The 72,089-nt window shown below is 38.3% G+C and overlaps 2 long non-coding RNA genes and 3 other non-coding genes across 5 annotated transcripts; 2 read left to right on the forward strand and 3 right to left on the reverse strand.

The window, feature by feature from the left end:
* Positions 1–14,531: 14,531 nt before the first annotated feature.
* On the reverse strand, positions 14,532–14,603 carry trnah-gug (transfer RNA histidin (anticodon GUG)). Its single transcript has one exon. It is a non-coding gene; the product is annotated as a tRNA-His (tRNA).
* A 6,328-nt stretch (positions 14,604–20,931) lies between these two features.
* Positions 20,932–21,003, forward strand: trnah-gug (transfer RNA histidin (anticodon GUG)). Its single transcript has one exon. It is a non-coding gene; the product is annotated as a tRNA-His (tRNA).
* A 236-nt stretch (positions 21,004–21,239) lies between these two features.
* trnae-uuc (transfer RNA glutamic acid (anticodon UUC)) lies at positions 21,240–21,311 on the forward strand. The gene has a single exon. It is a non-coding gene; the product is annotated as a tRNA-Glu (tRNA).
* Positions 21,312–30,139: 8,828 nt separating this feature from the next.
* On the reverse strand, positions 30,140–30,571 carry LOC131350673 (uncharacterized). The gene is made up of 3 exons (XR_009204285.1): positions 30,457–30,571; positions 30,292–30,341; positions 30,140–30,209 (listed from the first exon to the last, which is right to left on the reverse strand). It is a non-coding gene; the product is annotated as an uncharacterized LOC131350673 (long non-coding RNA).
* A 20,277-nt stretch (positions 30,572–50,848) lies between these two features.
* Positions 50,849–51,909, reverse strand: LOC131350671 (uncharacterized). The gene is made up of 4 exons (XR_009204283.1): positions 51,811–51,909; positions 51,608–51,687; positions 51,373–51,471; positions 50,849–51,271 (listed from the first exon to the last, which is right to left on the reverse strand). It is a non-coding gene; the product is annotated as an uncharacterized LOC131350671 (long non-coding RNA).
* Positions 51,910–72,089: the final 20,180 nt, after the last annotated feature.

Here is a 72,089-nt window from a genome sequence, read left to right on the forward strand (position 1 = left end):
GGGAATTTGGAAGCCAAGTCAACACCTCATTCTCATTGTTGTGGTCATCAAACCATTCCTGATCCATTTTTGCTTTGGGGCACGGTGCATTATCCTGCTGAAAGAGGCCACAGACATCAGGAAATACCGTTACCATCAAAGGGTGTAGATGGCCTGCAACAATGCTTAGGTAGGTGGTTCATGTCAAAGCAACATCCATATGGATGGCAGGACCAAAAGGTTTCCCAGCAAAACATTGCCCAAAGCATGACACTGCCTCCGCCAGCTTGCCCTCTTCCCATAGTGCATCCTGGTGCCATGTGCACACACACCCGTCCATCCACACCATGTTAAAGAAAACTTGATTTATCAGACCAGGTCACCTTCTTCCATTGCTTCGTGGTCCAGTTCTGATGCTCACGTGCCCATTGTTGGTGCTTTCAGTGGTGCACAGGGGTCAACATGGGCGCCCTGACTATGCAGTCCCATAAGTAACAAACCGTGATTTACTGTGTATTCGGACACCTTTCTATCAGAACCAGCATTAAATTCTTCAGCAATTTGGGCAACAGTAGCTCGTCTTGTGGATCGGACCACATGGGTCAGCCTTCACTCTCCACGTCCATCAGTGAGCCTTGGCCGCCCATGACCCTGTCACCGGTTCACCACCGTTCCTGCTTTGGACCACGTTTGATAGATACTGACCACTGCAGACCGGGAACATCCCACAAGAGCTGCAGTTTTGGAGATGCTCTGATCCAGTCGTGCAGCCATCACCATTTGTCAAACTCGCTCAAATCCTTACACTTTCCCATTTTTCCTGCTTTTAACACATCAACTATGAGGACAAAATGTTCACCTGCTGTCTAATATATCCCACACACTAACAGGTGCCATGATGAGGAGATCATCAGTCTTATTCACGTCACCTGTCGGTGGTCATAATGTTATGGCTGATCGGTGTACATCTGTAACCATGCCCTTTAGCGCGAGAGCTGATTAATCAGTAGTCTAAGTATGATTTAGTATAAAACCAGTAGTCAGGGTTGTTAAAAGTGACTTTTTAATGGGGATGAGTATTATATTGTGGAAATAAATGAAATTCTCGTTGGTCAAGCTCATCAACTCGTTCAGGATTTTAGTGTGTAATGTAAAACAACAGCCAAGTTCACTAGCAGCTTAACTAACATTAGGCTAAACATTATATTTATATTATATTTACCGATAAAATGTGTACAAATTACAACAAATAGACATGTAGATATAATTAGTCCAACTATTACAGTGTAAAAATCGGCTAAAGTCCGCTAGCGCGCTAGCTAGCGGATCACAAGGCTAATCATGATTTAGTGTAAAACCAGTAGTCAGGGTTGTTAAAAGTGACCTACTAACAGGGTCAATACTTCATTGTGGAAATAAAATAAAATCTTGACCGAGCTTAAGGATTTTATTGTGTCATTTAAACCAGTAGCCGAGTTCGCTAGCACGATAACTAGCATGATGCTAACTGTGTAAATGAAATGATTAGCGAAGTTCTCTAGGTAGATAACATACATCTGTAACTAAGTCCTTTAGACCTGACTAAATCACTAGTCTAGTCATGATTTCGTGTAAAACCAGTACTCAGGGGTGTGAAAAGTCACCTTTTAAATGGGTAAATATTATATTATGGAAATAAACTAAATTCTCGTTACCCGAGCTCATCAACTCGGTTCAGGATTTTAGTGTGTAATGTAAAACAACAGCATGTTCACTAACAGGTGAACTATTATTAGGAGAAATATCATATTCACATTAATATAACCAATAAAGTGTTAAATAATTACAACAAATATACAAGTTCTCTCGGTAGATATGATTAGTCCAAATATTACAGTCATTGAAATCGCTAAAAATCGGCTAAAGTCCGTTAGCGCGCTAGCTGCTGAATCACAAAGCTAAGCACGATTTATTTTATTAAAACCAGGAGAAGGGGTTGTTAAGAATGGACTTCTAATGGGGTAAATATTTCATTGTGGAAATAAAATAAATTCTCAAACCGAGCTTAATGATTTTATTATGTAGTTTAAACCAGTAGCCAGGTTCGCTAGCACGGTAACTAGCATTAGGCTAATTCACGGCAAGATGAGGTGTCTTGTGTGCTACATAACATTAGACTGTAACACTGTCACTTTAACATGATTTATTGTAGAAACAGTGTGGCATTAAAGGATAAAGATCATCCTACCTTGAGGACACTGAGTGTGTTCAGCAGGAGCAAATTATAAAATGTAAAATATATAATTTGTAAATGCATTTTTTACGGACTTCACTTCCTGGTTTCCGTACAGTTCGGTTTTTCTCGGAGGTTTTCGGTAGATGCCGTAAACAGGAGTGTTTTTTTTTTTTTTTAAGGTCGTATCGTCTTTAAACTGGTCCTACAGCTTGAATTCTAACTGTACAGCTACATGCTGCCTTAAACTTCAGCTATGCTTCACTCCCTGGGCTTCCCGGACATTTCAGCTTATTATTATGATCATTATTATTATTTATTCATTATTGACTCTTGTTACTAGTTAGTGCTGGTTTATACTAGTTAGTGCTGGTTTATACTGGTTTATACTAGTTAGTGTTGGTTTATACTAGTTAGTGCTGGTTTATATTGGTTTATACTAGTTAGTGCTGTTTTATACTAGTTAGTGTTGGTTTATACTGGTTCTGAAGGTCGCAAGATTTGGATTATCTTTTGGCATTTTTGCTACACCCCTGTTTCGGATTTCTCTGTACTCCACTACTGGATTTGACTCCTACACCGACTCTACAGCGCAGCGATGATGAACTTCGGGGGAGGAGCCGAGCCTCAGCACCCGGATGTGGATCCCGAGCCCGGATGGAGCGGACTGTACGACCCCTGGAACGGTGAGTTACTGAGTTTCCTCTTTTTCACTTAAGTATAAAGTCTTTTAAACACCGCGTTATTACAAAAAACCGCAATCAGGAATATCGTTTTATATGATTAGATGGTTTTGAGAAATTCAGTTCGGCTAATCTTTATTCGGCTAATCGCTTTACGTACACGATCAGTATGCTAAAGCTAGCGGACAAAATGACAGACTCCAGTGAAACGAGCAGGGAAGAAGAAAACAGTGTTGATGTTTTCAGATATGTTAACATCAGCTTTTCATAAAAGTCCCAATGTTTACTTAACGTTTGCTAAAGTTTACTAAGTCAAGCCGAGGAGTATTAGCAAAGATTTGCTAGACGGCTAGTTAGCATGTAGCTAAGTAATTGTTTTTCAGTGTTCATAGTTTTTTGATGGAGTGAATAGAATAAGTTAAAATACTTACAATAACATGAAGTAACTTATTATTTTAAGGATTTTTCATTGTCCGTGTTTGTCGAGTTGTTAAAGCGGAGAGAGAAAGGGGCTGTGAGGAAAGGCAGCTAGCTGAACAAAACCAATCGGTACAAATAAATGGAGCTAGTGTGGCAATGTAGAGTGCAGCTTAGGCAAAAATATCAAGCTGTTTGTTTCAATTCTGTTCAGCAAGGTTTTGTTTCTAGCTGTCGTGAATAAAATAGTTAGGAGTAGTGTAATTTACGATAAAGGGCGAATTTTTGAGAGGAGACACAATTGGACTCAAAGGGGATGTGAACCACTGGAGTAAGAAAGTGCTAAAGTAATAGACTGTAATAGAAATGTATTTTAATCTGCATTTTTTGGGGGAAGATATTTTTAAGCATTGAAATAAGTGCACAGTGTGACTAACAGTGAAGCCGTGTTACTGGAAGAGCCCTGTATAACACCTATAAATGCAGCTAAAATGTAAATACTGTAAATGTAAATAAAATAGTTTTTAGTGCACTGTTATAGGAAGATTACAGTAATATAACTTGTGTAAATACTTCTTGTTTTGATAGTGAGGTTTTCCTGCTTTACAAACCATACACAGTGCTATTAAAATAAGGTTTTCTGCTTCCTTTTATGAGATGTTATTAGATGTGTTTCATTGTCTGTTCATCTTCTTTGACACAGGGAGACGGAGGGAGACGTTTGTATTTCCACAAGATGAGCTCAACTACAACAGAGAGCTCAGCGCTAACGAGGACGACAACAGCCTGCTCAGCAAAATGAAGCTGGAGATGGTGGTGAACATGAGGTGTCAACGAGGAACCTGTCCCCTGATAGAAGCCCATCCCCACCTGTGAGAGGCCTCTCTCCTCTCAGGACCCCATCCCCTGTGAGCAGTCCATCCCCTTTCAGGACCCCACCCCCTGTGAGCAGTCCATCCCCTTTCAGGACCCCACCCCCTGTGAGCAGTCCATCCCCTTTCAGGACCCCACCCCCTGTGAGCAGTCCATCCCCTCTCCGGACCCCATCCCCTTTGAGGAGGCCACCACCTTCAGGAAGTCCACAGCCTTCAACAGTTCCTTTGCCCCAGCCTTATTTCAATATCGACATCCACAACATTGTGGCTGGTATGTACTATGCTCCTGCCACAATGATAACTCCTGTCCCACGCCAGGGCATAAGGAGGAGGCAGGACGAAGAGGATGGCAATCAAGAAGCCCCTCTGAGTAGACGGCAGCGTGTGGATCCTGATGGGGAGATGGAGTTCATCAAGATGCCTGGACTTGAGGATTTAGAGAGTTTAATCAGTCACATGTACAGTGAATTTACACAAGCTACTAATGCTACAATTAGTCTGTTTCTTCACAAATTAACTAGCTAACTAACTCACAGGTTTATTAACTTTTAAGCATTAGAAAGAAAGGAAAGAAAAATTTACAAAGTCTCTCTCTCTACTACCTTATAAATTTGGCCATTTTAATGTTTTACATTTAACAGAAAATATTAGTTGTAATTAAACTTACATGAAACTAATTTATTGCAGAAGCTGTGGATTTGCTGGGAGAATCGTCAGATACTCCCTCAGTCCTCCAGGTATGTGTCAGTAAAATATTTTAACTACATTTGAAACGTGTAGGCTGCTTTTGTCTAAGTGTGTGTGTGTGTGTGTGTGTGTGTCTGTGTGTGTGTGTGTGTGTGTGTCTTAAGGTTGTTGAGCCAATCCTGCTGCAGCTACCCACAGAAACTCACTCCACATCTTCAGCTGTTGTTCTGGTAACCAAACCTGTCATTTATTTACTAAATCTGATCTCTGGATTTTCCAAGTGACAGAATGTTTGAAAGTGTTAGTGTGAAACTGCTATGATAAAAAACACTGATGATCCTCATCTTCTACTTTTCACAGCCCCTCAGTGCTGGTGAGCTGAACAGCACCTGCTGTAATGTTGAGTACAACACTGCAGACTCCTCCAACTCCCAGTCTGGGGTATTGTACAGTGCTGCAGCTGAGATACAAACACACACACATCCTTCTTTACAAGTTCTAATGTTTAGTTTCTCTATTTCTAGGCAGTGGACGTTAAGGGATACTTCCTCGGGATGATAAGGGGTCCTGAGAGTGGTTTTTGCTGGTTTAAAACCACCAAGATGCGCTACTTTGACCAGCTGGTAATCACCATCTTTGTTACTCTGATGAAGAGAATTGATATTAATGATTATTAGATGAACACTTTTGAGAAGTAGATCTTGAGTTTCAGCTAATTGTCATTTGCAGGGATTCCCTTATCAGACCACCATCGAGGACCATTTCACTGCCATACAGGTGAGGGATTATCTGTTGTGGCGTCACAAAACTTTTGTTAGTTGCAGTGACTAATTGTGTTCACTTCAAATTGTTCTCTTAAGGCTGAATATGGGAAAGTTACAGAGCTCCTTTCCTGTAACCGGGTGGAAACCATCATGGAGCCACTTGAGGATTATGTGGTAAATTTATTGCAATGTCATGAAGTCTTTATTGTAGATAGTAACTCTTGGAATTTTGTACACATATGGGTCTGCAGTGTTTTTATATATTTTTTAATTTAACAGCAAACCTTTAAGAAGGTGTCCTGCACGTTCCTGCATGTGGCTAAAGATGGTCAGGTGAACACCTCCACCTGGGAGCAGGAGCAGGTTGACTCTCCCCACAGTGATTCAGAGGAACAGTACGACTCTGAGGTAATTCTGTGTTTCAGACCTGATGTGTATCTACAGATGCTGCTATTCCCCTGAATGGGAGGCTGTAACATTTACTGTGTGAGTTTTAATGATTTATTGCTAATGTGTCTTGCAGGAGAGTGAGGAGAGCCTTAGCCAAGAGGAGATGGAGGTGCCCTTTACTTGGTACGCTTCTCTTCACAGTTTAATGGTATAAAGGAGTAATGTATGTTTAATACACTAAGCATGTAAATCTTTTGTTTCTTAGGGACCATCTTACAGAGAGAGGGGTAACTGATATCGGCCTGAAGCTGCATGCTCTCCGTGAGGCGTTCGCTGTGAGTAAAACCTTTGTTTAGCTGCTGTTTTTGCTCAGGGGAAGTTCACTCTGCTTTAACTTGTATTATGTGCTGTCTTATATTCAGATTCATCTTACCTGCATCCACAATCAGAACTTCTTGTTCGTTATGGGGAAGAAGATTGTGATGCGTCTGGCAGCAGTTAACAACCAGGTGACTTCAGAATGATGATAGACTGTTTCCTTGTGCTAAATACTTTCAGTTACTGGGCTTGAAAATGATGTAGTTGTCAAACAAATGTGGTAATGAGTAATTAAGGAATAATAATTAAAATAACAAGCATCAAAAGCTAATTTTATAACAATCACAGCCTGCTAAAAAAAGGACATTCTTAGGATAAATATTAAAATAAAATGTACATAATGAAGAGGGCTCTGGGATATGCAGTAGTTGGACATTTGGCCCATGTCATACATCATCTGTGTATCTTTAGTAAAGTACTGGACATGCTGAGGCTTACATACTGCTTCATTTTAGGGTTTAAAATGAGTTTCCACGTTAAAAAAACTGAAGCCAAAGTGATTATTTTGTTTGTTTGCTTTAACAGGATGCAGGTCGTGTACAGCTGGACTACGAGGCTCTGATTCGTTTCCTGAGGACTCCTTCTTATCAGGACTGGATTGCAGCAGAGCTCTCCGGGTCCTATGTAAGCTTATAAATGCTTGTGTAACATGACAAATGTTTAAATCTAAAAGATTTTGATGTGATAGAAAACAGGACTCCATTATGTAAAGCTAATTTCTTCTTGTAACTTTTCTCTTCTGTGCAGGTCTACCACTACAACTTCGTGGACATCTTTTTCGAGCTGCTTCTATTCGGCTATTTTACAAACAGCTCAATACCTGAGACAGTAAGAGTCTTATCAGGAGATTTAAAAGCCATGCTTGAATGTAGTTTCAGAACATGGTTTATTTCATCTCATTTTATTTTTCCATGTTGTTAACCCTGATATGACATGATATTAATGGAGCTTGTCGTCTTTCTTTCCTAAAGCTTAAGGGAGGATTCTTGGAGCGCCTGTTTGCGCTCATCAGCATGTGGGAGGTAGACGTGTGGAAGCCTGCAGCAAGGACCTACTTTAAAGTGCTTATTGTAAGTGTCTAATATCTTCTGATGCTGTGATCCACAAATTCTCAGTATTGTATCCTAAACTCAGTGACACTATGTTGGATTGTGACAGTGATGATGTAATTTGTCTATAGGATCAGCTTACAGATCTCGCTGAAGTGCTGTTTACTCAGCCCCCGGAGTTCTACCAAGACCCAGCAGCCTTAGCCAGCAAACTGAGACCTTTCCTCAGACAGCGTGTCCAGAAGATGATGGACATTTTGTGGAAGCTCTGAGCAATGTCCTTCCTTCTACCAAATTCCTCTTTTCTTCCTTCTGTTCCATTTCTTTTCCCTCACTTCTTTTCTATACATTGCTCAAGCTCTCCACACGTAAGTAGAAATTAATTTTATTCTTGTTTTTGATGAACTTAATATTAAAGTATACTCTTTTCTTCCCTACAGGTCTGTAGAGTGAACCCAGCACCCAAGGAGTAGTTTTAATATCCCTCATCCCTCATAGAGCGTCCCTTATCAATCTATCCCTCTATCCTTGTCTATATAGATAACTGCTAATAGTAATTAGTATAAATAGTAGCTGCAAATAATATTGTTGTAAATAAACTTATAGTTGTATAGTGTTTATATAGTTTACTTTAATAAATGTTTTCATTTGCTCCTATTACCGTCTCATTCTGATTATTTTTAGTCATCAGTATGTCTATATAATTTTCCTTTAAAAAGCAACACAACACTAAATGAACTTTTCACTCATATACAAATCCTTTTTAAAGAACTTCAGAAACTTTGTAAGGTTTATTAAAATGTAAAAAATGAAAAATAACATCCAACAAAATTCAGATATTTATAGTCTTTTAAAGTTTGTTTCCAAAATGTAGAAAAATCTGTAACATTTGGGGAATTGCACATTTACATTTAAGCATCCAGAGCACAGTTGTGTATAAAAAGTCTGAAATCTTGAGATAAAAATCTGAAAATCTAAATTGTAGAGGACTAAAAATGTGGATTTACAGTTTACACCAAATCACACCACTGTAGCACATCATTTATAATGCAGTTACTCTGAACTCTCAAGGTTACTCTTTAAGAAGAAATAGTTTATAATGTCAGTAGTCTTTAAGGTGTTTTCCAAAATAAATAAAAAAATAAAAGTCCTGTTCATGAAAATGAAGGTTGGTTAGATGTTTAAAATGGAAAGGAATGCTTATTGTCTTTCAGTCATTCCAAAACACTGTTAGTGAAACACTAGAGTGATTTAATTTGTGTTTTTAGTACTTTCTAGTTTCTTAACAAAAGTACATTAAAGTACAGTAAATTAAATAAAAAACTAAAACTGAACTCTGTTTCTTTCTCCAGTTTGGGGTTCAAGCAGTTTTATTATTTAGAAGGGGATGCTCATGATTTACAGCCATGTCCACAATTTTCTCCATATCATGCATTTATTGCTAGTCCCCCTTTTTTTCTTAAGGTTTCAGATCAAGTGACTGACTTTTTCTCACAAGAATTTCCCAGTTTTTAGTTTTGAAGTTTTTAGTTTGGAGGCATTTTTCCTGAACTTTAGTTGATGTTTCTATACTCCTCACAATTCATTTTGCTTCTGCAATCAGCAGTTCCATCATCAGGCTCATGTTTTACAGATATGATGGCATGCTTAGATCTTGCGCAGTTTCTTTTCACCTCCACATTTTGATCCTGTTTTTGTGGGTAACTTGTTTTACATTTTGCAGTATTTTACATTTTGCATCTGAGGATGTGGACTTAAACTTTTTGTTTGTGTAGAAATGTAAAACTGTGGAATACAGAGGCAATTAAAGCACACATTATAGAGTTCACTGTGCCTTAACCCATAAGAACCCAGACCCCTTTCTCCTTCAAGGAAAATGATGGGGGACATAACACAGACTAAATAGATGCCAAATAACACATTTATAAGACAAACTAAGATGCACATCACATTTCTCACAGAGGGTGGTGGTTGCATTGATTTTGCAGAATTTGCAACGACCACACTTCACAGGCCCGTGTGCAACCTGGTCCACATGAACATCATCTGGAACTCCAACATGAACTTTCTTGGGAGGTGGTGGTGGAGTTGGTGTTGAGTGATAGACGGCCCCTTTGGGAATGCAGGAGAATAAGGCTAGTTGCAACCTCAGCCTGGAAGCTCCTTTGTTTCAGTGGCTTGTGGACACCAAGTAGTTTACAGTCACGGCGGGAGATCAGCCATGCATTGACATAGGCAAGCATTATGGTTTGTCAGAACAGGTAGAGGAACCACCTCCGTGACCTCATGTGGTACTTGTACCTTGCAATGCATGCATCTTAGAGGACAACAAATGTTGTTGTGGGAACACAAAATCACATGACCTATCACATGACCCACCAGGATGTTCAGTAGGTGTCACTTTAGGACTTCATGAGTTAAAATCAAGGATAAAGCTATAAAAGGAACTTCCCAGGATATTTAAAGGGCTTGTGACACCTTTGTCACCGTGGGTTGTAAAGGGTAACATTCTGGATTATGGCATGAGATATACCAGACTGACCACTTTAAAAAAACAGAAATGGCACAGGATGGTTTTGTTGGTGTAATTAGTGCCAGATATAAAGAGTTAAACAGCATTAAAACAAGATGCAATGGTACATGAACCTGAATGACCTTATAAATCAGCTTTCATCCTCTGGAAAAAAATCATATCAATCTCTACATATCTGTTCACTCTTAAACTCTTCCAGTAATCAGTTCTGCTGTTTGTAACACCTCAGATTATGGACAGACTGAGATGGACAGACAGATACCATAAGCACAGACACAGCTCACACAGCTTATTTTATATATCATCATTTGCTCTTAAAAGACTTGTCTCATTTGTTTTAAACTGGATTTGAGTGGGCTTGCTGTTTTTATTTTTTTGCCATAAATATGAAATGACATGATTAGAAATATTACCTTTGTGTGCTATTTAAATAAAACTGCAATTTAAACAATTTAATCCAAGCTGCTGCTGCTGGACCCTTGTGCAAAGCCCTTTACCCCTTAACTGCTCAGCTGTGGAAATGTGAGTTGCTCTGGATAAGAGAGTCTGATAAATCTTGTAAATGTAGATGGTACTGTTTGTTTGTACGCTGATAAAAATATCCAGCCTGATCTAATTTAAACAATGAAGGTAACTTTTTGCATCAGATTATTATGTAGATTAAGACTAGTCTTTGTATTTATTACTTAATTTTCTCTATGCAAGAAATACTTTTTGCTAGTAAAGTCTACTTCATTTAAACATTTCCTTAGTCATTGTTTTGTGTTTTCTCTACTAAACTTTGAGAGTTTCAAAAGTGGATTTTTTATTGAAATATTAAATTGAAAAACATCTTGAACCACGTCTAACGTCCATGTTTCTAGCAGATTCGAGAAAGGAAAGCAGGTCAGAAAGGTCAGTCGGGACTAATCATAACATCTGAACTTTTATAACATGAAAGTAAAGTTAATAATATAACTTAGAGAACAAAATTTTCAGTTTTACTCAAATTAGGGTGATGCAAAAATGAGCACACCCCACTGAAAGTCTGTGGAGCAAAGCTAAATTTTAGACTACAAATGTCTAATATTTTTTGTTATATTTTTGTATATTTTTTGTTATATTTTTGTACCCTTAAATTGGGGTATTTTAGTATTTTTTGTTATATTCCTTCTTATTTTATTTATTACCTGTGCTTGTAGATACTGCTGGTGCCAGATTCCACAGCATACTTCAGAGCTCTTGTAGACTCCAAGCTTTGAAAGGTCTGAGCTGTTTTTGTATCGATAGGGCCTTACACAGTATTAGGCAAGTGGTTTTAATGTTATGGCTGATCGGTGTACATCATATCATCTGAGACAGTTATTTGTCATCATGCCCAAACTTAGCAATACATTAAACACCACAAATTGGATGGCAAAATACACACATCCAATATGTGACCCTATGTCAATGCTTGTATGCGTTATTCTAAGATGCGGTCCCTTATGCAGAATAACGTGTGAGGTCCTTTGTGACTTCTCATTTGCTTTGGGTACGATCAGTCTTGAAGTGAGTTGGCACCATTCTCCAGTCCCTCATCTGGCCAAAAGTGTTACCTTTTGTTAAGGGAATGCAGCTGATGTCTTGCCCAAACTGGAGTATAAAAAAATAAATATAAAGTATATTAGAGCTTCCAGATACAGTGAAATGGCAATAAGTACAAAAGATTCTGCAAAAAATGTGAAAATTTACAATCTATATAATGTTTAAGTTATATCTTATATCTATTATATCTTGTGTTTAATACTCAAAATGTGAATAACCTGCAGGATGCTGCGCTACTCCCAAAAGATGACTGGAAATTGTGGATAGTAAAATAATAAAATTCATATGATATAACAGAACCGTCTATAAACATGGGACCAGATTAGACAACGCTGACTAGCAGTTTTTAAAAAACACACCTTTTCAGCATTACTTTCAGAAATGGCTGCCAGAATCTGTTGTCTGGGCCCGTCTGTTTTAATCCCCAGCTCCTGCAGATCTCCATCAGTCAGAGTCAAAAAGGCCTCCATGTCTACCTGTAAATAAAACAATACAGGTAATTTACAGAGAGGAAAAATGCAAGCATGCAATTGTAGTGTTTGGAAATAGGAATTTGGTTGAAGAGAAAATCAAACTATTAACTATTGTGTTAAATCCATTATTTAAATAACATGTAAGTACAAGAAAAAGTTCCAGACTTTAGAGATGGCCATGTCTATACCTCCTGTTCTTCAAAGATGGGCTGGTACTTCTCCAGGGAAAGTTTTCTTAGTATACCTGACAGCTCATCTGTGAAAAAGGAATAAAAGTAAAGATCATTGACACTGTAGGTTTGGAAACAATTTAATCCACTTCTCACTTATGATTTATGCACAATTTACTGAGTACAGCTCTAAGTCTCCTTTGACAAGACTCTACAGGCTACAGGTGTAACTGCCATCTTCATGTTGCTTCACTGAAGTCCTATGTGGTCTGGGATTTGGTTGGGCCATTTAAGGACATTTAGAAAGTTGTTCCAAAGCCACTCCAGGGTTGTCTTGGATATATTCATGTTGTCGTTCTGAAAGGTTAAACCTTGTCTTAAAATCTGAGGCTGTGTCCACTGTGGAGCAAGTTTTCTTTAAGAACCTCTCTGTATTTCGGCTGCTTTCATCCTTCCCTTAATTCTAACCCGTCTTTCCCTTCCTGCCACTGAGAAGTACTCCTGCCAACACCATGCTTCACAATAACAGTGGTATTGCCCAAATATTGAGCAGTGCTTATATTCAGCAGCAGTTTTCATTTAGCTATTCCAACATAAAGCTCTTACTGATGGAGAACTTCTGAGATGGCTGTACTTCCAGCAAGTACTCCCTTTTCTGCAGAGGACTTCTAAAGCTGTTAAAGTTGTCAGTGGGCTTTTGTTTTCTCTCTGATCAAAGCCATTCTAACCTGGTTACTGAGTTTGGCTGGATATCCTGTTGATTCCAAACATTTTTCCACAATGATAGAACCCACTGTGCTCCTTGGAACATTCAACACCTTAGATATGGTTTATACCTTTACCCTGCTCTATGTCTTGACACAATTTGCTCAGGGTGGTCTATGTATTTTGTAGATAGATGTGTTCATTTCTGAATACCCTGTCTATGTTCATGGTCCACAACCATGTTGTCTTTTGTATGTTAGAGACTGGTAAACTGCAATAGTGTGAATGAGAGTACATTCCTACACACCATAAAGTCTGATCATCTTTATTTGCACTGACCTTCATCAGTGATGCTGCCACTGCTGGAGCCACCACTACTTTTAGAACATGGTTGGGAAGAAGCAGAAGACAGGGTTTCACCAATTAGAGGCTTAGGAGTTGGGGATGGTGATGGAGTCAGGGTAGGGGATGTACTCTTAGATGTGGAGGAATTCCCAGACTGAGGTCTCTTTTTCAGATCAACCTTCTGTGGAGATTGTAGGCTAGTGTTAGGTTAGATTGATGGATGACACTGTAATTATGCGAATACATTTGACTTGAATGACACATCATTAGCGCGCAAGATCCATCGATTGCCGTGGGCGGGCCATTGTTGCGATTAGCGGAGAACAATAAAATTGTGAGAGATTCGATTGGCTCGCTATGGGCGCGGCCATCATTGTCTGTCCATCTTTTCAGCGCAGGGATTGGGGAAGAAAGATGTAACGGGCCGATGTAATTGGGCGAGAAAGATTTCCCGGGTGAGCTGTGATTGGCCGGCTGACCCAGACTATCGTTCTTCAGGTAGCACCACTGGCCCATGGGAGCCTTAGGGGGAGCCTACAAATAAATAAGTGATGACAAATCAGTTATGTAACGTTTTGTGCTGTGAATCGAAATGAACACAACACCAACATGCTGCTGGCTGCAATCAGTGATCGTTTTTGGTTTCCGTTGAGGAAGCGTTCCCTGCCGTTATTAACTCAGCGATTTGGTAAACTCCTTGCCAGCTCTGCGGGCAATCCAATAAAGTCAAGTTCCCATACTGGGAGTCAAACCCGGGCCACCTGGGTGAAAACCAGGAATCCTGGCCGCTAGACCATAGGGGAGGGCTCCCCGGGAGAGTTGAGATCGGCATTTTACTCGACCACCAAGCAGTTTGAGCTCCAGCGCGGTATCATCCAGAGCTTTGTATGGGAACCTTGCATTGCAGAGCACAAAATCGGCCAGCGCTGACCGAATATCCAGCTACTCGAGCTGGCAATCCAGCGGAAGATCAGCCGCTAGACAGAGCGTGAGCTGGTGTTCCTGGTGCAGAAAACCAGCGTACCTCCCAGTACAGGACTCTCCGCATTTCAGGGATTGTGGGAGGTGTTACTCTGCCAGCAATTGGGCAGCTGTAGTTTGTGGCACACCTCTGGGCTCTTAAAAGGCAGCCGAGCCAGCCAGGAGTCGAACCTAGAATCTTCTGATCCATAGTCACACGCGTTATCCATTGTGCCACTGGCCCATGTGAGTTTTAAGGGGAGCGGGGTCCTACCTTTTTATGCTTTTCAAGTGACAAACAGCCAGCGGTCAAAAGCCATGCCTAGCGTGATGTGGAAAAGCCAATGCCGTGACCCGGATTCGAACCGGGGTTGCTGCGGCCACAACGCAGAGTACTAACCACTATACAATCACGGCATCCCATGCACCTGGGCCGGCTGGTAAAAGGAGCTGCTACATGTTGTGATATGCGTTCTGGCGCCCCTCTGGCCTGTGTATACATAATTTATATTAATGTTTTGTTTGCTGATGTAAACGATTGTGATTATATTTAGTTAGTTAGTTAGTTAGTTAGTCTCTAAACTCAAATTCAGTTTCTTCTGTACATATTTGACATAGACTATTTTTTGGTTTGTAGAACTGTATATATATAATCAGAAAGAGGACATTCTTTAAAAAAGAGAGATTTGATTTGAAACCTGAACTGCTATCAGGTCCATGCTGAACACCTTCTGACCAATCCAAATCAAGTATAAATTTTAATCTCAATACTGCACATAATTATCAAATAAAAGTCTATCCAGCTGTTATCCAAAAGTCTGAAATAATGTTTCTCTTAAGTGTTTTAATTCAAGTCCATATTTTGGTGTGATTTATACACATGGGTTTGTCCATTCTGACTCTTGGACGCTTTATTATGTCCATTTTATGAAGAAACAGGAAAAGACTTTGAAAATCATCTGTCATTTTCTGATCATGATAAATATCAACACAACTAGACTGAAATATACAGGTAAGATATGCAACTAATTGTAACATGAACAGAGCAAGATATAAACTGATATCTACTGGTTTCCTGTCAGGGTTGTGGACTGTTTTCTGGCCACTAGAGACCCCCACTGCCTTTTTGTTGGTGTCCAGTCTCTGTCATTATGTCTAATAGGTGTCTCCTGTGCTTTGTTTAGGTTTGTGTATTTAAGTCACATGCTTGATTCACAAGTAACGGATGAATAATTATTTCAAATAATGGCTCTATAATTAATCGCTTGTTATAATAGTACTTCAAATCAGATCAAATAAATAAATAATACAATGCAGATATTATATTTCTCTGATCCACCAGTGTGTCTCCACATCCTTATTTGACAAGAAAAAAGGCCATGATATATTTACACCACACTGTCTGGGAGCCAAAGTCAAAATATTGCATGCAAACGACTGGCTTCCATGGAAATCTGGTGACCAGCTAGAAGGGAAGATGCTTCCCTTCTTCATAATCTTCATGAATGTGTCATTTGAGTGGTACAAACCACTCCATTCATATTCTATTCAATTCAATTCATTTTTATTTGTATAGCGCTTTTAACAATGAACATTGTGTAACAAAAACATAGTGTAAAAAGTCCTACTGTATGTTCTTATGTAAATCGTCGTCATAGTAACACGATTCAAGGTATCAAAAATTCCTTCACAGTTTCACATCAGCCATGTCTTGTCATTATTCTGACTGATTTTGAACCAAATCAGGTGAAAGTAAGGGAGAAAATATTAGAGATTTCAAAAAGTGACACACTTCCTGCTGCCAGTTGGTGGCGCTATGACCGAGACTCACAGTTGTCATATCTCTGTGATCAGCTTTCTATGCTTAACATAATCCTAAGGTTTCGTGTAGATCACTTAATGTACACAGAAGTTATTAGCCACTTCCTGTTTTGTTTTATTCACCATAAGTTTAAGGGCTTCTCACGGCTGAACAGTTTGAGATCAAAAATCACTCATCAACTTTGCATTATCAATGTCTTGAGATCATATTAGCCTGGGTTTGGTGGCGGTTGTATCAATGTCTTGAGATCATATTAGCCTGGGTTTGGTGGCGGTTGTATCAATGTCTTGAGATCATATTAGCCTGGGTTTGATGGCGGTTGTATCAATGTCTTGAGATCATATTAGCCTGGGTTTGGTGGCGGTTGTATCAATGTCTTGAGATCATATTAGCCTGGGTTTGGTGGCGGTTGTATCAATGTCTTGAGATCATATTAGCCTGGGTTTGGTGGCGGTTGTATCAATTCTCTAGGAGGAGTATATCAAATTCCATTGGGTGCGTTTTGCAAACAACTCAAAATAACTGACTTCCTGTGGATTAGACTTAATGACATGCAGTGTGAAAGTTGTTCAGGTCAATGAGATCTAAGTGTGAACCAAGTTGTACATGGATTTTTGCAGCCTCTGTTTCTAGCCATCAGCCAGTGGGACGTGGACATCAGGGAGCCTGAGGCAGAGCGGCTCTTTTTAAGGCTTTCTGTAAGGGAGGAACTTTTTTCTAATGCCATGAGACACGTTCTAAAGAACCTGCTTTAAATTCTCTGATCAATCTCTTCAGTATCATGCTGGAAATGTGTGTGTGTTTGTGTTTGTACAGAATATGCTGACAGTGCTGCTTGAGGACCTTTTCTATCAGCCTCTGGAGCTTTACAGAGATCCAGCAGCTTTAGCCTCTGCAGTGCTGAGCATCGTGAAGCAGCATGTACAGGAGATGATGAAGACCATAGAGAGAGTCTGAGCAACATTCACACCCCTTTAACACACACACGCACACTTCTCTATCCCATTTGTCTTAAAGAGTGATCAGGACACAAATCTATTATTTGCTATTAGATATTTTAACTTTTATTAGATATTTAAGCTTTTATTAGATATTTAAACTTATCTACATTTTTTTAGTGTTCATGTGTGTGGAGTTTTCCTCTTAGTATTCTGATTATCTCTCACAGTCCAGTGATGTGTGGTAGGTTGATTGGCATCTCCCTTGGATAGGATCAGGCTCCCATTGACCCTGTGTAGGATAAACAGTTCAGAAAATGGATGGAAGGAAGATTCATACAAAGTAAAGAGTTTTATATACACCAGTCAGCCATAACATTATGAGTACTGACAGGTGACGTGAATAAGACTGATTATCTCCTCATCATGGCACCTGTTAGTGAACATTTTGTCCTTGCTGACCCCTGTGCACTGCCAAAAGCGCCAACAATGAGCACGTGGGCATCAGAACTGGACCAGGGAGCAATGGAAGAAGTTGGCCTGATCTGATGAATCACGTTTTCTTTTACATCACGTGGATGGCTGGGTGTGTGTGTGTGTGTATGTGTGTGTGTTGCTTACCTGAGGAATACATGGAACCAAGGCAGTGTCATGCTTTGGGCAGTGTACTGCTGGGAAACCTTGGGTCCTGCCATCCATGTGGATGTTACTTTGAAACATACCCCCTACCTAAGCATTGTTGCAGACCATGTACACTCTTTCATGGTAACAGTATTTCCTGATGTCTGTGGCCTCCTTCAGCAGGATAATGCACCGTGACACAAAGCAATAATGGTTCAGGAATGGTTTGATGACCACAACAACCAGTTTGAGATGTTGACTTGGCCTCCAAATTCCCCAGATCTCAATCCACTCGAGCATCTGTGGGATGTGCTGGACAAACAAGTCTGATCCATGGAGCTTACAGGACTTAAAGGATCTGCTGCTAACATCTTGGTGCCAGATACCACAGCACACCTTCAGGGATTTAGTGGAGTTCATGCCTTGATGGGTCAGGGCTGTTTTGGCAGCAAAAGGGGGACCAACACAATATTAGGCAGGTGGTCATAATGTTATGGCTGATCGGTGTGTGTATACATAAATACATATATATATATATACAGTGAACTCCATTTCACCACACAAACCCTCCTGTTCTCACCTACTCCTGGTTTAAGCAGAGTCCAGCTGCAGAGACACTGCTGACAACAGGCCAGAATTACAGCATCAGCTACATCAGCTCCCAGCACAGTGGACTGTACTACTGCACTGCTCACAACCAGCTGGGAAACCACACCTCTACACCAACACACCTGGATGTGTTATAAACCTGCCTTAATGTACTTACACAAAACAATATTTATATATACAAACATGGAGGGGAAAGAAAGTACACCCTCCTTCAATAACAATAACCTCAATTTGCCGGACAGTGTCCTTCACGTCCACTCCACCCATTTCAAGTACGTGATAAAATTGTTACCTAAAACTTTTATTCTAGTTTCAGTCACTTTCCAGTGAAGTTAATGACCTTAAGTCTTCAATGAGAAATCGTTTTGGACTTACATGGTCAGCCTTTCTACAGGCCTGGTCTCTCAACAAATTTGCAAGGGACAGACATTTTATTTTTGTCATTTTCTTTATTTTACTGAATTACTTCCAACATTCAAAACCGATTTTTTTATGTTTGTTAGTGAGAAGGTCATTTTATATGAGTTTGTAGGCTTTCAAGTAAATAATATTTTATTTTAAACTGCCACTCTGTGATAGCAAAAGGGGGACCAACCCAATATTAGGCAGGTGGTCGTAATGTTATGGCTGATTGTGTATGTATGTGTGTATATATATATGTAACAGGCAAAATATTGTGTTGGTCCCCCTTTTGCTGCCAAAACAGCCCTGACCCGTTGAGGCATGGACTCCACTAGATCCCTGAAGGTGTGTTGTATCTGGCACCAAGATGTTAGCAGCAGATCCTTTAAGTCCTGTAACCTTGTAACCTATATTCACTGTTTATATCCAGCTGTATCCTCAAGAAAACAAACAATTGGATATATTCCAGTTATAATAATTATCTATCTATCTATCTATCTATCTATCTATCTATCTATCTATCTATCTATCTATCTATCTATCTATCTATCTATCTATCTATCTATCTATCTATCTATCTATCTATCTATCTATCTATCTATCTCTACACACTAGCATCTATCTGCAATATAGACATGTGATATTTCCAAACCCTCAGCACAATAAGGTGAACAAGGTTACATGTACACTGATGACAACACGTGATGTCACGTGTGTGCCAACCACAAAATTATGCAGAATCACAAAATTTCTGCAACATACACATGTGACATATCAATTCAGTGCAATGAAGGGAAGTGCATGGCGTGTATCCTGGTGTTGTGACGTGATGTGATGATATTTTATTATGATGATGGATTTTCTGCATTTGTCATTACTATTCCATGGAGATGAATCCACTACTCCATGTAAAATGGTGTTAGAATTTCAGTCTATAATCAGACTTTTCTACAGGCTCGGTATCTCAACAAATTTGCAAAGGACAGACATTTTATTTTTGTCATTTTCTTTATTTTACTGAATTACTTCCAACATTCAATTCAACATTCATTGTTAGTGAGAAGGTCATTTTATGTGTTTGTAGTCTTTCAAGTAAATAATAATATTTTATTTTAAACTGCCACTCTGTGATAGCAAAAGGGGGACTATATTAGGCAGGTGGTCATAATGTTATGGCTGATCGGTGTAGCAGAACTCCATGATGCGCATTTTGAAGACATCACTTGCACTTATCCATTTGCCTTCAAAAATATTGGCACCCTCTCTGTACACATGCCTCCAAAAGTATAGGCACCCTATCTATCCCCTCGTATACAACATTTTTGGTGCCCTATCTGACCACCCACCTCCAAAAGTATTGGGATGCTGTCTGTCTGCTTGGGGACGAGTTTTGCCAGGGCAAGCACCACTCACATTTTCTTCAGGAAATGTAATTTATTCTTTTTTTTCTTTTAGGGCATTTACTGATGTCTTGTGCTGCATTATATTCATTGCGGCTGTGACTGGCTATGCAGTCCTTGGTGGGGCAGGTAAGATACAGTAGGAAATTACTTTTGCATTCTACTAACACCCTAAACAGAACTGAGGTGCAAATGTTTTATGTGCATTAAAATGTTCATGGTTTTTAATCACTTATCTCAATTTTGTTCAACAGCTTGGCTTTTTGGAAACCCCCAGTACATCATTCATGAGCAGAACTCTGCTGGAGGGTTTTGTGGAATTGGATCCAATATGTAAGTCTCTCGGAGTAGCTTATAGCTTCTTACAGATACAAAAGTGAACAGCTAGTGTATTTACTATTATATAAGTTAAAAACAACAATTTAAATAAAACAAAAGAAAACCATTAAAACATGTTAATCAGGTTTATGTGTGGGTGCAAAGCCTCATCTGTGTTTCTGTATATAACAGAAAGTTATATATTTAAGTTGTATATTTAAAGTTATATATTTAAAGTTATATATTTCTCTATATAACCAAAGCTACAATACCAGTGAACTCTTCAACTTAAATCGTTCTTAAGCTTCTTGATGAACTGAGGAGAACTCTCTTTTGGCTTATTTTCTCTCTCGGTGTCTGTGAGTGTCAGTCCCAGTGTCAGTAGAACTAATCATGTAGTGTATCTGGGTTGCAGGATTTTTTCATTTATTTGTTTGTTTGTTTTTTTATTTAAAAAGCACAAAAGGTATCATTTGGGTATGAATCAGATCGTCTCTTGATATAGTGTGAAAAAAGACTACAACTATTCCAATCATGTCTAAATCAAAAGCCACTGCACCAGGCCAGAGGGGCGCCAGAACCCATATCACAACATGTAGCAGCTCCTTTTACCTGCCAGCCCAGGTGTGTGGGGTGCCGTGATCGTATAGTGGTTAGTACTCTGCGTTGTGGCTGCAGCAACCCCGGTTCGAATCCGGGTCACGGCATTGGCTTTTCCACATCACTGTTGAACGCTAGGCACGCCTGTTGACCTATGGCCGTTTTTCACTTGAAAAGCATAAGCAGGTAGGACCCCGCTCCCATTAAGGCCCACGTGGGCCAGTGGCGCAATGGATAAAGCATCTGACTACGGATCAGATGATTCTAGGTTCGACTCCTGGCTGGCTCGGCTGCCTTTTGAGAGCCCAGAGGTGTGCCCCAAACTCCAGCTGCCGAATTGCCCTCCCCTATGGTCTAGCGGCCAGGATTCCTGGTTTTCACCCAGGTGGCCCGGGTTCGACTCCCGGTATGGGAACGTGACTTTATTGGATTGCCCGCAGAGCTGGCAAGGAGTTCACCAAATCGTTCAGTTAATAACGGCCGGGAACGCTTCCTCAACGGAAACCAAAAACGATCCCCGATTGCAGCCAGCAGCATGTTGGTGTTGTGTACATTTCGATTCACTGCGCAAAACGTTACATAACTGATTTGTCATCACTTATTTATTTGTAGGCTCCCCCTAAGGCTCCCATGGGCCAGTGGTGCTACCTGAAGACCGATAGTCTGGGTCAGCCGGCCAATCACAGCTCACCTGGGAAATCTTTCTCGCCCAATCACATCGGCCCGTTACATCTTTCTTCTCCAATCCCTGCGCTGAAAAGATGGACAGACAATCGCCCATAGCGAGCCAATCGAATCTCTCACAATTTTATCGTTCTCCGCTAATCGCAACAATGGCCCGCCCACAACAATCGATGGATCGTGCGCGCTAATGACGTGTCATTCAAGTCAAATGTATTTGCATAATTACAGTGTGGCACAGAAGCGGATTACAAACAAATTACTGCGTCAGGTTTTTTGTTTTTTTATGTTTTTTTCAGTGTGGGATTTACCTTTGTATTTTAATAACTTTGTTTAACCTTTATTTTAGTAGGTTTGTATTTATCTTTAACGGTTGTTGTTTACACATCTAGATGTAAATATCTGGAAATGAAATCTGAGAATTCTGGTCTATAGCCTTATATACTTTTTTGGAACTTAAAGCCAAATTGTCTTCAAAGTATAAAAAAAACATTTGAGTATTTTCAGAGGGGACTGTACAAATAGTCTTAATAAGTGAGCGAGTGTGTATCTCTGATAGAAACTACTATATATTAACTGTACCAAGTCAGTGTGTTTTATGAGTATTGTTCATTTCCATCAATCTAACCTAACACTAGCCTACAATCTCCACAGAAGGTTGATCTGAAAAAGAGACCTCAGTCTGGGAATTCCTCCACATCTAAGAGTACATCCCCTACCCTGACTCCATCGCCATCCCCAACTCCTAAGCCTCTAATTGGTGAAACCCTGTCTTCTGCTTCTTCCCAACCATGTTCTAAAAGTAGTGGTGGCTCCAGCAGTGGCAGCATCACTGATGAAGGTCAGTGCAAATAAAGATGATCAGACTTTATGGTGTGTAGGAATGTACTCTCATTCACACTATTGCAGTTTACCAGTCTCTAACATACAAAAGCCAATATGGTTCTGGACCATGAACGTAGACACGGTATTCAGAAATGAACACATCTATCTACAAAATACATAGACCACCCTGAGCAAATTGTGTCAAGACATAGAGCAGGGTAAAGGTATAAACCATATCTAAGGTGTTGAATGTTCCAAGAAGCACAGTGGGTTCTATCATTGTGGAAAAATGTTTGGAATCAACAGGATATCCAGCCAAACTCAGTAACCAGGTTAGAATGGCTTTGATCAGAGAGAAAACAAAAGCCCACTGACAACTTTAACAGCTTTAGAAGTCCTCTGCAGAAAAGGGAGAACTTGCTGGAAGTACAGCCATCTCAGAAGTTCTCCATCAGTAAGAGCTTTATGTTGGAATAGCTAAATGAAAACTGCTGCTGAATATAAGCACTGCTCAATATTTGGGCAATACCACTGTTATTGTGAAGCATGGTGTTGGCAGGAGTACTTCTCAGTGGCAGGAGGGGAAAGACGGGTCAGAATTAAGGGAAGGATGAAAGCAGCCGAAATACAGAGAGGTTCTTAAAGAAAACTTGCTCCACAGTGGACACAGCCTCAGATTTTAAGACAAGGTTTAACCTTTCAGAACGACAACATGAATATATCCAAGACAACCCTGGAGTGGCTTTGGAACAACTTTCTAAATGTCCTTAAATGGCCCAACCAAATCCCAGACCACATAGGACTTCAGTGAAGCAACATGAAGATGGCAGTTACACCTGTAGCCTGTAGAGTCTTGTCAAAGTAGACTTAGAGCTGTACTCAGTAAATTGTGCATAAATCATATGTGATTTTTTCCTCTCTGTAAATTACCTGTATTGTTTTATTTACAGGTAGACATGGAGGCCTTTTTGACTCTGACTGATGGAGATCTGCAGGAGCTGGGGATTAAAACAGACGGGCCCAGACAACAGATTCTGGCAGCCATTTCTGAACTTAATGCTGGAAAGGTGTGTTTTTTAAAAACTGCTAGTCAGCGTTGTCTAATCTGGTCCCATGTTTATAGACGGTTTTGTTATAATATCATATGAATTTCAGGGAAGAGAAAGACAGATACTGCAGGAAACTATCCACAATTTCCAGTCATCTTTTGGGAGTAGCGCAGCATCCTGCAGGTTATTCACATTTTGAGTATTAAACACAAGATATAATAGATATAAGATATAAATTAAACATTATATAGATTGTAAATTTTCACATTTTTTGCAGAATCTTTGTGTACTTATTGCCATTTCACTGTATCTGGAAGCTCTAATATACTTTATATTTATTTTCTTATACTCCAGTTTGGGCAAGACATCAGCTGCATTCCCTTAACAAAAGGTAACACTTTTGGCCAGATGAGGGACTGGAGAATGGTGCCAACTCACTTCAAGACTGATCGTACCCAAAGCAAATGAGAAGTCACAAAGGACCTCACACGTTATTCTGCATAAGGGACCGCATCTTAGAATAACGCATACAAGCATTGACATAGGGTCGCATATTGGATGTGTCTATTTTGCCATCCAATTTGTGGTGTTTAATGTATTGCTAAGTTTGGGCATGATGACAAATAACTGTCTCAGATGATATGATGTACACCGATCAGCCATAACATTAAAACCACTTGCCTAATACTGTGTAAGGCCCTATCGATACAAAAACAGCTCAGACCTTTCAAAGCTTGGAGTCTACAAGAGCTTTGAAGTATGCTGTGGAATCTGGCACCAGCAGTATCTACAAGCACAGGTAATAAATAAAATAAGAAGGAATATAACAAAAAATACTAAAATACCCCAATTTAAGGGTACAAAAATATAACAAAAAATATACAAAAATATAACAAAAAATATTAGACATTTGTAGTCTAAAATTTAGCTTTGCTCCAGAGATTTTCAGTGGGGTGTACTCATTTTTGCATCACCCTAATTTGAGTAAAACTGAAAATTTTGTTCTCTAGGTTATTTTATTGACCTTACTTTCATCTTATAAAAGTTCAGATGTTATATAAAACTTAGTCTTGTCAACATTTTGGAGATTCAGTCGTACAGAAATTTGTCGACGGTCCCTAAAATACAGCTTCCGAATGTCTGTCTAATGTCCGAGTATCAAACTAACTTCACCGCGGTGGTAAATAAAATCTGTGGACATTAACCAAACAATACTCATTTTAACGTAAGTGATATAAAAGGAAACGATAAATCCAAACGTAGACCTCTGTTCTGTTAACTTCATCTTTTGTGATTTGAGTCTTCAGCTGATGACGTAGCATCAAAGGAGGCCTGCCCAGGCCTGCTTACCACACCCCAATACCTTGACTCCACCCCCACATCAAAACAGTGCCAGAAAGTCAAACACAAAGAAAAGTGAAGCGCAAACTTACATTTCACTGAAACGCAAAATAAAAGCAGCGTCGCAAATACATTTAAGTCATTTATATTTTGCAACTCTTTATTTTTTATTTTCCAAAACTTATCAATTTCTCGCAAATTTCATTTTTGCATTTGCAATACTTTATTTTCTTTTGCAACACATGAATTCTTTTGCGAATATATGTGGCATTGAATTGACTCCATAGGGGTTCCATTTCCAGTCTCACATGAGAACTCTGACATTTTGATTGAATCAGATTGAATGCTACACTAGATAGTTGTGCAGTGTGAAAGCAACAGTGATCCGATGACTGTGAAAATCGTGCAGTGTGAACCCGGCATAACACCAACAATAAATCACCTCTACTCACAAGGAATATCTGACAGTCTGCAGCCTGTATTAGCTTAGTTGTCTGTGCCTTAGACCTCCATTGTTGTCCAAAAATCAATATAAACATAACAGCCACACGGGTAATGTGTTTCCTAATCCCAAAATGTTTGGTGGAGCAATTTTTAAAAAAAACATTGCCCTAAATACTCAGAATCACCATAACTGAAGTAAGCAAGTGCAAAAGAGCGCTATAGAAAGTTATAGCAATTATGAGCATTTTTCAATAAATAAATGTCATTCAGTGGAGCAGTGTGTCTGTCTGATGTGCTTTTAATCATTTTTTAACAACAATCGAGACAATCCATTCTTCATTTTAGTCTATGTGTAAGGATTGCTGAAAATATGATTAGTCCCGACTGACCTTTCTGACCTGCTTTCCTTTCTCGAATTTGCTAGAAACATGGACGTTAGACGTGGTTCAACATGTGTTTATGTGTAATGTTGGTATTTGCAATATTTTGCTGTGCGATGAGAAGTAAGGTTCAACTGCCAGCATGAGGAAGTGGACCAAAAATGTCCTCCAAGAAATGTGATCTCAAGGTGAGCTTGCATGTCTAAAAGCTATACAGATGCCATTGATGGTAGACGATTATAATGAGCTAGCTCTTGGCAGTTGTTGGTTTTATACTGCACTTTCTCAGGTTGTGCTCTATTTTGGTTTATAATGTTGGTTTTAGCTATAAATTAAGGTCCAGGTGCAGAGACAGGGGGTTCTCAATCCTGGTCCTCAAAGACCACTGCCCTTCTTGATTTCCAACTATCATTGCCCTACCTGCTGCTGACTACCAGGATCAGGTGTGTATATTTCAATTAAAAATCCACTTCAAGTCAAAGTCAAAGTCAAAGAAGGTTTATTGTCACTTCAACCATATATAGCAGATGCAGTACACAGCAGAACTGATTACTGGAAGAGTTTAAGAGTCAACAGATATGTAGAGATTGATATGATTTTTTTCCAGAGGATGAAAGCTGATTTATAAGGTCATTCAGGTTCATGTACCATTGCATCTTGTTTTAATGCTGTTTAACTCTTTATATCTGACACTAATTACACCAACAAAACCATCCTGTGACATTTCTGTTTTTTAAAGTGGTCAGTCTGGTATATCTCATGCCATAATCCAGAATGTTCCCCTTTACAACCCACGGTGACAAAGGTGTCACAAGCCCTTTAAATGTCCTGGGAAGTTCCTTTTATAGCTTTATCCCTGATTTTAACTCATGAAGTCCTAAAATAACACCTACTGAACATCCTGGTGGGTCATGTGATAGGTCATGTGATTTTTTGTTCCCACAACATTTGTTGACCTCCAAGATGCATGTGTTGCAAGGTACAAGGACCACATGAGGTCACGGAGGTCAAACCATAATGCTTGCCTATGTCAATGCATGGCTGATCTCCCACCGTGACTGTAAACTACTTGGTGTCCACAAGCCACTGAAACAAAGGAGCTTCCAGGCTGAGGTTGCAACTAGCCTTATTCTCCTGCATTCACAAAGGGGCCGTCTATCACTCAACACCAACTCCACCACCACCTCCCAAGAAAGTTCATGTTGGAGTTCCAGATGATGTTCATGTGGACCAGGTTGCACACGGGCCTGTGAAGTGTGGTCGTTGCAAATTCTGCAAAATCAATACAACCACCACCCTCTGTGAGAAATGTGATGTGCGTCTTAGTTTCACTGAGGAAAGAAATTGCTTCAAATGTTTCCATTTGGCCTAGGTTATTGCCACATAAACAAATTTCATGGGGTTTCATGAGAAATGGGTCCGGCTGCTTAATGCCCATTGTGACATATATGTAACATTACAGATCCCTGACAGTAGGGGGTGGTATTTTGAAAAAAAGTTGAGAAATGTGTTATTTGGCATCTATTTAGTCTGTGTTATGTCCCCCATCATTTTCCCTGAAGGAGAAAGGGGTCTGGGTTCTTATGGGTTAAGGCACAGTGAACTCTATAATGTGTGCTTTAATTGCCTCTGTATTCCACAGTTTTACATTTCTACACAAACAAAAAGTTTAAGTCCACATTCTCAGATGCAAAATGTAAAATACTGCAAAATGTAAAATAATAGTTACCCACAAAAACAGGATCAAAATGTGGAGGTGAAAAGAAACTGCGCAAGATCTAAGCATGCTATCATATCTGTAAAACATGAGCCTGATGATGGAACTGCTGATTGCAGAAGCAAAATGAATTCTGAGGAGTATAGAAACATCAACTAAAGTTCAGGAAAAATGCCTCCAAACTAAAAACTTCAAAACTAAAAACTGGGAAATTCTTGTGAGAAAAAGTCAGTCACTTGATCTGAAACCTTAAGAAAAAAAGGGGGACTAGCAATAAATGCATGATATGGAGAAAATTGTGGACATGGCTGTAAATCATGAGCATCCCCTTCTAAATAATAAAACTGCTTGAAGCCCAAACTGGAGAAAGAAACAGAGTTCAATTTTATTTATTTATTTTTTATTTACTGTACTTTAATGTACTTTTGTTAAGAAACTAGAAAGTACTAAAAACACACAAATTAAATCACTCTAGTGTTTCACTAACAGTGTTTTGGAATGACTGAAAGACAATAAGCATTCCTTTCCATTTTAAACATCTAACCAACGTTCATTTTCATGAACAGGATTTTTATTTATTTATTTATTTTGGAAAACACCTTAAAGACTACTGATATTATAAACTATTTCTTCTTAAAGAGTAACCTTGAGAGTTCAGAGTAACTGCATTATAAATGATGTGCTACAGTGGTGTGATTTGGTGTAAACTGTAAATCCACATTTTTAGTCCTCTACAATTTAGATTTTCAGATTTTTATCTCAAGATTTCAGACTTTTTATACACAACTGTGCTCTGGATGCTTAAATGTAAATGTGCAATTCCCCAAATGTTACAGATTTTTCTACATTTTGGAAACAAACTTTAAAAGACTATAAATATCTGAATTTTGTTGGATGTTATTTGTCATTTTTCACATTTTAGTAAACCTTACAAAGTTTCTGAAGTTCTTTAAAAAGGATTTGTATATGAGTGAAAAGTTCATTTAGTGTTGTGTTGCTTTTTAAAGGAAAATTATAGACATACTGATGACTAAAAATAATCAGAATGAGACGGTAATAGGAGCAAATGAAAACATTTATTAAAGTAAACTATATAAACACTATACAACTATAAGTTTATTTACAACAATATTATTTGCAGCTACTATTTATACTAATTACTATTAGCAGTTATCTATATAGACAAGGATAGAGGGATAGATTGATAAGGGACGCTCTATGAGGGATGAGGGATATTAAAACTACTCCTTGGGTGCTGGGTTCACTCTACAGACCTGTAGGGAAGAAAAGAGTATACTTTAATATTAAGTTCATCAAAAATAAGAATAAAATTAATTTCTACTTACGTGTGGAGAGCTTGAGCAATGTATAGAAAAGAAGTGAGGGAAAAGAAATGGAACAGAAGGAAGAAAAGAGGAATTTGGTAGAAGGAAGGACATTGCTCAGAGCTTCCACAAAATGTCCATCATCTTCTGGACACGCTGTCTGAGGAAAGGTCTCAGTTTGCTGGCTAAGGCTGCTGGGTCTTGGTAGAACTCCGGGGGCTGAGTAAACAGCACTTCAGCGAGATCTGTAAGCTGATCCTATAGACAAATTACATCATCACTGTCACAATCCAACATAGTGTCACTGAGTTTAGGATACAATACTGAGAATTTGTGGATCACAGCATCAGAAGATATTAGACACTTACAATAAGCACTTTAAAGTAGGTCCTTGCTGCAGGCTTCCACACGTCTACCTCCCACATGCTGATGAGCGCAAACAGGCGCTCCAAGAATCCTCCCTTAAGCTTTAGGAAAGAAAGACGACAAGCTCCATTAATATCATGTCATATCAGGGTTAACAACATGGAAAAATAAAATGAGATGAAATAAACCATGTTCTGAAACTACATTCAAGCATGGCTTTTAAATCTCCTGATAAGACTCTTACTGTCTCAGGTATTGAGCTGTTTGTAAAATAGCCGAATAGAAGCAGCTCGAAAAAGATGTCCACGAAGTTGTAGTGGTAGACCTGCACAGAAGAGAAAAGTTACAAGAAGAAATTAGCTTTACATAATGGAGTCCTGTTTTCTATCACATCAAAATCTTTTAGATTTAAACATTTGTCATGTTACACAAGCATTTATAAGCTTACATAGGACCCGGAGAGCTCTGCTGCAATCCAGTCCTGATAAGAAGGAGTCTTCAGGAAACGAATCAGAGCCTCGTAGTCCAGCTGTACACGACCTGCATCCTGTTAAAGCAAACAAACAAAATAATCACTTTGGCTTCAGTTTTTTTAACGTGGAAACTCATTTTAAACCCTAAAATGAAGCAGTATGTAAGCCTCAGCATGTCCAGTACTTTACTAAAGATACACAGATGATGTATGACATGGGCCAAATGTCCAACTACTGCATATCCCAGAGCCCTCTTCATTATGTACATTTTATTTTAATATTTATCCTAAGAATGTCCTTTTTTTAGCAGGCTGTGATTGTTATAAAATTAGCTTTTGATGCTTGTTATTTTAATTATTATTCCTTAATTACTCATTACCACATTTGTTTGACAACTACATCATTTTCAAGCCCAGTAACTGAAAGTATTTAGCACAAGGAAACAGTCTATCATCATTCTGAAGTCACCTGGTTGTTAACTGCTGCCAGACGCATCACAATCTTCTTCCCCATAACGAACAAGAAGTTCTGATTGTGGATGCAGGTAAGATGAATCTGAATATAAGACAGCACATAATACAAGTTAAAGCAGAGTGAACTTCCCCTGAGCAAAAACAGCAGCTAAACAAAGGTTTTACTCACAGCGAACGCCTCACGGAGAGCATGCAGCTTCAGGCCGATATCAGTTACCCCTCTCTCTGTAAGATGGTCCCTAAGAAACAAAAGATTTACATGCTTAGTGTATTAAACATACATTACTCCTTTATACCATTAAACTGTGAAGAGAAGCGTACCAAGTAAAGGGCACCTCCATCTCCTCTTGGCTAAGGCTCTCCTCACTCTCCTGCAAGACACATTAGCAATAAATCATTAAAACTCACACAGTAAATGTTACAGCCTCCCATTCAGGGGAATAGCAGCATCTGTAGATACACATCAGGTCTGAAACACAGAATTACCTCAGAGTCGTACTGTTCCTCTGAATCACTGTGGGGAGAGTCAACCTGCTCCTGCTCCCAGGTGGAGGTGTTCACCTGACCATCTTTAGCCACATGCAGGAACGTGCAGGACACCTTCTTAAAGGTTTGCTGTTAAATTAAAAAATATATAAAAACACTGCAGACCCATATGTGTACAAAATTCCAAGAGTTACTATCTACAATAAAGACTTCATGACATTGCAATAAATTTACCATATAATCCTCAAGTGGCTCCATGATGGTTTCCACCCGGTTACAGGAAAGGAGCTCTGTAACCTTCCCATATTCAGCCTTAAGAGAACAATTTGAAGTGAACACAATTAGTCACTGCAACTAACAAAAGTTTTGTGACGCCACAACAGATAATCCCTCACCTGTATGGCAGTGAAATGGTCCTCGATGGTGGTCCGATAAGGGAATCCCTGCAAATGACAATTAGCTGTAACTCAAGATCTACTTCTCAAAAGTGTTCATCTAATAATCATTAATATCAATTCTCTTCATCAGAGTAACAAAGATGGTGATTACCAGCTGGTCAAAGTAGCGCGTCTTGGTGGTTTTAAACCAGCAAAAACCACTCTCAGGACCCCTTATCATCCCGAGGAAGTATCCCTTAACGTCCACTGCCTAGAAATAGAGAAACTAAACATTAGAACTTGTAAAGAAGGATGTGTGTGTGTTTGTATCTCAGCTGCAGCACTGTACAATACCCCAGACTGGGAGTTGGAGGAGTCTGCAGTGTTGTACTCAACATTACAGCAGGTGCTGTTCAGCTCACCAGCACTGAGGGGCTGTGAAAAGTAGAAGATGAGGATCATCAGTGTTTTTTATCATAGCAGTTTCACACTAACACTTTCAAACATTCTGTCACTTGGAAAATCCAGAGATCAGATTTAGTAAATAAATGACAGGTTTGGTTACCAGAACAACAGCTGAAGATGTGGAGTGAGTTTCTGTGGGTAGCTGCGGCAGGATTGGCTCAACAACCTTAAGACACACACACACACACACTTAGACAAAAGCAGCCTACACGTTTCAAATGTAGTTAAAATATTTTACTGACACATACCTGGAGGACTGAGGGAGTATCTGACGATTCTCCCAGCAAATCCACAGCTTCTGCAATAAATTAGTTTCATGTAAGTTTAATTACAACTAATATTTTCTGTTAAATGTAAAACATTAAAATGGCCAAATTTATAAGGTAGTAGAGAGAGAGACCTTGTAAATTTTTCTTTCCTTTCTTTCTAATGCTTAAAAGTTAATAAACCTGTGAGTTAGTTAGCTAGTTAATTTGTGAAGAAACAGACTAATTGTAGCATTAGTAGCTTGTGTAAATTCACTGTACATGTGACTGATTAAACTCTCTAAATCCTCAAGTCCAGGCATCCTGATGAACTCCACCTCCCCATCAGGATCCACACGCTGCCGTCTACTCAGAGGGGCTTCTTGATTGCCATCCTCTTCGTCCCGCCTCCTCCTTATGCCCTGGCGTGGGACAGGAGTTATCATTGTGGCAGGAGCATAGTACATACCAGCCACAATGTTGTGGATGTCGATATTGAAATAAGGCTGGGGCAAAGGAACTGTTGAAGGCTGTGGACTTCCTGAAGGTGGTGGCCTCCTCAAAGGGGATGGGGTCCGGAGAGGGGATGGACTGCTCACAGGGGGTGGGGTCCTGAAAGGGGATGGACTGCTCACAGGGGATGGGGTCCTGAGAGGAGAGAGGCCTCTCACAGGTGGGGATGGGCTTCTATCAGGGGACAGGTTCCTCGTTGACACCTCATGTTCACCACCATCTCCAGCTTCATTTTGCTGAGCAGGTCGGCTGTTGTCGTCCTCATTAGCACTGAGCTCTCTGTTGTAGTTGAGCTCATCTTGTGGAAATACAAACGTCTCCCTCCGTCTCCCTGTGTCAAAGAAGATGAACAGACAATGAAACACATCTAATAACATCTCATAAAAGGAAGCAGAAAACCTTATTTTAATAGCACTGTGTATGTTTTGTAAAGCAGGAAAACCTCACTATCAAAACAAGAAGTATTTACACAAGTTATATTACTGTAATCTTCCTATAACAGTGCATTAAAAACTCAGTATTTACATTTTAGCTGCATTTATAGGTGTTATACAGGGCTCTTCCAGTATCACGGCTTCACTGTTAGTCACACTGTGCACTTATTTCAATGCTTAAAAATATCTTCCCCCAAAAAATGCAGATTAAAATACATTTCTATTACAGTCTATTACTTTAGCACTTTCTTACTCCAGTGGTTCACATCCCCTTTGAGTCCAATTGTGTCTCCTCTCAAAAATTCGCCCTTTATCGTAAATTACACTACTCCTAACTATTTTATTCACGACAGCTAGAAACAAAACCTTGCTGAACAGAATTGAAACAAACAGCTTGATATTTTTGCCTAAGCTGCACTCTACATTGCCACACTAGCTCCATTTATTTGTACCGATTGGTTTTGTTCAGCTAGCTGCCTTTCCTCACAGCCCCTTTCTCTCTCCGCTTTAACAACTCGACAAACACGGACAATGAAAAATCCTTAAAATAATAAGTTACTTCATGTTATTGTAAGTATTTTAACTTATTCTATTCACTCCATCAAAAAACTATGAACACTGAAAAACAATTACTTAGCTACATGCTAACTAGCCGTCTAGCTAATCTTTGCTAATACTCCTCGGCTTGACTTAGTAAACTTTAGCAAACGTTAAGTAAACATTGGGACTTTTATGAAAAGCTGATGTTAACATATCTGAAAACATCAACACTGTTTTCTTCTTCCCTGCTCGTTTCACTGGAGTCTGCCATTTTGTCCGCTAGCTTTAGCATACTGATCGGGTACGTAAAGCGATTAGCCGAATAAAGATTAGCCGAACTGAATTTCTCAAAACCATCTAATCATATAAAACGATATTCCTGATTGCGGTTTTTTGTAATAACGCGGTGTTTAAAAGACTTTATACTTAAGTGAAAAAGAGGAAACTCAGTAACTCACCGTTCCAGGGGTCGTACAGTCCGCTCCATCCGGGCTCGGGATCCACATCCGGGTGCTGAGGCTCGGCTCCTCCCCCGAAGTTCATCATCGCTGCGCTGTAGAGTCGGTGTAGGAGTCAAATCCAGTAGTGGAGTACAGAGAAATCCGAAACAGGGGCGTAGCAAAAATGCCAAAAGATAATCCAAATCTTGCGACCTTCAGAACCAGTATAAACCAACACTAACTAGTATAAACCAACACTAACTAGTATAAACCAGTATAAACCAGCACTAACTAGTATAAACCAGCACTAACTAGTAACAAGAGTCAATAATGAATAAATAATAATAATAATCATAATAATAAGCTGAAATGTCCGGGAAGCCCAGGGAGTGAAGCATAGCTGAAGTTTAAGGCAGCATGTAGCTGTACAGTTAGAATTCAAGCTGTAGGACCAGTTTAAAGACGATACGACCTTAAAAAAAAAAAAAAAAACTCCTGTTTACGGCATCTACCGAAAACCTCCGAGAAAAACCGAACTGTACGGAAACCAGGAAGTGAAGTCCGTAAAAAATGCATTTACAAATTATATATTTTACATTTTATAATTTGCTCCTGCTGAACACACTCAGTGTCCTCAAGGTAGGATGATCTTTATCCTTTAATGCCACACTGTTTCTACAATAAATCATGTTAAAGTGACAGTGTTACAGTCTAATGTTATGTAGCACACAAGACACCTCATCTTGCCGTGAATTAGCCTAATGCTAGTTACCGTGCTAGCGAACCTGGCTACTGGTTTAAACTACACAATAAAATCATTAAGCTCGGTTTAAGAATTTATTTTATTTCCACAATGAAATATTTACCCCATTAGAAGTCCATTCTTAACAACCCCTTCTCCTGGTTTTAATAAAATAAATCGTGCTTAGCTTTGTGATTCAGCAGCTAGCGCGCTAACGGACTTTAGCCGATTTTTAGCGATTTCAATGACAGTGTAATATTTGGACTAATCATATCTACCGAGAGAACTTGTATATTTGTTGTAATTATTTAACACTTTATTGGTTATATTAATGTGAATATGACATTTCTTCTAATAATAGTTCACCTGCTAGTGAACATGCTGTTGTTTTACATTACACACTAAAATCCTGAACCGAGTTGATGAGCTCGGGTAACGAGAATTTAGTTTATTTCCATAATATAATATTTACCCATTTAAAAGGTGACTTTTCACACCCCTGAGTACTGGTTTTACACGAAATCATGACTAGACTAGTGATTTAGTCAGGTCTAAAGGACTTAGTTACAGATGTATGTTATCTACCTAGAGAACTTCGCTAATCATTTCATTTACACAGTTAGCATCATGCTAGTTATCGTGCTAGTGAACTCGGCTACTGGTTTAAATGACACAATAAAATCCTTAAGCTTGGTCAAGAATTTATTTTATTTCCACAATGAAATATTTACCCTGTTAGTAGGTCACTTTTAACAACCCTGACTACTGGTTTTACACTAAATCATGATTAGCCTTGTGATCCGCTAGCTAGCGCGCTAGCGGACTTTAGCCGATTTTTACACTGTAATAGTTGGACTAATTATATCTACATGTCTATTTGTTGTAATTTGTACACATTTTATCGGTAAATATAATATAAATATAATGTTTAGCCTAATGTTAGTTAAGCTGCTAGTGAACTTGGCTGTTGTTTTACATTACACACTAAAATCCTGAACGAGTTGATGAGCTTGACCAACGAGAATTTCATTTATTTCCACAATATAATACTCATCCCCATTAAAAAGTCACTTTTAACAACCCTGACTACTGGTTTTATACTAAATCATACTTAGACTACTGATTAATCAGCTCTCGCGCTAAAGGGCATGGTTACAGATGTACACCGATCAGCCATAACATTATGACCACCGACAGGTGAAGTGAATAAGACTGATGATCTCCTCATCATGGCACCTGTTAGTGTGTGGGATATATTAGACAGCAGGTGAACATTTTGTCCTCATAGTTGATGTGTTAAAAGCAGGAAAAATGGGAAAGTGTAAGGATTTGAGCGAGTTTGACAAATGGTGATGGCTGCACGACTGGATCAGAGCATCTCCAAAACTGCAGCTCTTGTGGGATGTTCCCGGTCTGCAGTGGTCAGTATCTATCAAACGTGGTCCAAAGCAGGAACGGTGGTGAACCGGTGACAGGGTCATGGGCGGCCAAGGCTCACTGATGGACGTGGAGAGTGAAGGCTGACCCATGTGGTCCGATCCACAAGACGAGCTACTGTTGCCCAAATTGCTGAAGAATTTAATGCTGGCTCTGATAGAAAGGTGTCCGAATACACAGTAAATCACGGTTTGTTACTTATGGGACTGCATAGTCAGGGCGCCCATGTTGACCCCTGTGCACCACTGAAAGCACCAACAATGGGCATGTGAGCATCAGAACTGGACCACGAAGCAATGGAAGAAGGTGACCTGGTCTGATAAATCAAGTTTTCTTTAACATGGCGTGGATGGACGGGTGTGTGTGCACATGGCACCAGGATGCACTATGGGAAGAGGGCAAGCTGGCGGAGGCAGTGTCATGCTTTGGGCAATGTTTTGCTGGGAAACCTTTTGGTCCTGCCATCCATATGGATGTTGCTTTGACATGAACCACCTACCTAAGCATTGTTGCAGGCCATCTACACCCTTTGATGGTAACGGTATTTCCTGATGTCTGTGGCCTCTTTCAGCAGGATGATGCACCGTGCGCCAAAGCAAAAATGGATCAGGAATGGTTTGATGACCACAACAATGAGAATGAGGTGTTGACTTGGCTTCCAAATTCCCCAGATCTCAATCCAATCGAGCATCTGTGGGATGTGCTGGACAAACAAGTCCAATCCATGGAGGCCCCACCTCGCAACTTCCAGGACTTAAAGGATCTGCTGCTAACATCTTGGTGCCAGATACCACAGCACACCTTCAGGGATCTAGTGGAGTCCATGCCTCGACAGGTCAGGGCTGTTTTGTCAGCAAAAAGGGGACCAACAGCATATTAGGCAGGTGGTCATAATGTTATGGCTGAGCAGTATATGGTATCTACCTAGAGAAGTTCACTAATCGTTTCATTTCCACAATATCATAGTGAGTATAAAGGTTTTAATAATTATACAGTATAATATTTTTTATAGATTTGGGTGGTGGACAGGGGCAGGAGGTTTTAGAGAGTTTAATCAGGTCACATGTACAGTGAATTTACACAATCTGACTGCTACAATTTTTCTGTTTCTTCACAAGTTAACTAATTATCAAACTCACTGCTTTATTAACTTTTATGCATTAATAGGAAAGTTTGATATTGTGTAATTGAAGAGTCATAATTCTGAGTCACAGAAAAATAATCTATTGCAGAGCCTGTGGATGTGCTGGAGGAATCAGCAGATACTCCCTCTGTCCTCCAGGTATGTGTCAGTTAAATAGTAATATTTTAACTTCATTTAAAACCTACAGGCCACTTTTTTCTAAGTGTGTGTGTTTGTGTGTGTGTTTGTGTGTGTGTGTTTGTGTGTGTGTTTGTGTGTGTGTTTGTGTGTGTGTGTGTGTTTGTGTGTGTGTGTGTGTTTGTGTGTGTGTGTTTGTGTGTGTGTTAAGGTCATTGAGCCAATCCTGCAGCTGCTGCCCACCGAACCACATGAAGAACCTTCAGCTGTCATTCTGGTAAGAAAATCCTTCATTTATTTCCTAAAGCCAATCAATGGATTTTACAAGGTTGTTTTTACTGTAAAGAATGTTAGTATAAATCTGATATGATAAGAAGCACTTATGATCTTCATGCTCTACATTTCACAGCCGCTCGATGCTGATGAGCCGGACAGTGCCTGCCGTGATGTTCAGTGTGTGTCTGTAGTCTCCTCCCTCTCCCAGGTATTCTACACTGCTGTAACTGAGATACAAACACACAAACATCCTTCTTTACAAGATCTAATGTTAAGTTTTGTTTCTCTATTTCTGGCCAGTGGACATAAGCAGAGACATGATTGGAATGATGAGGGGTCCAGAGAGTCGGCTCTGCTGGTTTGAAAGCGCAGAGACACACTGCTTGACTCGCGAGGTAATCACATTCTTTATTACTCTGATGAAGAGAATGGACATTTTTCAACTGACATGATTTTTAGAAGAGCACTTTTGTGAAATGTGGTTGTAGATCTTGAGTTTCATCTAATTGTCTTTTACAGGGATTCCCTTATTATACCAGTGATAAGGAGAGTTTCACTGGCATTCAGGTAAGGGATTATTCATTGTGGCATCACAAAATGTTATGAACTGCAGTGACTAATTGTGTTTGTGTGTTTTAAGTTTGTTGAGCCGAACATCCAGCTGCTGCCCACAGAACAACCTCAAGACCCTTCACCTGTTTTTCTGTTTATTTCTAAGTGACAGAAATTTAGTATGAAACTGCTGTGATCAGAAGCACTCATGATCTTCCTGCTCTACTCTTCTGAGGTAATTCAGACTTTCAGACCTGATGTGTATCTACATATGCTGCTATTCCCCTGATTCGGATACTGTAAAATTTACTGTGTGAGTTTTAATGATTTAATGATTTGGCTTGCAGGAGAGTGAGGAGCGCCTTAACCCAGAGGAGTTGGAGGTGCCCTTTATTTGGTACGATCCTCTTCACTCTTTAATGATGTAACAGTGTATTGTATGTTTAATATACACTAAACATTTACATCTCTTGTTTCTTAGCTGCCATCTTTCAGACAGAGGGGTGACTGAAATCGGCCTGAAGGTGCCCGCGCTTCGTGAGGCGTTTGCTGTGAGTAAAACCTTTATTCAGCTGCTGTTACTGCGCAGGTAAAGTCCACTCTGCTTTAACTTTTATATTGTGTGCTGTCTTATATTCAGACTCTGCTTGGCAGCATCCACAACCAGAACTTCTTGTTCATGGCTGGAAAGAAGATGGTCATGCGACTGGCAGCAGCTAACAACCAGGTGACTTCAGAATGATGAAAGACTGTATCATTTTTGTGATGGAAATAATTTCAGTTTCTCAGCCATAGCCAAAGTGAGTTACAGAGATTTTTTCGTTTGCTTTAACAGGATGCAGTTGGCCTACAAGGCCCTGATTCGATTCCTGAGGACGCCTTCCAATCAGGAATCGATTAAAGCAGAGCTCAGCTCCTGTGTAAGCTAATAAACACCTGTGTGAAATGACAGATGTTTAAAGATAAAACATCTGTCTGACTCCTCAAGCTGCACGTCCAGCTGATGATGGACATTTTGGAGGAACTCTGAGCAATGTCTTTCCCCTTACCCACTTCATCTTTTCTTCCTCTGTTTCATTTCATCTTCTTTTCTCTCACTTCTTTTTCCTACATTGCTCAGGCTCCACACGTAAGTATGAAATCATTTTATTTCTATTTTTGATCAACTTAATATTTAAAAAATCTCTTTTCTTTCCTACAGGTTTGTACAGTGAACCCCAGGACCTGAAGAAGGGCTTAACCTTAGCATTTAAGATCCCTCATCCCTTAATAATCATCCCTTATTAATCTATCCCTCTGTTCCTATCCCACTCCCCCTATTCCCATCAATAGCCTATAGATTGTAAATACATATATAGAATTGTTTAGAAATAAACTTATTTGTATACTTCTTATAGACTTTGCTTAAATAAATGTTTATATTTGTTCCTATTGCGGTCTCATTCTGATTATTTTTAGCCATCAGTATATGTATAAAAGTTTCCTTTAAACGCAACACAAACTGAATTTTTCACTCATATACAGATCATTTTTACAGAATTTCACAACCTTTAAATGGTTTACTAAAATGTGAAAAATAACAAATATATTATATATTTGTTATTATATTATATATTTTATTATATATTATATTCAGTGTTGGGGAAAGTTACTTTTAAAAGTAATGCATTACAATATTGTGTTTCTCCCTAAAAAAGTAACTACTTGCATTACTTAGTTATTTTTTTTATAAAAAGTAATGTTATGTTACTTTTGCGATACTTTTTCTTAAATTTGACCAGTAGACTGTAGTCTAGGTCTGACAGCATTAATCATACTGCAGAATTACTCTTACTAATATAACTTGTGTAAATACGTCTTGTTTTGATAGGGAGGTTTTCCTGCTTTACAAAACATACACAGTGCTATTAAAAAGGGTTTCTGCTTCTTTTTATGAGACGTTTTTAAATGTGCCACATTGTCTGTTTATCTTCTTTGACACAGGGACACAGAGGGAGACGTTTGTGTTTCCGGAGGATGAGCTCAGCTACAACAGAGAGCTCAGTGACTCTGAGGACAATGACATCTGGCCTATGAGAGGTCTCTCTCCTGTATGGATCCCATCACCTGTGAGGAGCCCATCCCCACCTATGAGAGGTCTCTCTCCTGTATGGATCCCATCACCTGTGAGGAGCCCATCCCCACCTATGAGAGGTCTCTCTCCTGTATGGATCCCACCACCTGTGAGGATCCCATCCCCACCTATGAGAGGTCTCTCTCCTGTATGGATCCCACCACCTGTGAGGAGCCCATCCCCACCTATGAGAGGTCTCTCTCCTGTATGGATCCCACCACCTGTGAGGAGCTCATCCCCACCTATGAGAGGTCTCTCTCCTGTATGGATCCCACCACCTGTGAGGAGCTCATCCCCACCTATGAGAGGTCTCTCTCCTGTATGGATCCCACCACCTGTGAGGAGCCCATCCCCACCTATGAGAGGTCTCTCTCCTGTATGGATCCCATCACCTGTGAGGATCCCATCCCCACCTATGAGAGGTCTCTCTCCTGTATGGATCCCACCACCTGTATGGATCATCCGTTTCCCCGTTAACTTGGTTTCTATTTACATGGGAGAGGTGTTCAAAAGTTCAGAAGCTCAGTCATCACCTCATGTTCATCACCTCATATCCATGATGTATGGTAAGTATCTGTGGTAAGTATGTGTGATAATTATTTCACCCCTAGATTTCAGCATTAGTCTTTTTTAATAATTATGTAAGTATTTCATCCTTTTAAACACGTGGGGTGGTGAGAATCCGCTTGATACCTTCTCGTCTGTTGTGTTGGAAAAAATTAAAAAAAAAAACATTTTGGAGCTAACTATGTAACCTGTTCCCAAAATTTTCAGTAGACCCAAGAGCCCAGTGTTCATGCTCAGGCCTCTTCTGTAGTTTTTTTTAAGAACACCTCTTATGAGCTCATAGCCCATAGTTCATAGCTACATCATTCGGTCACTTTATGAATCTCGGTGTGATTGCGCAGGCATCCAGAGGATTCTTACCACCATCTCTAGCATAATCTCTAAATGTAAATCATTTTAATGATATAATTGTGGTATGATTAAAGTAGTTATGGCATCTAGATAAAAATGTGAGTCTTGGTTTTTTTTGCATTTGCATTTAATTTGTATTAAATGTATAGGATTTTTATAATTATAAAATTATAATATATTAATGTTGTTTATTTATGTTATGTGTATTATCGTCATTTATATTAATAAATAAATAAATATAATTGTATTGTTGTTGAATTATGCATTGTTGTAAATATGTAAATATTACATTTTTAAGACTTTTACTATTAAATTATACAAATGTGTTGTGGTATAAAATGTTAAAATATTATATAAAATATTAATATCTGTAATAAGTGTACAGTTTGTCATTGCTTGTAAATAGTTAATACATTATTTTTTGGTTCATTACACACGTGTCTCAAGTGTCTTTTTTTATAACACATCATAAACATTTCTCATTTGTTTCTCATATAATTACACAGTAAAAAGAGTAGAGTATTGCTGTATTACATATCAGTATTTTTCTAAAACAACAGTCATGTTACTGTGTGAAATGCTGTGAGAGAGAGAGAGAGAGAGAGAGAGAGAGAGAGAGAGAGAGAGAGAGTGTGTGTGTGTGTGTGTGTGTGTGTGTGTGTACTGAGATGAAACAATTAAACAGTTAAACATCTCACCATATGCTACTGAATACTAGAACACTGAGTTATATTTTTGTGTGTGTGACTTGTCTTGGCATTAACTGTGAAAAGCAAAGAAAGAATTTCATTGTACAGGGAAACTTGTTTTCCTCACTGTGCACAAGACAATAAACACTTTGAACTGAATTGAATTGAGTTGTTTATACTGTATCATATATGTAGATATAATCATATATACAGATATGAGCTATATTCTAATCCATTTTAATCTTAATGAAAACGTATGAAAATTGCACTTCCACAACGTATTTCATTTCCGTTTACCAAAAAAATTTGATGCTTTTAAAAAATTCTCAAAGATACAGAAATAATTTTCTGCACGATTCCCTCTAGATGGCGCCATTGAGATGTTTCAGGTTCTTGTTAGGGAATATTTGACAGTCTCAGCGCGCCCTCTGCTGGTGAAATAGAAATCACGGCGTCTTCATGACACCTTTATTAACCATTATGAATGAGTTTTATCTCCTAAAGTTACTGTAAATAATGATAAAACATTTAAACCAGAATGAATCTGAACTAACAAAATAAATCAGCAGGTTTTCCGCGTTTCTTATTATTTGTCCTTTATTTTATTACTACTTTATTATTTTATTAGTATTTTACTATTTATTGGGTTTATTTGATGTCCAGAGAATGCTCTCGTGGAAGATCATGTCTGATTATTTTTTAAGGCTTCATCCAGAATCTGTTCAGCTTCTGTTTCTGTTGACATGTGAGTCAGAATATAAATCACTCTTATGGCTGACAAGTGCATGAATTCTACACACTGTCTCAACACAGTAGTTTATAAAGACAACACAACAGAAGATGATTTTTACCTATTCATATTGTAAAGACTGAGTTTTATGGAACTACAGTGATTGGTACAAGCCTCTGAAATGGCATGTTCCATTAAATATCTACACCAATACGAAGGTCATTGGAAATACCAAGATTGTGTGCACGTGTGCATGTGTACGCATGTTTGTCTAGACATGCTGGATGGGAGAGTATGTGATGATAGGATGATATATTTTAGTTTGTAGTGTTTCAGTTAGAACTCCATCACCATTTCCCACAAAAATAATAATAAACATCATTTATTTAGAGTAAGCGCTCTGTGTGCTGCCATTGTCCAGTATAAAGTCCATTATGATTAACTCATGTTAATAAGAAGAATATGAACAATAAAATAATTACAACACAGGGCAGCTGTTCTAACTGTTAGATAAGCTTTATTAACTCCACTGATCAAAATGTTTGCTTCCAGTTCCCTTTTAGTCCTACTGCCAACACCATTTTTCCATTTTCAGACAGATCACATTTATCTATGACAAGAAGCAAGATATGCCACAAATGATCTAAAAGCACACCATCAGACTGAGCTTTGTCCAGCAACTTCCATGTACATTAGTGTCTTAAAAATCAATTTCAGCCACAGCAGTATGTCAGAGCTTGAGATGCATTTCCTCAAAACACCTGGAATCAGTTATAAATGTTGCCTGCACAGACAAAACAAGGACATTTTAAGACACATTGAGGCCATTTCTGTCATAAATGAACACACTTAAATTAATACACTAGCCTTCAAAATAAGGAATGTACAAAACAGAAAAGAAATATATAAAAGCTGGACACTTTATAGCCTTGCTAAGGCCATAATAAAATATATAGTGGGGTCCAAATGTCTGAGACCACTAATAAAAATGCTACTTTCTGGCATTTTTTTCTAATTTAATACATTAATTTGTTTTACAGATTATATTATTTGACAACAACTTGAAGTAAAATCTTTGAAATTTATGCAAGATGCCTTTCTGAGCTTCTAGCATTTAGCATGTTGCCTTTTTTGCTTTAAATGAGTGTGTGCATTTGAGCTGCATGGACACCACAAGTTTATGTAAAACCTTACAAGCCATTTTAGATCAAATGCATCAGTGTGTCACTTGAACACATGCTTCAGTAAAAAAGATCAGACATGAGGAAAATCTGACCTTTAAATAGACACCTAGAAAGAGTACAGAATCTTAAATGAACTATTGTTTACTTTCTATATTTTAAATAGGAAAAAATGCAGTTGAAGAAAAATCCCGGATTATTAATGTGGTCACAGAATTTTGGACTCCATGCGTAGATTTGTTGTTTTACCCGAGTTGGTTTCTTCAAGTCTTTTGTTTTGCGGTGATTGAATGAATCTGACATTTGACAAATTCAGTCTTTCAGCCTGTGAAATGTTAAAAAAAAAAAAAAAAAACCTGTGAGGGTGGACTAATGCAAATTTTGTTTGCCCAAAATTAAGAGATGACTAGAGCACAAGCCTCCATTTAAGAATATTGAGAATTAATAAGAGCTTAATCCTAGAAGGAAAACAATGTTTTCTACAAATAAAGTTTAAAAGCTTAGGTTTATTCTGATTCAGCTGATTTTTTTCAGTGGACATAATCAATACATTTATCACATTACAATTATTTATGTGAGTAATAAACCATATAAACATACTGTGATAACACTTTACATTAAGGCCCTGTTAACTTACTTTATTTACTGCATTAGTTAACATTAAAGAAATGCTTATATGAAAGCTGATACCTTATTTATAACAGATCACCTTAGACCCTGAATCTCTTCTTGGAGCTGAAATTAATCACCAGACCTAACTTATAAACACTGATTCAGATGTCTGAAACTGAAGTGTTTAACAAAGAAAAGAAAAGAAAAGCTATTTATTATATCAAGAAGTACAAGTATAAAAACAAATTTCATTCAAGTCATTTAATTCATTTATTATTTCTATTTCATTAAGTGGTTACAGGCTGGTCTTCTTGTGAAAGTATATAAAGAGACTTAATGCATTACTTCTATACTCTGTGGTACCTGATAGTAAGTCTCCTGTATTAGGTCAATTCTCAATCTCACCACAGGGTGGCAGTATCGGATACAGCTTATATAAAACAAGGCGAAACCTAGAACTACCTCATCATCATTAGATTACATATCCAACAGTGAGATTGATTTGTTGTGAGAAAGCCTAGTGCGTAAATTGATTGAAATAATAAGTTGCTGAATTTTCTCAGGAACAGTCATCTAGTTCAATTCAGTGAATGTCAGATGATGTTTGTGTGTTGCCAGGTGTGTGGTTTTTAGACCAAACAATTATTTCAGGTCTTGTGTGTGGCACATGTTCCATAATACTTCGTGCCAAGTAAGAATGTCACTTTTGAGAAGTTTTTCTCTGCTGACCAGACACAAGGAGTGAGTTTTGACCAGTACCTTGCGAAACTGCACACACTAAGTAAGACTTGTGAATTTGAAGGAGGTCTAACAGGTCATCTTGGTCTGCAAGACATCGCAGGAGAGACATTATTGTTGCAGATTTTGCCTCCACATCTTCAACATTTACTCTTTGGGATTTTCATTCTTTGCTGCTTTTGCTTTGCAAAATGTGTTTTGCTCCTCTTTTTTAATGGCCTGCACTGCAGCATCTTCTCTATGTAGTTCCTTGGCTTGTGCACAAGTTATTTCAGCAGGTCTACACATATTGACTGATTTCTCCAGTGTCAGAGCTGGTTCACATAACAGTCTTTCCCTGAGACCATTATCAGGAATCCCACAGACTATTTTGTCCCTCACCATTGAGTCTCTAAAATCTCCAAATTTCAATATTTCATTGTGGAAATAAATACTGTGACCTCTACTACTCTACTACTCTGATCTCATGGAAAACCAGAAAACAGCCAACAGTAGCATTATCTACTTGCGAAGCAGAATACATGTCCTTATCATCAGCCATTCAGGAATGTATCTACTTAGAGCAGCTACTCAAAGGTATGGATACATACCAATACGCACAAACAAAAGTGTATGAAGACAACCAAGGTACAATAGCAATAGCCAGAAACCCAGTTTACAGGCAAAGGTGCAAGCACATTGACATCAAGTAGCACTTTATAAAGGAAACTGTGAATGATGGCAAGGTAATCTTGGAATACCTACAGAGCAAATGGTTGCTGACATTATGACAAAGCCAGCCACTAAGCTAAAGTTAAAGAGGTTTGCTCGAGACATGTTTGGTACTTAAAAGAGTAAAAGGTTTATGTTTACATCGTTTATGTGAAAGAGAAGCCTTATTTGTTATTTTGTTTTCAGGTAACTTAATAAGCTAAGAGCAAGTGTGGGTGTTAAGTATTGCACTCTTACTCGTTAGATTACGGCATCAGCCGAACTACTCTTGTTTTATTGAATGTATTACGGTTCATTTGGGTGTGATGTCATTACGTTATACAATGCACTCTATGTAAAACGTTTATAGTGTTAATGTCGGATGTACAGAGCCGATGCTTGTTCAAGTTTATTAATAAATGTTCCAAAGAAGTAATGAGACGTGTAAAGTTTTGTTTGTTTTCATACGCGTGTTCAAGCCCATTCAAATCCATTTTAAAACAAATGAGACAAGTCTTTAAAGAGCAAATGGTGGCATATAAAATAAGAGCTGTGTCTGTGCTTATGGTATCTGTCTGCATCTCAGTCTGTCCATAAGCTGAGGTGTTACAAACAGCAGAACTGATTACTGGAAGAGTTTAAGAATGAACAGATATTTAGAGACTTTTCCAAGACAAAATATGAATCAATCCAACTTGAATAAATGCTATTATTTATTGAATAACATTTAATAAAACCAAGGCATTGAGTCTCAATAACTCTCCAGTAAACAGAAACAAATGACCACAACCAAAAATCCAGACATTATTCATGGTACTGAATATACATTTTACAAAAAGCTCTCTTTTCAATATTAATATCATTTATCTTCAATAAAATATCAATTATAATGCAATAAATCGATACAAACATGAAAGAAAGTTTGCAAATAGGAATAAAAAAACGATATAAAATTTTGCACCAATTATAAAAGAGTAAGCCTGAATTAAACAATGGTACATAAACAATCTGAGTCCAAGGAGTGAAAAAAGCAGTATTAGAGATTTTGAGACCAAAACAAACAAAAAGAACAAATAATCACTGAATACAAAACACAACTAGATGAAATATTGAGAAATATACAACGACGACTTTTTCTGGATTCACTGCTATGGTCATGAAACTACAGTCTGAACCTTTTGAGTCAGCAAGTATTCTGTATATTTCTAAGTAATCAGATTTGGGTAAAACAATGGAAAAAGACCAAAAATGACTTTGCTATGGCTTCACAGCTGCAGCTTGAACAGTTCAACAAACAAGTCCAACAAACTCAGCTCCAATAACAAAACTATGAAAGTGCATAGATAACTGTTAACTTTTTTATAAACAGCAGCCAAGATTAAACATCCAGCTTCAGAAGCTTATTCTTCAATGACTGCACTCTTGCAGTACACTGAGAGCCAAGGTGCAGAAATAATGTCTGGGTCACCTCGAAGGTATACTTCTTCAGGTGCTCAATGTTAAGTGCATAAATGATACCAAAAAGTAAAGCAAATGCATTTGGCAGGTCATCAACATCATCAAGCACAATTTTCTCTTCCAGCACCACAGCTATACTTCTTGTGTTTGGGTTGGTTATTGCCACATCTTCAACAAAACTGAGGATATCTACTTTGAGTCCCTTAGTGCAGGTTTCCTTCTGGACTGTGTCCTACAGAGACAACAAACTATGGGTCAAAATCAATACAGGACAAAAATAAGAAAAAGAAGAAGTGTCTTGCTCAAGGGTACAATCAAGGAAGTTATGTTTTGTGCTGGGGCTTGAACACACAACCTTCTTATCAGAGACTCAAAGCCATCACTACAGCTAGCTTGCACTGCTTCACTGGAATCTTTAAGTGCCATTAATTCAGTGGGAGAAATAGCTGAATCAATGCAAACTAGTTATGGTGTTGCTCTGGCATGGTTGTAATGGCTCAGTGACAGAAGGCTTGATCAGAAGGTTGTGTTCAAATTCCAGCACACTTCCAAGCAGCATTGGTTGAGTAAGACCCTTATCTTTCAGCTTAGTTGTATCCTACATCAGTCAAATGAGCAAGTGTGCTGGGTTATGTGTCATTTTATGCAACATTAAGATATTACAGCACTTTACTGACGACCCAAATTTGTCAGTCAACTGCTGTAAAATTTAGAGCGTTTTGGTTTCTTATGTTCACTAATCATTAAAATATTTAATACACTTACATTTTTTGTTTTAAGGCGAGTCGTTTGGGTTGTAGTCTATACACTCCCAATAGCACATTCTGAATGCCCTTAAAATGCAATTTGAGAAAGGATAGCATTCTCACAAACGTCTCCACAGGCCAGCCATGTTAGACATGACGGATAAGATAAAAAATATTACCAGATACGTTCTCAGTAGATTGTCCTCCTTTTCTCTCAGAAACAAGGGAAGGCCACAAAGTGCTGCAGATTTCCTGTGTGTCAGGATAGCAGTGGTCTAAAACACAAATAGGAAGCAGGAAAAACATGGACAAAGTAAATGGCTTTTACTACAGCTAACATTTGTAGTATGCAGTCATGTTTTTTAAAACCTCACAATTTGAAGTAAACTGATGTTGTTACCCGTTCATCAAGTCTGTCTAGGAGTATTTGAATTTCTCCTCCCAAGGCTCCACTTCTTGATCTATAGAGCTTGATCAATCATGGTGCAAGTGAGTCCAAGTAACTAAGAAAGATCTGCCTGAGATCAACTCGAGTAACTCTGTAGAATTCTGCATATATCTGCAAAAAATAGAAATAGTTCAAATTCACTACCCTAATGTTATGTTTGGGGATGAAAACATGCACTAAAATAAACTGCTGTAAAAATATATCAGATGATTTTATTTTTTTTCAACTTTTGTTTGCATAAATCTGTTAATCAACCTCAGTTCTGATCAAAACTACTAAATGTTCAAAAACATCCAGGATTTTAACTCTTTAATTGCCAAGTTCATAAATGATGTCACTGATTTGGGAAAAAAAACAATATATAAAGTGATTGTGGACTGGAGATTTTTTTACTTTTTATCACAGTCTTGGACATGTCAAAGATTAGTAACAACATTAGCTCTGATGCATTTTTAGGTTTTTTTTGCAGCATTTTTTTGCATTTTTTCTCCCTAATTTACTGTTGGTGGCTGTTTTTGCCCCATAGACTTCCATTATAACCACATTTTTTGTCTGCACAGCCATGACACTATATAATCATGCATTCTTGATTGCCATCCCCAGTGAAGTCTGGATGTAAAACAGCTCTGAAGTGCACTTGTGGGGTTGTTACATTGTCCTCCACCATGTCTGAAAAGAGTAGGAAGTGTTTTATCAGTTCAATCCAGCAAAGTCTTTTATCGCAATGCTGTCTCCTGTTGTGTTCAGACTATGTGCAGTTGTCGAAGTCCGCCACAGGAGAGAGTAACACACACACGGGTCAGAAAACGGAGCACTGGTCAATCCTGGCAATAGGACAACTTCTAATAGCTGACTTCAGGTGTCTTCTTTTACCTTTTTTCTGAAATAAAATAAAAGAAACAGACTGAAGATGAAATGAAAACATCGAAAGTGGTCTAAAGTTATAAAGAGTCCGTCGGAACACAGTCCATGTAATTGAAACAGTAGGTAAAGCACATTCTCTGGACATCAAATAAACCCAGACACACCTCATATTTCTGCCCTTTTCATCTGACAAAAGGGTATAGATAAATTTTAAGTTAGTTATAGTTATAGTTAGTGCTGGTTTATACTGGTTAGTACTGGTTTATACTGGTTTAGGTATTAGAAAAAATTATGGCTGCTTTCTAGATGTGCTAAACAAGTATGTAATTTTCTGCAAACCTGTCCCTGGGTCATAAGCCCAAGAAAAAAACATGATTTTGAACAGTGATCAAAATTAGTGAGAGGCTAATCAACCCACTATAAAATAACTTTTACTGATAGGTGCTGTAAAATATACTCCACTTGTTTGCAGCTGGTGTTTTATTATGTAGTAATAGTTGCAGTGGTCTGGGAAAATACTGGACTAAAACAGATGGATTTCAAGAGGAAATAATTTATCTGGGTCTGGGATCTTCCGGTGCACAAGTACCTTTATTTGTCTTAAATTATCCTTATCATATTTTTTATTCCCTGCCCTTGAGCATGAAGTTATTTAATTTCTGACCTAAAATGTCAGCAAAATACAACAGGTTTAAGAAATGTATGCCAAATACAGATTTGAAGAATTCTGACTGAACAAAAGTGAAGCAAACAGATTTCTTCAGCAGGGGGTATCTGTCTCGTAAGCTGTTTAGTGAAGAGGAATTCTGCAGTATGATTAATGCTGTCACACCTGACTAATGGTGTCTGAACTCAAGCCACCCTACACTTGGAATAAATGAGGGACTCTGTGTCCACCTCTGTCCAGGGGGTGATGTTTCACACCGAGGGTCTGAATTCATCTATCTAATAATCCCACTCCTAATCAAACCCAGCCTTAGATATGATTTAAATTATGGTAGAATAACTATGTTACTCATATGGGAAATGTCTCAATCAATAATGCTTTACATTATGGTCGCCTTAAATGATATTATTTAACATTAGTTTACATAAACAAACCATGTATGTCAGTATTAATATACCCCGCCTACTGCTGAACAACAAAAGCTAGATTTCAGTTCACCACCAGGTAAAACAATTAGTTTGACTGAACTCAATAAATTGGTTGCTGCATTTATTGTTGAGGAGATGCAGCCACTCTTCACTGTGAAGGCGCCGACATTTTGTAATATCATCAGCAAAATCAGGGAAATGGACAGGGGCCGTGCTCTCCGATCGTAAAACCTTTTGAAAAAACATTTGCAGATTGATCTAATTTTAGAATGACTTTAGGAAGACTATATTGCACTCTTTAATGTCTTTATTTACTTGGACTGTGAGTTTACTTTGTAATGTAACACATATAGGTTTCTATGTGTATAAAATGAAAAGAGAACGAGTCTACTGGTCAAATTTAAGAAAAAGTATCGCAAAAGTAACGTAACGCATTACTTTTTATAAAAAATAACTAAGTAATGCAATTTGGTACTTTTTTAGGGAGTAACACAATATTGTAACGCATTACTTTTAAAAGTAACTTTCCCCAACACTGAATATAATATAATAACAAATATATAATATATTTGTTATTTTTCACATTTTAGTAAACCATTTAAAGGTTGTGAAATTCTGTAAAAATGATCTGTATATGAGTGAAAAATTCAGTTTGTGTTGCGTTTAAAGGAAACTTTTATACATATACTGATGGCTAAAAATAATCAGAATGAGACCGCAATAGGAACAAATATAAACATTTATTTAAGCAAAGTCTATAAGAGGTATACAAATAAGTTTATTTCTAAACAATTCTATACATGTATTTACAATCTATAGGCTATTGATGGGAAAAGTGGGATAGGAACAGAGGGATAGATTAATAAAGGATGATTATTAAGGGATGAGGGATCTTAAATGCTAAGGTTAAGCCCTTCTTCAGGTCCTGGGGTTCACTGTACAAACCTGTAGGAAAGAAAAGAGATTTTTTAAATATTAAGTTGATCAAAAATAGAAATAAAATTATTTCACGTGTGGAGCCTGAGCAATGTAGGAAAAAGAAGTGAGAGAAAAGAAGATGAAATGAAACAGAGGAAGAAAAGATGAAGTGGGTAAGGGGAAAGACATTGCTCAGAGCTCCTCCAAAATGTCCATCATCAGCTGGACGTGCAGCTTGAGGAGTCGCTGAACTGTGGTGGCTAAGGCTGCTGGGTCACTGTAGAGCTCCAGAGGCTGAGTGAAGAGTACTTCAGCAAGCTCTGTAAGGTAATCCTATTGACAAATTCCACACACATCCAACATAGTGTCACTGAGTTTAAGATACAATCCTGAGAATTTGTGGATCGTGGCATCAGAAGATATTCAACACTTACAATAAGCACTGTGAAGTACAGCTCTGCTGCAGGCTCCCACACGTCCACGTCCCACATGCTGAAGAGCGCAAGCAGGCGCTCCAAGAAACCTCCCTTAAACTTTTGGAAAGAAAGACAAGCTTCATTAATGCCATGTCTTATCAGGTTTAAAAAATATGGAAAAAGAAAACCAGATCAAATAGACCATGTTCTGAAACTCAAACATTACTTAGAAATCTCCTGATAAGACACTTACTGGCGGAGGTTTTGAGCCATTTATAAAGTAGCTGAAGAAAATCAGCTCAAAAAAACATCCAGGAAGTTGTAGTGGTGGTCCTGCACAGAGTAGAAAAGATACAAAAATAAATTAGCTTTACATATTGGAGTCCTGTTTTCTATATTAGCAAAATCTGTTATCTTTAAACATCTATCATTTCACACAGGCGTTTATTAGCTTACACAGGAGCTGAGCTCTGCTTTAATCGATTCCTGATTGGAAGGCGTCCTCAGGAATCGAATCAGGGCCTCGTAGGCCAACTGCACACCAACTGCATCCTGTTAAAGCAAACGAAAAAATCTCTGTAACTCACTTTGGCTATGGCTGAGAAACTGAAATTATTTCCATCACAAAAATGATACAGTCTTTCATCATTCTGAAGTCACCTGGTTGTTAGCTGCTGCCAGTCGCATGACGATCTTCTTTCCAGCCATGAACAAGAAGTTCTGCTTGTGGATGCTGGCAAGCAGAGTCTGAATATAAGACAGCACACAATATAAAAGTTAAAGCAGAGTGGACTTTACCTGCGCAGTAACAGCAGCTGAATAAAGGTTTTACTCACAGCAAACGCCTCACGAAGCGCGGGCACCTTCAGGCCGATTTCAGTCACCCCTCTGTCTGAAAGATGGCAGCTAAGAAACAAGAGATGTAAATGTTTAGTGTATATTAAACATACAATACACTGTTACATCATTAAAGAGTGAAGAGGATCGTACCAAATGAAGGGCACCTCCAACTCCTCTGGGTTAAGGCGCTCCTCACTCTCCTGCAAGCCAAATCATTAAATCATTAAAACTCACACAGTAAATTTTACAGTATCCGAATCAGGGGAATAGCAGCATATGTAGATACACATCAGGTCTGAAAGTCTGAATTACCTCACAGTCGTTGTGATCATAGTCCCAAGTGGAGGTGAACATCTGTCCATCTTCAGCCACATACAGCAAAGTGCAGGTTACCGTTGTAATGGTTTGCTGTTGAATAAAAAAAATATCCACACGGAAGACAAATAAAAGCACAACTGACAAAATTCTAAAAGTTACTAACTACAAGATACACTTCATGACAGTGCAATAAATTTACCACAAAATAATGTGGCACGACGAATGATGTCTCCATTCGGTTACAGGAGATGAACTCTGTAACCCTCCCAGATTCAGCCTTAAGAGAACAAATTAAAGTGAACACAATTAGTCACTGCAATTAACAAAAGTTTTGTGATGCCACAACGAATAATCCCTTACCTGTATGCCAGTGAAACAGTCCTCTATGGAGGACTCATAAGGGAATCCCTGCAAATGACAAAAAGCTGAAACTCAAGATCTATTTCACAAACGTGAGCATCTAATAATCATCAAGGTCAATTCTCTTCCTCAGAGTAATTAAGTCTGTGATTACCATGTGATTCAAGCTGCTCGTCTTGGTGGATTTAAACCAACAAAGACGGCTCTGTGGGCCCCTTATCATCCCCAGGAAGTATGTTTTCATTTCCACTGACTGAAAATAGAGAAACAAAACTAAACATTACAACTTGTAAAGACGGGTGTTTGTGTGTTTGTATCTCAGCTGCTGCACTGCAGAATACCTTTAACTGGGAGATGGAGGCCTGTGCAGAGAGGAACTGAATATTACACCAAGCGCTGATCAGCTCACCAGCATCGAGCGGCTGTGAAAAGTAGAGCAGGAAGATCATGAGTGCTTCTGATCACAGCAGTTTCATACTAATATTCTGTCACTTAGAAAAAAACAGAAAAACAGGTGAAGGGTCTTGAGGTTGTTCTGTGGGCAGCAGCTGGATGTTCGGCTCAACAAACTTAAAACACACAAACACAATTAGTCACTGCAGTTCATAACATTTTGTGATGCCACAATGAATAATCCCTTACCTGAATGCCAGTGAAACTCTCCTTATCACTGGTATAATAAGGGAATCCCTGTAAAAGACAATTAGATGAAACTCAAGATCTACAACCACATTTCACAAAAGTGCTCTTCTAAAAATCATGTCAGTTGAAAAATGTCCATTCTCTTCATCAGAGTAATAAAGACTGTGATTACCTCGCGAGTCAAGCAGTGTGTCTCTGCGCTTTCAAACCAGCAGAGCCGACTCTCTGGACCCCTCATCATTCCAATCATGTCTCTGCTTATGTCCACTGGCCAGAAATAGAGAAACAAAACTTGACATTAGATCTTGTAAAGAAGGATGTTTGTGTGTTTGTATCTCAGTTACAGCAGTGTAGAATACCTGGGAGAGGGAGGAGACTACAGACACACACTGAACATCACGGCAGGCACTGTCCGGCTCATCAGCATCGAGCGGCTGTGAAATGTAGAGCATGAAGATCATAAGTGCTTCTTATCATATCAGATTTATACTAACATTCTTTACAGTAAAAACAACCTTGTAAAATCCATTGATTGGCTTTAGGAAATAAATGAAGGATTTTCTTACCAGAATGACAGCTGAAGGTTCTTCGTGTGGTTCGGTGGGCAGCAGCTGCAGGATTGGCTCAATGACCTTAACACACACACACACACAAACACACACACACAAACACACACACACACACAAACAGACTCACACACACAAACACACACACACAAACACACACACACACACACACTTAGAAAAAAGTGGCCTGTAGGTTTTAAATGAAGTTAAAATATTACTATTTAACTGACACATACCTGGAGGACAGAGGGAGTATCTGCTGATTCCTCCAGCACATCCACAGGCTCTGCAATAGATTATTTTTCTGTGACTCAGAATTATGACTCTTCAATTACACAATATCAAACTTTCCTATTAATGCATAAAAGTTAATAAAGCAGTGAGTTTGATAATTAGTTAACTTGTGAAGAAACAGAAAAATTGTAGCAGTCAGATTGTGTAAATTCACTGTACATGTGACCTGATTAAACTCTCTAAAACCTCCTGCCCCTGTCCACCACCCAAATCTATAAAAAATATTATACTGTATAATTATTAAAACCTTTATACTCACTATGATATTGTGGAAATGAAACCATTAGTGAAGTTCTCTAGGTAGATACCATACACTGCTCAGCCATAACATTATGACCACCTGCCTAATATGCTGTTGGTCCCCTTTTTGCTGACAAAACAGCCCTGACCTGTCGAGGCATGGACTCCACTAGATCCCTGAAGGTGTGCTGTGGTATCTGGCACCAAGATGTTAGCAGCAGATCCTTTAAGTCCTGTAAGTTGCGAGGTGGGGCCTCCATGGATTGGACTTGTTTGTCCAGCACATCCCACAGATGCTCGATTTGACTGAGATCTGGGGAATTTGGAAGCCAAGTCAACACCTCATTCTCATTGTTGTGGTCATCAAACTATTCCTGATCCATTTTTGCTTTGGGGCACGGTGCATCATCCTGCTAAAAGAGGCCACAGACATCAGGAAATACAGTGATTTACTGTGTATTCGGACACCTTTCTATCAGAACCAGCATTAAATTCTTCAGCAATTTGGGCAACAGTAGCTCGTCTTGTGGATCGGACCACATGGGCCAGCCTTCACTCTCCACGTCCATCAGTGAGCCTTGGCCGCCCATGACCCTGTCACCGGTTCACCACCGTTCCTGCTTTGGACCACGTTTGATAGATACTGACCACTGCAGACCGGGAACATCCCACAAGAGCTGCAGTTTTGGAGATGCTCTGATCCAGTCGTGCAGCCATCACCATTTGTCAAACTCGCGCAAATTCTTTCACTTTCCCATTTTTCCTGCTTTTAACACATCAACTATGAGGACAAAATGTTCACCTGCTGTCTAATATATCCCACACACTAACAGGTGCCATGATGAGGAGATCATCAGTCTTATTCACTTCACCTGTCGGTGGTCATAATGTTATGGCTGATCGGTGTACATCTGTAACCATGCCCTTTAGCGCGAGAGCTGATTAATCAGTAGTCTAAGTATGATTTAGTATAAAACCAGTAGTCAGGGTTGTTAAAAGTGACTTTTTAATGGGGATGAGTATTATATTGTGGAAATAAATGAAATTCTCGTTGGTCAAGCTCATCAACTCGTTCAGGATTTTAGTGTGTAATGTAAAACAACAGCCAAGTTCACTAGCAGCTTAACTAACATTAGGCTAAACATTATATTTATATTATATTTACCGATAAAATGTGTACAACTTACAACAAATAGACATATAGATATAATTAGTCCAACTATTACAGTGTAATTTAAATCGGTAAAAATCGGCTAAAGTTCGCTAGCGCGCTAGCTAGCGGATCACAAGGCTAATCATGATTTAGTGTAAAACCAGTAGTCAGGGTTGTTAAAAGTGACCTACTAACAGGGTCAATATTTCATTGTGGAAATAAAATAAATTCTTGACCAAGCATAAGGATTTTATTGTGTCATTTAAACCAGTAGCCGAGTTCGCTAGCACGATAACTAGCATGATGCTAACTGTGTAAATGAAATGATTAGCGAAGTTCTCTAGGTAGATAACATACATCTGTAACTAAGTCCTTTAGACCTGACTAAATCACTAGTCTAGTCATGATTTAGTGTAAAACCAGTACTCAGGGGTGTGAAAAGTCACCTTTTAAATGGGTAAATATTATATTATGGAAATAAACTAAATTCTCGTTACCCGAGCTCATCAACTCGGTTCAGGATTTTAGTGTGTAATTTAAAGCAGCAGCATGTTCACTAGCAGGTGAACTATTATTAGGAGAAATATCATATTCACATTAATATAACCAATAAAGTGTTAAATAATTACAACAAATATACAAGTTCTCTCGGTAGATATGATTAGTCCAAATATTACAGTCATTGAAATCGCTAAAAATCGGCTAAAGTCCGTTAGCGCGCTAGCTGCTGAATCACAAAGCTAAGCACGATTTATTTTATTAAAACCAGGAGAAGGGGTTGTTAAGAATGGACTTCTAATGGGGTAAATATTTCATTGTGGAAATAAAATAAATTCTTAAACCGAGCTTAATGATTTTATTGTGTAGTTTAAACCAGTAGCCAGGTTCGCTAGCACGGTAACTAGCATTAGGCTAATTCACGGCAAGATGAGGTGTCTTGTGTGCTACATAACATTAGACTGTAACACTGTCACTTTAACATGATTTATTGTAGAAACAGTGTGGCATTAAAGGATAAAGATCATCCTACCTTGAGGACACTGAGTGTGTTCAGCAGGAGCAAATTATAAAATGTAAAATATATAATTTGTAAATGCATTTTTTACGGACTTCACTTCCTGGTTTCCGTAAGGTTCGGTTTTTCTCGGAGGTTTTCGGTAAATTCCGTAAACAGGAGTTTTTTTTTTTTTTTTTTTTTTAAGGTCGTATCGTCTTTAAACTGGTCCTACAGCTTGAATTCTAACTGTACAGCTACATGCTGCCTTAAACTTCAGCTATGCTTCACTCCCTGGGCTTCCCGGACATTTCAGCTTATTATTATGATTATTATTATTATTTATTCATTATTGACTCTTGTTACTAGTTAGTGCTGGTTTATACTAGTTAGTGCTGGTTTATACTGGTTTATACTAGTTAGTGCTGGTTTATATTGGTTTATACTAGTTAGTGCTGTTTTATACTAGTTAGTGTTAGTTTATACTAGTTAGTGCTGTTTTATACTAGTTAGTGTTGGTTTATACTTGTTCTGAAGGTCGCAAGATTTGGATTATCTTTTGGCATTTTTGCTACACCCCTGTTTCGGATTTCTCTGTACTCCACTACTGGATTTGACTCCTACACCGACTCTACAGCGCAGCGATGATGAACTTCGGGGGAGGAGCCGAGCCTCAGCACCCGGATGTGGATCCCGAGCCCGGATGGAGCGGACTGTACGACCCCTGGAACGGTGAGTTACTGAGTTTCCTCTTTTTCACTTAAGTATAAAGTCTTTTAAACACCGCGTTATTACAAAAAACCACAATCAGGAATATCGTTTTATATGATTAGATGGTTTTGAGAAATTCTGTTCGGCTAATCTTTATTCGGCTAATCGCTTTACGTACACGATCAGTATGCTAAAGCTAGCGGACAAAATGGCAGACTCCAGTGAAACGAGCAGGGAAGAAGAAAACAGTGTTGATGTTTTCAGATATGTTAACATCAGCTTTTCATAAAAGTCCCAATGTTTACTTAACGTTTGCTAAAGTTTACTAAGTCAAGCCGAGGAGTATTAGCAAAGATTAGCTAGACGGCTAGTTAGCATGTAGCTAAGTAATTGTTTTTCAGTGTTTATAGTTTTTTTTTTGATGGAGTGAATAGAATAAGTTAAAATACTTACAATAACATGAAGTAACTTATTATTTTAAGGATTTTTCATTGTCCGTGTTTGTCGAGTTGTTAAAGCGGAGAGAGAAAGGGGCTGTGAGGAAAGGCAGCTAGCTGAACAAAACCAATCGGTACAAATAAATGGAGCTAGTGAGGCAATGTAGAGTGCAGCTTAGGCAAAAATATCAAGCTGTTTGTTTCAATTCTGTTCAGCAAGGTTTTGTTTCTAGCTGTCGTGAATAAAATAGTTAGGAGTAGTGTAATTTACGATAAAGGGCGAATTTTTGAGAGGAGACACAATTGGACTCAAAGGGGATGTGAACCACTGGAGTAAGAAAGTGCTAAAGTAATAGACTGTAATAGAAATGTATTTTAATCTGCATTTTTTGGGGGAAGATATTTTTAAGCATTGAAATAAGTGCACAGTGTGACTAACAGTGAAGCCGTGATACTGGAAGAGCCCTGTATAACACCTATAAATGCAGCTAAAATGTAAATACTGAGTTTTTAATGCACTGTTATAGGAAGATTACAGTAATATAACTTGTGTAAATACTTCTTGTTTTGATAGTGAGGCTTTCCTGCTTTACAAAACATACACAGTGCTATTAAAATAAGGTTTTCTGCTTCCTTTTATGAGATGTTATTAGATGTGTTTCATTGTCTGTTCATCTTCTTTGACACAGGGAGACGGAGGGAGACGTTTGTGTTTCCACAAGATGAGCTCAACTACAACAGAGAGCTCAGCGCTAACGAGGACGACAACAGCCGACCTGCACAGCAAAATGAAGCTGGAGATGGTGGTGAACATGAGGTGTCAACGAGGAACCTGTCCCCTGATAGAAGTCCATCCCCACCTGTGAGAGGCCTCTCTCCTCTCAGGACCCCATCCCCTGTGAGCAGTCCATCCCCTTTCAGGACCCCATCCCCTTTGAGGAGGCCACCACCTTCAGTTAGTCCACAGCCTTCAACAGTTCCTTTGCCCCAGCCTTATTTCAATATCGACATCCACAACATTGTGGCTGGTATGTACTATGCTCCTGCCACAATGATAACTCCTGTCCCACGCCAGGGCATAAGGAGGAGGCGGGACGAAGAGGATGGCAATCAAGAAGCCCCTCTGAGTAGACGGCAGCGTGTGGATCCTGATGGGGAGGTGGAGTTCATCAGGATTCCTGGACTTGAGGATTTAGAGAGTTTAATCAGTCACATGTACAGTGAATTTACACAAGCTACTAATGCTACAATTAGTCTGTTTCTTCACAAATTAACTAGCTAACTAACTCACAAGTTTATTAACTTTTAAGCATTAGAAAGAAAGGAGAGAAAAATTTACAAGGTCTCTCTCTCTACTACCTTATAAATTTGGCCATTTTAATGTTTTACATTTAACAGAAAATATTAGTTGTAATTAAACTTACATGAAACTAATTTATTGCAGAAGCTGTGGATTTGCTGGGAGAATCGTCAGATACTCCCTCAGCCCTCCAGGTATGTGTCAGTAAAATATTTTAACTACATTTGAAACGTGTAGGCTGCTTTTGTCTAAGTGTGTGTGTGTGTGTGTGTGTGTGTGTGTGTGTCTTAAGGTTGTTGAGCCAATCCTGCCGCAGCTACCCACAGAAACTCACTCCACATCTTCAGCTGTTGTTCTGGTAACCAAACCTGTCATTTATTTACTAAATCTGATCTCTGGATTTTCCAAGCGACAGAATGTTTGAAAGTGTTAGTGTGAAACTGCTATGATAAAAAACACTGATGATCCTCATCTTCTACTTTTCACAGCCCCTCAGTGCTGGTGAGCTGAACAGCACCTGCTGTAATGTTGAGTACAACACTGCAGACTCCTCCAACTCCCAGTCTGGGGTATTGTACAGTGCTGCAGCTGAGATACAAACACACACACATCCTTCTTTACAAGTTCTAATGTTTAGTTTCTCTATTTCTAAGCAGTGGACATTAAGGGATACTTCCTCGGGATGATAAGGGGTCCTGAGAGTGGATTTGCTGGTTTAAAACCACCAAGACGCGCTACTTCGACCAGCTGGTAATCACCATCTTTGTTACTCTGATGAAGAGAATTGATATTAATGATTATTAGATGAACACTTTTGAGAAGTAGATCTTGAGTTTCAGCTAATTGTCATTTGCAGGGATTCCCTTATCAGACCACCATCGAGGACCATTTCACTGTCATACAGGTGAGGGATTATCTGTTGTGGCGTCACAAAACTTTTGTTAGTTGCAGTGACTAATTGTGTTCACTTCAAATTGTTCTCTTAAGGCTGAATATGGGAAGGTTACAGAGCTCCTTTCCTGTAACCGGGTGGAAACCATCATGGAGCCACTTGACGATTATGTGGTAAATTTATTGCAATGTCATGAAGTCTTTATTGTAGATAGTAACTCTTGGAATTTTGTACACATATGGGTCTGCAGTGTTTTTATATATTTTTTTTAATTTAACAGCAAACCTTTAAAAAGGTGTCCTGCACGTTCCTGCATGTGGCTAAAGATGGTCAGGTGAACACCTCCACCTGGGAGCAGGAGCAGGTTGACTCTCCCCACAGTGATTCAGAGGAACAGTACGACTCTGAGGTAATTCTGTGTTTCAGACCTGATGTGTATCTACAGATGCTGCTATTCCCCTGAATGGGAGGCTGTAACATTTACTGTGTGAGTTTTAATGATTTATTGCTAATGTGTCTTGCAGGAGAGTGAGGAGAGCCTTAGCCAAGAGGAGATGGAGGTGCCCTTTACTTGGTACGCTTCTCTTCACAGTTTAATGGTATAAAGGAGTAATGTATGTTTAATACACAAAGCATGTAAATCTTTTGTTTCTTAGGGACCATCTTACAGAGAGAGGGGTAACTGATATCGGCCTGAAGCTGCATGCTCTCCGTGAGGCGTTCGCTGTGAGTAAAACCTTTGTTTAGCTGCTGTTTTTGCTCAGGGGAAGTTCACTCTGCTTTAGCTTATATTATGTGCTGTCTTATATTCAGATTCATGAGTAATATGAGTAATTAAGGAATAATAATTAAAATAACAAGCATTAAAAGCTAATTTTATAACAATCACAGCCTGCTAAAAAAAGGACATTCTTAGGATAAATATTAAAATAAAATGTACATAATGAAGAGGGCTCTGGGATATGCAGTAGTTGGACATTTGGCCCATGTCATACATCATCTGTGTATCTTTAGTAAAGTACTGGACATGCTGAGGCTTACATACTGCTTCATTTTAGGGTTTAAAATGAGTTTCCATGTTAAAAAAACTGAAGCCAAAGTGATTATTTTGTTTGTTTGCTTTAACAGGATGCAGGTCGTGTACAGCTGGACTACGAGGCTCTGATTCGTTTCCTGAAGACTCCTTCTTATCAGGACTGGATTGCAGCAGAGCTCTCCGGGTCCTATGTAAGCTTATAAATGCTTGTGTAACATGACAAATGTTTAAATCGGAAAGATTTTGATGTGATAGAAAACAGGACTCCATTATGTAAAGCTAATTTCTTCTTGTAACTTTTCTCTTCTGTGCAGGTCTACCACTACAACTTCGTGGACATCTTTTTCGAGCTGCTTCTATTCGGCTATTTTACAAACAGCTCAATACCTGAGACAGTAAGAGTCTTATCAGGAGATTTAAAAGCCATGCTTGAATGTAGTTTCAGAACATGGTTTATTTCATCTCATTTTATTTTTCCATGTTGTTAACCCTGATATGACATGATATTAATGGAGCTTGTCGTCTTTCTTTCCTAAAGCTTAAGGGAGGATTCTTGGAGCGCCTGTTTGCGCTCATCAGCATGTGGGAGGTAGACGTGTGGAAGCCTGCAGCAAGGACCTCCTTTAAAGTGCTTATTGTAAGTGTCTAATATCTTCTGATGCTGTGATCCACAAATTCTCAGTATTGTATCCTAAACTCAGTGACACTATGTTGGATTGTGACAGTGATGATGTAATTTGTCTATAGGATCAGCTTACAGATCTCGCTGAAGTGCTGTTTACTCAGCCCCCGGAGTTCTACCAAGACCCAGCAGCCTTAGCCAGCAAACTGAGACCTTTCCTCAGACAGCGTGTCCAGAAGATGATGGACATTTTGTGGAAGCTTATCGTCCCTTATCAATGTATCCCTCTATCCTTGTCTATATAGATAACTGCTAATAGTAATTAGTATAAATAGTAGCTGCAAATAATATTGTTGTAAATAAACTTATAGTTGTATAGTGTTTATATAGTTTACTTTAATAAATGTTTTCATTTGCTCCTATTACCGTCTCATTCTGATTATTTTTAGTCATCAGTATGTCTATATAATTTTCCTTTAAAAAGCAACACAACACTAAATGAACTTTTCACTCATATACAAATCCTTTTTAAAGAACTTCAGAAACTTTGTTTTACTAAAATGTGAAAAATGACAAATAACATCCAACAAAATTCAGATATTTATAGTCTTGGAAAGTTTGTTTCCAAAATGTAGAAAAATCTGTAACATTTGGGGAATTGCACATTTACATTTAAGCATCCAGAGCACAGTTGTGTATAAAAAGTCTGAAATCTTGAGATAAAAATCTGAAAATCTAAATTGTAGAGGACTAAAAATGTGGATTTACAGTTTACACCAAATCACACCACTGTAGCACATCATTTATAATGCAGTTACTCTGAACTCTCAAGGTTACTCTTTAAGAAGAAATAGTTTATAATATCAGTAGTCTTTAAGGTGTTTTCCAAAATAAATAAATAAATAAATAAAAATCCTGTTCATGAAAATGAAGGTTGGTTAGATGTTTAAAATGGAAAGGAATGCTTATTGTCTTTCAGTCATTCCAAAACACTGTTAGTGAAACACTAGAGTGATTTAATTTGTGTGTTTTTAGTACTTTCTAGTTTCTTAACAAAAGTACATTAAAGTACAGTAAATAAAAAATAAATAAATAAAATTGAACTCTGTTTCTTTCTCCAGTTTGGGCTTCAAGCAGTTTTATTATTTAGAAGGGGATGCTCATGATTTACAGCCATGTCCACAATTTTCTCCATATCATGCATTTATTGCTAGTCCCCCTTTTTTTCTTAAGGTTTCAGATCAAGTGACTGACTTTTTTTCTCAAGAATTTCCCAGTTTTTAGTTTTGAAGTTTTTAGTTTGGAGGCATTTTTCCTGAACTTCAGTTGATGTTTCTATACTCCTCACAATTCATTTTGCTTCTGCAATCAGCAGTTCCATCATCAGGCTCATGTTTTACAGATATGATAGCATGCTTAGATCTTGTGCAGTTTCTGTCCGCCTCCACATTTTGATCCTGTTTTTGTGGGTAACTATTATTTTACATTTTGCAGTATTTTACATTTTGCATCTGAGAATGTGGGCTTAAACTTTTTGTTTGTGTAGAAATGTAAAACTGTGGAATACAGAGGCAATTAAAGCACACATTATAGAGTTCACTGTGCCTTAACCCATAAGAACCCAGACCCCTTTCTCCTTCAAGGAAAATGATGGGGGACATAACACAGACTAAATAGATGCCAAATAACACATTTCTCAACTTTTTTTCAAAATACCACCCCCTACTGTCAGGGATCTGTAATGTTACATATATGTCACAATGGGCATTAAGCAGCCGGACCCATTTCTCATGAAACCCCATGAAATTTGTTTATGTGGCAATAACCTAGGCCAAATGGAAACATTTGAAGCAATTTCTTTCCTCAGTGAAACTAAGACACACATCACATTTCTCACAGAGGGTGGTGGTTGCATTGATTTTGCAGAATTTGCAACGACCACACTTCACTGGCCAGTGTGCAACCTGGTCCACATGAACATCATCTGGAACTCCAACATGAACTTTCTTGGGAGGTGGTGGTGGAGTTGGTGTTGAGTGATAGACGGCCCCTTTGGGAATGCAGGAGAATAAGGCTAGTTGCAACCTCAGCCTGGAAGCTCCTTTGTTTCAGTGGCTTGTGGACACCAAGTAGTTTACAGTCACGGCGGGAGATCAGCCATGCATTGACATAGGCAAGCATTATGGTTTGCCAGAACAGGTGGAGGAACCACCTCCGTGACCTCATGTGGTACTTGTACCTTGTGACGCATGCATCTTGGAGGTCAACAAATGTTGTGGGAACAAAAAATCACATGACCTATCACATGACCCACCAGGATGTTCAGTAGGTGTCACTTTAGGACTTCATGAGTTAAAATCAGGGATAAAGCTATAAAAGGAACTTCCCAGGACATTTAAAGGGCTTGTGACACCTTTGTCACCGTGGGTTGTAAAGGGTAACATTCTGGATTATGGCATGAGATATACCAGACTGACCACTTTAAAAAACAGAAATGGCACAGGATGGTTTTGTTGGTGTAATTAGTGTCAGATATAAAGAGTTAAACAGCATTAAAACAAGATGCAATAGTACATGAACCTGAATGACCTTATAAATCAGCTTTCATCCTCTGGAAAAAATTCATATTAATCTCTACATATCTGTTCACTCTTAAACTCTTCCAGTAATCAGTTCTGCTGTTTGTAACACCTCAGATTATGGACAGACTGAGATGGACAGACAGATACCATAAGCACAGACACAGCTCACACAGCTTATTTTATATGTCATCATTTGCTCTTAAAAGACTTGTCTCATTTGTTTTAAACTGGATTTGAGTGGGCTTGCTGTTTTTATTTTTTTGCCATAAATATGAAATGACATGATTAGAAATATTACCTTTGTGTGCTATTTAAATAAAACTGCAATTTAAACAATTTAATCCAAGCTGCTGCTGCTGGACCCTTGTGCAAAGCCCTTTACCCCTTAACTGCTCAGCTGTGGAAATGTGAGTTGCTCTGGATAAGAGAGTCTGATAAATCTTGTAAATGTAGATGGTACTGTTTGTTTGTACGCTGATAAAAATATCCAGCCTGATCTAATTTAAAAAATGAAGGTAACTTTTTGCATCAGATTATTATGTAGATTAAGACTAGTCTTTGTATTTATTACTTAATTTTCTCTATGCAAGAAATACTTTTTGCTAGTAAAGTCTACTTCATTTAAACATTTCCTTAGACATTGTTTTGTGTTTTCTCTACTAAACTTTGAGAGTTTCAAAAGTGGATTTTTAATTGAAATATACACACCTGATCCTGGTAGTCAGCAGCAGGTAGGGCAATGATAGTTGGAAATTAACATTATAAACCAAAATAGAGCACAACCTGAGAAAGTGCAGTATAAAACCAACAGCTGTCAAGAGCTAGCTCATTATAATCGTCTACCATCAATGGCATCTGTATAGCTTTTAGACATGCAAGATCACCTTGAGATCACATTTCTTGGAGGACATTTTTGGTCCACTTCCTCATGCTGGCAGTTGGACCTTACTTCTCATTGCACAACAAAATATTGCAAATACCAACATTACACATAAACACATCATGAACCACGTCTAACGTCCATGTTTCTAGCAAATTCGAGAAAGGAAAGCAGGTCAGAAAGGTCAGTCGGGACTAATCATAACATCTGAACTTTTATAACTTTTACAACTTAGAGAACAAAATTTTCAGTTTTACTCAAATTAGGGTGATGCAAAAATGAGTACACCCCACTGAAAGTCTCTGGAGCAAAGGTAAATTTTAGACTACAAATGTCTAATATTTTTTGTTATATTTTTGTATATTTTTTGTTATATTTTTGTACCCTTAAATTCGGGTATTTTAGTATTTTTTGTTATATTCCTTCTTATTTTATTTATTACCTGTGCTTGTAGATACTGCTGGTGCCAGATTCCACAGCATACTTCAAAGCTCTTGTAGACTCCAAGCTTTGAAAGGTCTGAGCTGTTTTTGTATCGATAGGGCCTTACACAGTATTAGGCAAGTGGTTTTAATATTATGGCTGATCGGTGTACATCATATCATCTGAGACAGTTATTTGTCATCATGCCCAAACTTAGCAATACATTAAACACCACAAATTGGATGGCAAAATAGACACATCCAATATGCGACCCTATGTCAATGCTTGTATGCGTTATTCTAAGATGCGGTCCCTTATGCAGAATAACGTGTGAGGTCCTTTGTGACTTCTCATTTGCTTTGGGTACGATCAGTCTTGAAGTGAGTTGGCACCATTCTCCAGTCCCTCATCTGGCCAAAAGTGTTACCTTTTGTTAAGGGAATGCAGCTGATGTCTTGCCCAAACTGGAGTATAAAAAAATAAATATAAAGTATATTAGAGCTTCCAGATACAGTGAAATGGCAATAAGTACACAAAGATTCTGCAAAAAATGTGAAAATTTACAATCTATATAATGTTTAATTTATATCTTATATCTATTATATCTTGTGTTTAATACTCAAAATGTGAATAACCTGCAGGATGCTGCGCTACTCCCAAAAGATGACTGGAAACTGTGGATAGTTTCCTGCAGTATCTGTCTTTCTCTTCCCTGAAATTCATATGATATTATAACAAAACCGTCTATAAACATGGGACCAGATTAGACAACGCTGACTAGCAGTTTTTAAAAAACACACCTTTCCAGCATTAAGTTCAGAAATGGCTGCCAGAATCTGTTGTCTGGGCCCGTCTGTTTTAATCCCCAGCTCCTGCATATCTCCATCAGTCAGAGTCAAAAAGGCCTCCATGTCTACCTGTAAATAAAACAATACAGGTAATTTACAGAGAGGAAAAAATCACATATGATTTGTGCACAATTTACTGAGTACAGCTCTAAGTCTCCTTTGACAAGACTCTACAGGCTACAGGTGTAACTGCCATCTTCATGTTGCTTCACTGAAGTCCTATGTGGTCTGGGATTTGGTTGGGCCATTTAAGGACATTTAGAAAGTTGTTCCAAAGCCACTCCAGGGTTGTCTTGGATATATTCATGTTGTCGTTCTGAAAGGTTAAACCTTGTCTTAAAATCTGAGGCTGTGTCCACTGTGGAGCAAGTTTTCTTTAAGAACCTCTCTGTATTTCGGCTGCTTTCATCCTTCCCTTAATTCTGACCCGTCTTTCCCCTCCTGCCACTGAGAAGTACTCCTGCCAACACCATGCTTCACAATAACAGTGGTATTGCCCAAATATTGAGCAGTGCTTATATTCAGCAGCAGTTTTCATTTAGCTATTCCAACATAAAGCTCTTACTGATGGAGAACTTCTGAGATGGCTGTACTTCCAGCAAGTTCTCCCTTTTCTGCAGAGGACTTCTAAAGCTGTTAAAGTTGTCAGTGGGCTTTTGTTTTCTCTCTGATCAAAGCCATTCTAACCTGGTTACTGAGTTTGGCTGGATATCCTGTTGATTCCAAACATTTTTCCACAATGATAGAACCCACTGTGCTCCTTGGAACATTCAACACCTTAGATATGGTTTATACCTTTACCCTGCTCTATGTCTTGACACAATTTGCTCAGGGTGGTCTATGTATTTTGTAGATAGATGTGTTCATTTCTGAATACTCTGTCTACGTTCATGGTCCACAACCATGTTGGCTTTTGTATGTTAGAGACTGGTAAACTGCAATAGTGTGAATGAGAGTACATTCCTACACACCATAAAGTCTGATCATCTTTATTTGCACTGACCTTCATCAGTGATGCTGCCACTGCTGGAGCCACCACTACTTTTAGAACATGGTTGGGAAGAAGCAGAAGACAGGGTTTCACCAATTAGAGGCTTAGGAGTTGGGGATGGCGATGGAGTCAGGGTAGGGGATGTACTCTTAGATGTGGAGGAATTCCCAGACTGAGGCCTCTTTTTCAGATCAACCTTCTGTGGAGATTGTAGGCTAGTGTTAGGTTAGATTGATGGAAATGAACAATACTCATAAAATAATTATTTCAAAATAATTATTAATATATATAATTATAATATATATATATTTATTTAATTATTATATAAATATTATATATAATTAATCGCTTGTTATAATACTACTTCAAATCAGATCAAATAAATAAATAATACAATGCAGATATTATATTTCTCTGATCCACCAGTGTGTCTCCACATCCTTATTTGACTAGAAAAAAGGCCATGATATATTTACACCACACTGTCTGGGAGCCAAAGTCAAAACATTGCATACAAACGACTGGCTTACAGGGAAATCTGGTGACCAGCTAGAAGGAAAGATGCTTCCCTTCTTCATAATCTTCATGAATGTGTCCTTTGAGTGGGGTGGAATGCCTAAGGGTCCTCACAGGGTTGGCCTCTGTTTACTGGAGCTGGCACAATCTCCAGATGCCTTGGGTAGAAAAAGGAACAGGTGGAAAGGAATTAGCATTCATAATATTAGCAGAACTAGATGATAATGTGCATTTGATCAGATGTACTGCAGTACAAGGTTATTGGGTGTGTTATGTGTATGCCAGGCTAAAGAGATATGTCTTTAATCTACTTGTAAACTGGGAGAATGTGTCTGAGCCCTGAACACTGTCAGGAAGACTATTCCAAAATTTGGGAGCTAAATACGAAAACGCTCTACCTCCTTTTGTAGACTTTAATATTCTGGGAACTACCAGAAGTCCGGAGTTTTGTGATCTTGAAGAGCGTGGTGGATTGTAGTGTGTCAGAAGACTGGTTAGATACGTGGGAGCTAAACCATTTAGAGCCTTGTATGTAAGTACTGCTAGTTTATAATCAATTCTAGACTTAACAGGTGCAGGGATAATAATATTGGGGTTATATGATCATATTTTCTTGATCTGGTCAGAACTCTGGAGGCTGCATTCTGGACTAACTGTAGCTTGTTTATTGAAGATGCAGGACAACCACCTAGTAATGCATTACAGTAGTCCAGTCTGGAGGTCATGAATGCATGAACTAGCTTTTCTGCATCAGATACAGATAAAATGTTCCTAAGCTTGGCAATATTTCTAAGGTGGAAGGCTGTTTTAGTAATACTGGAAATATGATTTTTAAAGGACAAGTTGCTGTCTAATATTACGCCCAGGTCTTTCACTGCTGAGCTAGCCATAACACCTTCTAAATGCAAGCTGAATTCTAATGGAGGGTAATGTACCTTCAAACAGGCTCCTTCAGTGTGAGTTGTTTTATTATGGTTTGACATAATAGGCTTGCTTAGTCATATCCATGGTCTCTGCTATTTGTGTCCCTAAATTAGTGTTACAGTGAATGAGTGCAAAGGTTACTGTGGAGACAGAAGAGAGAAAGGAGAAATGTGAAAAGAACTCTGCACAAATCTCATGCTTACTCTCCCCATCTGGGAAGCATCCGATCTTGAATGGGGAAAAAAACATGTATTGTGGAGCTGCATCTGTAATATGTATATAAAATGGGACATTAGGTGATATATTGCAGAAAGTATTCAAAACTGTTTCCTTGTTTTTTGATAGGTTACACCCTTATTCTGAAATTAAATAAATTCTCCAAAAAACACCATAACAAAAAGTATAGTTTTTCATATATGAGTGTAACTTATAAGTATGTTTTGTAACTGTTTGACATTTCTCTCCATTCCTCCTCCCAGTCCCTGCTATGTACAAACATCCCCACTGTGTTATTAGGGGTTGCAACCCGGCCAGATGATGAGCAGTGCCTTGTTTCCTCCAGAGGTATGAATATCAGTACCTATAAATGTCATCTACACCTCTATTAGTTCAGTAGTAGCTGCTGAGAATGTGCTCCTTGTAAGGTTGTGACTGAAATGTTGTGTGGTCTGTGTCTTATTACTTTACATGTTTATATTTGCAGCCTGGCTAGCTAAGCATTTAACTAACTGGTTCATGCGAGTTTTCCTTCACATCAGGAGAATTGTATATAAAGACAAATAAGGTTATAACCAACTGATCCATTTTCATTTTTATAAAACTAAATGCAAAATTTTTACTTATTTTTATAAACTGGTAGCCTATAAACTATACGGTTGATATGAGGTGTGAGATGATGTGTTCAAAATGTCATGTGTGAGTGACTTTCCTGTTCCCAGTATCTTAAATTCTAAGGGTGAATAGAGTGTTGTTGCTTGTAGATTGAACTAAATGTAAAAGAAGACATGATAGAAGACTGGTGATAAACCAAGCTAAACATTAGTTGATGAATGGATGAATAGTTTGTAGCTGCCTTTAGCACTATAGGTGTTCAGAGAACTGTGACATTTGCATGAAAGTGTATGATTAAAAAAAAAAGTATAAAGTCATATCCATTTTTTCATCAAATAGTTGTTTTAGTGCAATGAACAAAGCAGACATGTACACTAATACATTTACAGATATACAAGTCACTGAATTATGTCTAAAGTCAGGATATTAGTCATATTTAAAAAATGATCAGTTAATTACTTTGAAGACAAATATGATACTAATGATCCTAATTGCTAATTTCTCATTTTTACATCAGATGTCAGAACTTTTAGCTGAAAAGTATTAAAATATATCAATGGTTGTCAATATGTCAGTGTCAATTGGACTATCAGTGTCATGGTGCAAAATGCAAACAAATTCTTGTGTGATTCTTTTAATTAAAGAGTGTAGCCAGTATTTCATGAATGAATGAATGAACTCATTTCTTTAGCTTCCTGTTAAACTCATATCTGTATCATAAATGGCAAATGGAATGAACAGTGACTTTTCTGCCTGGTGCATTGTTCAGACTCGGTGGAATTTGATGCCCATCACTGTGTTGTGGCCTCGAGTGTCAAGTTTTAAATGGTGACTGGATGTTGGAGGATTATTGAGCATTCTGCAGCTGTCAATGACTGGCTTACCATTATAATATAAAGGTACAGTGCATTCAGAAAGTAAACAGACCCCTTGATTTTTCACTCATTTTATAACATTACAGTCATACTCTAAAATGGATTGAACTCATAAACAGGTTTTCATGAGGTTTTGGAATAACACATTTCAGTAGATAATTTAATTAAAGAAAGTTAATTATCTGTGGTGCTAAAATTATAGCTTAGGTCCATGTGATTTCCACTGATCACACTTGAGATTTTTCTAAAACTTCATTAACAGTCATAACAAAAACACATCATAGTTTGTAGACCTAAGAGGCAAGATTCTGCTGAGGCACAGATCTGGGTATTTTCATCATCTGTGAAGGTCCCTGTGACTTAAATACACAAACCTAAACAAAGCACAGGAAACACCTATTAGACATAATGACAGAGACCGGACACCAACAAAAAGGCAGTGGGGGCCTCTAGTGACCAGAAAACAGTCCACAACCCTGACAGGAAACCAGTAGATATCAGTTTATATTCCTTTTTCATCATAAAATGGACATAATAAAGCGTCCAAAAGTCATAATGGACAAATCAATGTGTATAAATTACACCACAATGTACATTTTAATTAAAACACTTAAGAGAAACATTATTTTAGACTTTTGGATAACAGCTTGATAGACTTTTATTTGATAATTATGTGCAGTATTGAGATTAAAATTTATACATGATTTGGATTGGTCAGAAGGTGTTCAGCATGGACCTGATAGCAGTTCAGGTTTCAAATCAAATCTCTCTTTTTTAAGAATGTCCTCTTTCTGATTATCGTCTACTAAAAACAGTTAAATCAAAGTATATGGCAAACTCCAATCATTTTAGCCTCACCTTAAACATTTTAAATGCAGTGATGTAATGTAAAGTAATGTAATGTAATGTAATGTAATGTTTAAATGCAGTGATGTAAAGAAATACTGAATCTATAGAACTACTGTAATGCTGAAGCTTTCTGTAAGGAGAATGTTTACCATATAGGGAGGGAGACTCCAATAACACTGAAACTTTCATTTATTTCAGTCATTTTCATTCTTTCTTTCTTTTTTGCTTAATCTGTTTACTGAACTTTTATAATAATAAAAGGATAAAGATACAGGAGAATAGAAACAACATTTTTTCCCCACACTCAGAGTTATACAAACCAAAAAAACCCTCAATACATAATTATAAAGTGTATGTCAATTATGTACAGAAGAAAGTTTGAATCAGAGTTTAGAAACTAACTAACTAACTAACTAACTAACTAACTAACTAACTAACTAACTAACTAACTATAATCACAATCGTTTATATCAGCAAACAAAACATTAATATAAATTATGTATACACAGTGCACATACTTGTACTCAATACACTTTTGATCAAGATCAAGCCACAATTATAAGGACATCCTAATGATTAGACTGACCAACTATAGAAGAAGAATTCACATA

Source organism: Hemibagrus wyckioides, unplaced genomic scaffold (genome assembly GCF_019097595.1).
Source record: "Hemibagrus wyckioides isolate EC202008001 unplaced genomic scaffold, SWU_Hwy_1.0 Contig7, whole genome shotgun sequence".
Classification (NCBI taxonomy): Eukaryota; Metazoa; Chordata; class Actinopteri; order Siluriformes; family Bagridae; genus Hemibagrus; species Hemibagrus wyckioides.